Source organism: Aegilops tauschii, chromosome 3 (genome assembly GCF_002575655.3).
Source record: "Aegilops tauschii subsp. strangulata cultivar AL8/78 chromosome 3, Aet v6.0, whole genome shotgun sequence".
Taxonomy (NCBI): Eukaryota; Viridiplantae; Streptophyta; class Magnoliopsida; order Poales; family Poaceae; genus Aegilops; species Aegilops tauschii.
Genome location: NC_053037.3, coordinates 456,027,906 through 456,099,994, shown reverse-complemented (window position 1 = coordinate 456,099,994; position 72,089 = coordinate 456,027,906). Strand labels below are relative to the sequence as shown.

At 45.0% G+C, this 72,089-nt stretch overlaps 2 protein-coding genes across 2 annotated transcripts; one reads left to right on the top strand and one right to left on the bottom strand.

The window, feature by feature from the left end:
- Nucleotides 1–24,302: 24,302 nt before the first annotated feature.
- On the bottom strand, nucleotides 24,303–29,118 carry LOC109774517 (cytochrome P450 704C1-like). The gene is made up of 5 exons (XM_020333247.3): nucleotides 28,567–29,118; nucleotides 28,233–28,448; nucleotides 27,858–28,148; nucleotides 27,416–27,745; nucleotides 24,303–27,311 (listed from the first exon to the last, which is right to left on the bottom strand). Exons 1-5 carry the CDS (start codon nucleotides 28,867–28,869, stop codon nucleotides 26,919–26,921), a joined length of 1,533 nt encoding a protein of 510 aa, XP_020188836.1. The 5' UTR covers nucleotides 28,870–29,118; the 3' UTR covers nucleotides 24,303–26,918.
- A 1,025-nt stretch (nucleotides 29,119–30,143) lies between these two features.
- LOC109774513 (uncharacterized) lies at nucleotides 30,144–35,283 on the top strand. Its single transcript, XM_020333244.4, has 8 exons — nucleotides 30,144–30,523; nucleotides 31,317–31,461; nucleotides 31,537–31,687; nucleotides 31,771–31,896; nucleotides 31,975–32,055; nucleotides 33,615–33,807; nucleotides 33,900–34,170; nucleotides 34,727–35,283. The coding sequence occupies exons 1-8, from the start codon at nucleotides 30,347–30,349 to the stop codon at nucleotides 34,930–34,932; spliced, it is 1,350 nt and encodes a 449-aa protein (XP_020188833.1). The 5' UTR covers nucleotides 30,144–30,346; the 3' UTR covers nucleotides 34,933–35,283.
- The last annotated feature ends 36,806 nt before the right edge of the window (nucleotides 35,284–72,089 follow it).

Genomic DNA, 72,089 nt, shown 5'->3' with positions numbered 1-72,089 from the left:
GATAAACATGCTCATGATCAAAGGAGTATTAAATAGCATAATGGATCTGAACATATAATCTTTCACCAAATAAACCATATAATAATCAACTACAAGATGTAATCAACACTACCAGTCACCCACAAGCACCAATCTATAGTTCCGGTAACAAGATTGAACATAAGAGATGAACTAGGGTTTGAGATGAGATGGTGTTGTTGAAGATGTTGATGGAGATTGCCCTCCCCAAGATGGGAGAGTTGTTGGTGATGATGAGGACGATGATTTCCCCCTCCGGGAGGGAAGTTCCCCCGGCGGAATCGCTCCACCAGAGGGCAAAAGTGCTCCTGCCCAAGTTCCACCTCGAGACGGCGACGCTCCGTCCCGAAAGTCCTATCTTTATTTTTTTTCTAGGTCAAAATGACTTATATACCTGAAGATGGGCACCGGAGGTGGGCCTGGGTGAGCACAACCCACCAGGGTGCGCCTGGGCTCCCTAGCACGCCCAGGTGGGTTGTTCCCACCTGGTGGGCCCCCTCTGGTAGTTATTTGCTCCAATAATTCTTAAATATTCCATAAAAAATCTCCTTGAAGTTTCAGCTTGTTTGGAGTTGTGCAGAATAGGTAGCCTAACGTAGCTTTTCCAGGTCCAGATTTCCAGCTGCCGGAATTCTCCCTCTTGGTGTGTACCTTGCAAATTATGAGAGAAAAGGCATTAGAATTACTCCAAAAAGCATTAGTATGGGTAAAAACATCATAAATAACAGTAAGAAAACATGATGCAAAATGGACGTATCAACTCCCCCAAGCTTAGACCTCGCTTGTCCTCAAGCGAAAACCGAAATCGAAAAACATGTCCACATGCTTTGAGAGAGAGGTGTCGATAAAAAACAAAATACGGACATAGAAGCATCATGTGAATTATTATAACAGCAACAAATTTAAACATAAGACTTTATCATATACTTCTCATGAATAAGTAACATTTCATCACACGGTCGAAGTATAAAGAAAAACTCTATTAGAAACCAACAAACTATGTTCTCAGTCAACTTTGCAACTACAATTCATCATCTTTTCAGGAAGGGTCACGTGTCAGAGCCTTTAGGCAAGTCCACATACTCAACCATCATATAGTCTTCTATGATTGCTAACACTCACCACGTACACATGAGCAAAATGTTTCAACCGGACACATAGAAAGATAGGGGCTATAGTTTCGCCTCTCAACATATTCACCTCAAGGGTGGTGTCAACAATAGTAACTCATGCTATCTATATTCAACTGGACATATGTGCCTAGATCTTTCCTCACTACATGATGCTTGCCAAGGGAGAAAAATTAAAAGGAATAGAGGGAAAACTTTGACTCTTTGCATAAAAGTAAATATATAAAAGTAAAAGATAGGCCCTTCGCAGAGGGAAGCAGAGGTTGCCATGCGCTTATTTATTTGTATGCTCAACCCCTTAGTGCAAAAGAACGTCACGTTGCATTGCTCCTTGTGATAGCGACCTTTATTATGCAGTCTGTCGCTTTTATTCTTCACCATCACAAGTTCGTGCAATGCTCAATTTTCTCTTACACTAAATGATCTCACACATTTAGAGGCAATTTTTATTGCCCGTTTTGCACCGATGACAACTTACTTGAGGGATCTTGCTCAATCTCTAGGTAGGTATGGTGGACACTTGAAAATAAGATTTGGTTTAAGGGTTTTTGGATGCACAAGTAGTATCTCTACTTAGTGCGGAATTTTTGGCTAGCAAAGATAGGGGGCAAGCATCACATGTTGAAGGATCTATGACAATATGACTTCTATGTGAATATAAACAAACATAAACCATTAAGTTGTCTTCCTTGTCCAACGTCAATAATTTTGGCATATAATATTTTGATGAGGGCTCACAATCACAAAAGATTTCTAGGATAGTATATTTATATGTGAATCTTCCCTTCCCTTATTAATTCTTTCATGAGTTGCATCATTGATTAATGCTATGTTTGTCAATCTATAATAAAATTTTCTACTTATACTTTTCCTTATGTGGTGCCATCACCTACCATAGGATTAGTATATGATCTTATTGATTTATTTATTTCCTTTCTTTTATTTATTTCCTTTCTCTTTTTCTTTCTTATTTCTTTTATTTATTTGCAACATGAAAGTAAAGAAAGCAAAAACTCAAACTAAACTTTATTATGTAACTTGCACATGATTACAAGGATAGATCACTAAGCAAACTGTCAAAGAAGAAAGGATCGAACTAAACTTTTATTCATCTAAAGCAAAAGATCGAACTAAGATAAGTAAAAGCAAAAATATAGTGGGATGATACGATACCGGGGCACCTCCCCCAAGCTTAGCGGAAGCCAAGGGGAGTGCCCATACCCGATACTCAATTCTCCTTTGGTGATGAAGAAGATGGTGGTGGTGATGAATAAGAGATCTTGTCCTCGGATTTCCATGGCAGTGGTCCACCATCATAAGAGGAGGAGTGAGTCTCACGAGCCCTGCAACTAGCAGCCAAACTCATACCTTTAAACCTCGCCTCATATTAAAAGACTTGGTTTTGAAGATCATAGATCTGGCTTTGGAGGAAGTTGATTTGCTCGTTGAGGGTGAAGATGATGTCCTTCATGGGTTGCCATCCACCTTGAGATCACGGGAAAGGTCCGTGATCATGAGGTGATTGGCATTGAGCCCACGCTCCACCGTCCCCTTGCACCAGAAGACTTCCTGCTCCATAGCTTCAAGCCTGGCCTCCATGGTTCCCGTGCCCTTGGGACCTTGCTCATCGCGGATGTACAGCACCCCCTCATGCATCTGGATGGTTTGAGGGTGCTGCACCACCTCCCGCAGATATGGGTTGATGACATTCTTGAAGAACTTGTCCTTGGAGGAGCTTGAAGCGGCCATGATAGATGGGACCTGACAGAAAAACAACAAGAGAAGAGAACAGAGGATTTCTTCGCGATACGGTGATCAACAGGTTCGGGAAGTATATATAGATTTTTTATCTTGGAGGATAAGTATACAGAAGAAAAACGGAGTCCGGAAGGTGTCCCAGGTGGGCACAACCCACCTGGGCGCGCCAGGCAAGGGGCACAACCCACCTGGGCGCGCCAGGCTTGCCTAGCGCGCCCTGGTGTCTTGCGCCCACCAGAGGAAGCTTCCTGGAAGTTTATTTATTTCCAAAATTCCTAAATATTCCAAAACTGATAAAAAATATTTTTGCAGATTTTTCGGAGTCCGTTTACTTACCGTATCACGTACCTCCTTATTTTCACTATTCTGGAGTGTTCCGGAAGGACTCTTTTATGTGTTCTTCCGGTGTCAAAGTTTGGATAATATTACTTTCAACATTAATGGGCGTACCTGAGATATAATACTTTATTCGTTGCCCATTGACAACCTTCGGGTTAGTACCTTCGGAATTATTTATTTTGATGGCTCCAGATCGATAAACTTCCTCGATGACATAGGGGCCTTCCCATTTTGAGAGGAGTTTTCCTGCAAAGAATCTAAAACGAGAGATATACAAAAGAACATATTCTCCAACTTTAAACTCACGCTTTTGGATTCTTTTGTCATGCCATCTTTTAACCTTTTATTTGAATAATTTTGCATTTTCATAAGCTTGGATTCTCCATTAATCTAAAGAACTAATATCAAATAACCTCTTTTCACCAGCAAGTTTGAAATCATAATTGAGCTCTTTGATTGCCCAATATGCTTTATGTTCTAATTCAAGAGGCAAATGACAAGCTTTTCCATAAACCATTTTATAAGGAGACATACCCATAAGATTTTTATATGTTGTTATATAAGCCCAAAGTGCATCATCTAATTTCTTAGACCAATTCTTCCTGGACCTATTAACAGTCTTTTTTTATTTCTCTATTTCTAAGTTCAACTGGACCACTATACTGAGGATGATAAGGTGATGCAATTCTATGGTTAAAATCATACTTGGCAAGCATTTTACAAAAAGCACCATGAATAATGTGAACCACCATCAGTCATTAAATATCTGGGGACTCCAAACCTTGGGAAAATAACTTCCTTAAGCATTTTAATAGAGGTGTTGTGATCAGCACTACTGGTTGGAATAACTTCTACCCATTTAGTAACATAATCAACAGCAACCAAAATATGTGTATACCCATTAGAGGAAGGAAAAGGTCCCATGTAATCAAATCCCCAAACATCAAATGGTTCAACGGCAAGTGAATAATTCATAGGCATTTCTTGACGCTTACCGATATTACGGGCATCCTTGAAGAGAGTAGGTCAATAAAATCTAGACTGCAATACCTTGTGAGCAGTTCTATCTCTAGCATGATGCCCTCCATAAGATTCGGAGTGACATTTCCATAGGATTTGTCCCCGTTCATGCTCAGGTACACAACGTCTAATAATACCATCTACTCCTTCTTTATAAAGATGTGGGTCATCCCAAAAGTAGTGTCTTAAATCATAGAAGAATTTTTTCTTTTGTTGGTATGTAAAGCTAGGTGGTAAATATTTAGCAACAGTGTAATTAGCATAGTCAGCATACCAACGAGTACTATTAGCAACATTTATTGCAGCTAACTGTTCATCAGGAAAACTATCATCAATAGGTAGTGGGTCATCAAGCACATTTTCGAGCCTAGACAAGTTATCAGCTACGGGGTTCTCAACTCCTTTCCTATCAATGATATGTAAATCAAATTCTTTTAACAAAAGAACCCATTGAATAAGTCTAGGTTTAGCGGAAAATCAATTCGGCTCCCGGGTGCATTTGCACCCGGGCCCACTTTTGTTTTTTTCAAATGTCGAAAAAATTGAGACAATTTTTTTTGTCATCTTTGTCACATACAAATGCGACCTGCAAATTTTGAGACAAAAATGTCAATCATTTTGGCTTGCGCAAAAAAAACAAATCAAAGACCAAATGTCACCCCAAATTTGTTTTTTCGCCGACGAAACACTGCTGCTCCGTTCCGCGTGAATTTTGTCAAGCATGTTTGCGACACCAACACGATCATCTACAATTTTTTCAGAATTTTTTAAAAACATTTAATTTGTTTTTTCGGGGTACTGTTCATCCGGGTGCAAATGCACCCGGGAGCCAAAACGCCTCCCCCTAGGTTTAGCATCTTTCTTTTCCATAAGATATTTAATAGCAGCATGGTCCGTACGAACGATAACTTTAGAATCAACAGCATAAGATCTAAATTTATCACAAGCAAACACCACTGCTAGAAATTCCTTTTCAGTAGTAGCATAATTTCGTTGGGCACTATCTAGAGTTTTACTAGCATAATGAATAACATTCAGTTTCTTATCAACTCTTTGTCCAAGAACAGCACCAACAGCATAATCACTAGCATCACACATAATTTCAAAAGGCAAGTTCCAGTCAGGTGGTTGAACAATAGGTGCAGAAATTAAGGCTTTCTTAAGTGTTTCAAAAGCTTCTAAACAATCATCATCGAAAACAAAAGGAATATCCTTTTGCAAAAGATTTGTAAGAGGCCTTGAAATTTTAGAAAAGTCTTTGATAAATCTCCTATAGAAACCAGCGTGACCAAGGAAACTACGAATACCTTTGATGTCCTTAGGACATGGCATTTTCTCAATTGCATCAACCTTAGCTTTGTCCACTTCAATGCCCTTCTCAGAAATCTACCCAAGACAATACCTTCATTAACTATAAAGTGGCACTTCTCCCAATTCAAGACACGATTTGTTTGTTCACATCTTTGCAAAACTCGATCAAGATTGCTTAAACAATCATCAAAAGACTTCCCATAAACAGAGAAGTCGTCCATGAAAACCTCAACAATCTTTTCACAAAAGTCAGAGAATATAGCAGTCATACATCTTTGAAAGGTAGCAGGTGCATTACATGAACCAAAAGGCATACGTCTATAAGCATAGGTTCCAAAGGGACAAGTAAAAGTGGTCTTTTCTTGATCAGGTTGAGAAACAGGTATTTGTGAAAAACCAGAGAGGAAGCAAAAGTGTGTGTGCTTAGATATTCTTTCAAGCATTTGATCAATAAAATGCAAAGGGTAATGATCTTTTCTAGTTGCTTTGTTTAGTTTTCTAAATTCAATTACCATTCTATAGCATGTAACAATTCTTTGTGGGATAAGTTCATTCTTATCATTAGGAACAACAGTTATACCTCCTTTCTTAGGGACGCAATGAACAGGACTTACCCATCTACTATCAGCTATGGGATAGATTATACCTGCTTCCAGAACTTTTAATATTTCCGTTCTTACCACCTCTTTCATCTTCGGATTTAACCGACGTTGGTGATCAACAATGGGTTTAGCATCAGGTTCCATATTAATTTTGTGCTGACATAGAGTGAGACTAATGCCCTTTAAATCATCAAGAGTATATCCAATAGCAGCTCGGTGCTTCCTTAGAACTTTCAATAATCTTTCTTCTTCATGTTCTGAAAGGTTAGCACTAATAATAACATGATATATTTTCTTTTCATCAAGATAAGCATATTTCAAAGTGTCTGGCAATTGTTTTAATTCAAACACAGGATCACCTTTAGATGGAGGAGGACCTCCTAGAGTTTCAATAGGAAAATTGTGTTTAAGTAGAGGACGTTGTTCAAAGAAAATCTTATCTATTTCATTTCTTTCATGCATATGTAAATCATTTTCATGGTCTAACAAATATTGTTCTAAAGGATCAGTAGGTGGTACAGCGATAGAAGCAAGACCAATTAATTCATCCTTACTAGGCAATTCTTTTTCATGAAGATTTCTACTAAACTTGGAAAAATTAAACTCATGAGACTCATTACCAAAGCTAACACCGACAGTTTGTTTCTCACAATCTATTCTAGCATTAACGGTGTTCAAGAAAGGTCTACTAAAAATAATGGGACAGAAGTCATCTTGTGGGGAACCAAGAACAAGGAAATCAGTAGGGTATTTTATTTTCCCACACAAGACTTCAACATCTCTAACAATCCCAATGGGTGATATGGTGTCTCTTTTGGCAAGTTTAATAGTAACATCTATTTCTTCTATCTCTGCGGGTGCTATGTCATTCATAATTTCTTGATATAAGGTGTAAGGAATATCACTCAAACTAGCACCTATGTCACATAAACCATGATAGCAGTGATCTCCTATTTTAACTGAGATGACATGCATGCCAACAACAGGTCTATGATTATCCCTTTTATCAGGTTTAGCAATTCTAGCAGCTTCTTCATAGAAGTAAACAACATGCCCATCCATATCTTCTTCCAAGAGATCTTTAACCATAGCAATGCTAGGTTCTACTTTAATTTGTTCATCAGGTTTAGGTGTTATAATATAGCTTTTGTTAACCACAGTTGAAACTTTAGCATGTTCCTTTATCCTAACAGGAAAAGGTGGTTTCTCAATATAAGCAGAAGGGACAACTGGATCAACATTATAAATTATAGTTTCTTCTTTAACCGGTACCGGTTCTTTAATTTCTTCTTTAATAGGTGGGTGATATTTAAACCACTTCTCTTTAGGGAGTTCAACATGAGTAGCAAATGATTCACAAAAGGAGGCTACTATCTCAGAGTCAAGTCCATATTTAGTGCTAAACTTTTGAAAAGCATCGGTATTCATAAAAGATTTAACACAATCATACTTAAGCTTAATAACTGACTCTTTACCTTCGTCGAGTTCCCAATCTTTAGAGTTGCGTTTAATTCTCTCCAAAAGATCCCACCGGAATTCAATAGTCTTCTTCATAAAAGAACCAACACAAGAAGTATCAAGTATGATTTGATCATTACGAGAAAGCCGAGCATAAAAGTTTTGGATAATAATTTCTCCCGAGAGCTCATGATTAGGGCATGATATAACATTGACTTAAGCCTCCCCCAAGCTAGAGCGATACTTTCTCCTTCACGAGGCCAAAAATTATATATATAATTCCGATCACGATGAACTAGATGCATAGGATAATTTTTTTGGTGGAACTCCAATTTCAAACGATTCCAATTCCATGATCCAATATCATCGCATAGCCTATACCATGCCAATGCTTTTCCCTTCAAAGATAAAGGGAAAACCTTTTCCATCACTTCATCTCCGGGTAAACCTGCAAGCTTAAACAATCCACAAATTCGTTCTACATATATCAAGTGCATATCAGGATGTTCGGTTCCATCTCCTGCATAAGGATTAGCTAGCAGTTGTTCTATCATACCCGAAGGAATTTCATATTCAATATTTTCAGTAGGTGAGGAAGTTTAGTAGTAGCTAATTGTGGTTCCGGTCGAGGTGAAGATACCCCGAACAAACCCCTCAAAGGATTGTTTTCCATAGTAACAAGTGACAATAAATTTCAGCACACTATATAAATGTTTCCTTACCAAATTCCACTTACCAAAGGCACTTCACTCCCCGGCAACGGCGCCAGAAAATAACCTTGATGACCCACAATTATAGGGGATCAATTGTAGCTCTTTTCGATAAGTAAGAGTGTCGAACCCAACGAGGAGCAGAAGGAAATGACAAGTAGTTTTCAGTAAGGTAATGTCTGCAAGTGCTGAAATTGTAAGTAGTGGAGTAGTTTGATAGCAAGATAAAATATAACGAGCCAGTAACGATAGTAGTAACAAAAGTGCAGCAAGGTAGCTCAATCCTTTTGAGGCAAAGGACAGGCCAAACGGTCTCTTATAGTGAGCAAAGCATTCTTGAGGGTACATGGGAATTTCATCTAGTCACTTTCATCATGTATGTTTAATTTGTGTTCGCTACTTTGATAATTTGATATGTGGGTGGACTGGTGCTTAGGTGTTGTTCTTACTTGAACAAACCTCCTACTTCTGATTAACCCTCCCGCAAGCATCCGCAACTACGAGAAAAGTATTAAGAATAAATTCTAACCATAGCATTAAACTTTTGGATCCAATCGGCCCCTTACGGAATAGCGCATAAACTGGGGTTTAAGCTTCTGTCACTCTCGCAACCCATCATCTAATTGCTACTCCACAATGCATTCCCTTAGGCCCAAATATGGTGAAGTGTCATGTAGTCGACGTTCACATGAAACCACTAAGGAAATAACCATACTATCAAAATATCGAACACATATCAAATTCACATGATTACTTGCAACATGATTTCTCCCGTGACCTCAAGAAGAAAAGTAACTACTCACAAATGATAAACATGTTCGTGATCAGAGGAGTATTAAATAGCATAATGGATCTGAACATATAATCTTTCACCAAATAAACCATATAGTAATCAACTACAAGATGTAATCAACACTACTAGTCACCCACAACATCAATCTATAGTCCCGGTAACAAGATTGAACACAAGAGATGAACCAGGGTTTGAGATGAGATGTTGCTGTTGAAGATGTTGATGGAGATTGCCCTCCCCAAGATGGGAGAGTTGTTGGTGATGAATGAGGACGATGATTTCCCCCTCCGGGAGGGAAGTCCCCCCCGGCGGAATCGCTCCGCCGGAGGGCAACAGTGCTCCTGCCCAAGTTTCGCCTCAAGACGGCGGCGCTCTGTCACGAAAGTCCTCTCTTTATTTTTCTAGGTCAAAATGACTTATATACCAGAAGATGGGCACCGGAGGTGGGCCTGGGTGAGCACAACCCACCAGGGCGCGCCTGGGCTCCCTGGCGCGCCCAGGTGGGTTGTTCCCACCTGGTGGGGCCCCTCTGATAGTTATTTGCTCCAATAATTCTTAAATATTTCATAAAAAATCTCCGTGAAGTTTCAGCTTGTTTGGAGTTGTGCAGAATAGGTAACCTGACGTAGCTTTTCCAGGTCCAGATTTCCAGCTGCGGGAATTCTCCCTCTTGGTGTGTACCTTGCAAATTATGAGAGAAAATGCATTAGAATTACTCCAAAAAGCATTATTATGGGTAAAAACATCATAAATAATAGTAACAAAACATGATGCAAAATGGACGCATCAGAAATCAATCACGGAGGGGCTCTACATCAACCTTGTCGCCCTTTCGATGATGTGTGAATAGTTTACCACAGACCTACGTGTCCATAGCTAGTAGCTAGATGACTTTATCTCTCTCTTTGATTTTCAATACAATGTTCTCCTCGATGTTCTTGGAGTTTTATTCGATGTAATCACATTTTGCGGTGTGTTTGTTCGGATCCGATGAATTGTGAGTTTATGATTATATTGTCCATGAATATTATTTGAGTCTTCTTTGAACTCTTTTATGCATGATTATTATAGCTTTATATTTCTCTCCGATCTATTGATTTGGTTTGGCCAACTAGATTGATTTTTCTTGCAATGAGAGAGGTGCTTTGTGATGGGTTCGATCTTGCGGTGATCAATCCTAGTGACAAAAAGGGACATGACACGTATTTGTATCGTTGCCATTAAGGATAAAAGGATGGGGTTTATTCATGCATGGGTTTACTTTATCTACATCATGTCATCTTGCTTAAGACGTTACTCCGTTCTTTATGAACTTAATACTCTAGATGCATGCTGGATAGCGGTCGATGTATGGAGTAATAGTAGTAGATGCAGGCAGGAGTCGGTCTACTGTCTCGGACGTGATGCCTATATACATGATCATTCCCTTGGATATCGTCATGATTATTTGCTTTTCTATCAATTATCCAACAGTAATTTGTTTACCCACCGTATGCTATTTTCAAGAGTGAAGTCTCTAGTGAAAACTATGCCCCCCGGGTCTACTTTTATCATATATTAAAATCCAAAAATACCTTCCTGCCACTTTTCCTTTATTTATTTTATTTTGTGTTTTATCTATCTATTTATTTATCTATCACTACAAAATTTAATCTTGCAAGTAATCGTCAAGGGATTGACAACCTCTTGTTCGCGTTGGGTGCAAGTATTTGTTATTTTGTGTGCAGATACTGCTAACGAGGTGTTGCGTGGTTCTTCTACTGGATTGATAACTTTCATTCTTAAATGAGGGAAATACTTATCTTTAGTGTACTGCATCATCCCCTCCTCTTCGGGAAAAGCCGAACACAGCTCACAAATGTCATGCCTCATATAGTAGTGATGTGGCATAACAAGGAACGCCAAGACTATTAGGTTTTCATGCGGCGTGATATATGTTGCTACGCCACCACTATATTATTTTGTGACATTTTTATAATATTGTATCTATTGTAGTTACGTTGATTTTTCTTTTATAATTTTGAGTTGGTGGCACGCCATTTCCAATCAAGCCAGCACTATTTCAGACTCAAATTATATTATTTCTGCGTTGATTTGAAACTGCCACGCCATAGCTATTAGCATTTATTTTGAGTCTTTTATTATTTTGAGTCATTTATTATTTTGGTCTTTTATTATTTTGAGTTTTTATTATTTTGAAACTTTTTGTTACTTTTAGTCTTTTATTATTTTTGAGTCTTTTATTATCTTTTGTATTTTATTTTTTATGTGTTTTGTCTTTTTTGAGTCTTTTGTTATTTTGTGTCTTTTTATAATATTGTAGTTATTATTTTAAATGTTAATTACTTTGAGTCTTTTATTATGCTGAATCTTTCATTACTTTCAATCTTTTATTATTTTGTATTTTTGTATTTATTTTTGGGCCTAGCCCAACTTGGCGTCAGATGTGTGGCCCAGCCCAGTGTTGTCGGATCAAGAAGGTGGCCACGCCCCCCCTCCCCCACTCGACACCACACTCTCTCTCTATCCCCTTTCTCGTCGCCTCTCTCAGTCATTTTTTTTGTCATCGACAGTCATCTGTCGATTCCGACCATTTCCAGCGTCATCTAGTGTTGTCGTACACTTCTAGACCTCCTCTTGTTGCCATACATCTTACCCCACATGTCGTTGTCATTTCTCTGTAGGGTTTTTGCGACAATGACGGTGACGCCTGCAGGTAACGGCGATGGAGAAGTGGGCAGACCATGACAGTGAACTGACCTCCAATTCTCTGTGAGCACCCCAGCAGCTCTTATTTTTTGGTATTTCTTTATTTTTGGAAGCACTATTGCAAGATGTTGCTAACGCGGCACTACAATCGGAGACCCTTTGATAAAAATGTGTGCAATGCATTAATTGTAAACAATGTCGTAATAAAACCGTCCGCAATAATGCGAACTGTTTACGATGGCGGAGACATCAAACACGATTCAGATTAGAGTTGCGTGTGCGATACGGGGCATACAATTGATCCATACAAACTGTTTGCGATGAGCATAACAATAGAAACGGTCAGCCAGACCAAGGTGTGTGAGGTATACGGTATACAGTTCACTTGGATGAAATTTTTGCGATTAGCCAACACAACAGAAACGATCAGCCAGATCAAGGTGTGTGCGATATACGACATATAGTTCACTCGGATGAACTGTTTAAGATTAATCAACATAACAGGAACGGTTAGCCAAATCAAGGTGTGTGCGATAGACGACATACAATTCACTCAGATGAACTCTTTGTGATGAGGCAAAACAACAGAAACGGTTTAACATAACAAGATGTCTGTGATACGCGGCAAACAGGTCAGTAATCAGAAATGTGTGGGAAGACCGATAACGACGCAGAAGATTTCTGCTAACAAGCCATGTGTGTTATGAGCAAGCACTTGCTGGTATACAATTGTCAGCGATTGATAAAATCATCACTGACGGGTTCCCTAATTTAGTCCTTGTGCGATGCGATGAGCCAAGATTACATAAGTGACTACTATACATATGACATTTGCACACACCAAAGTAAACAATTACATGCATAATTAACTATGATAAATGATCATATCTAATCATCATCTACTTCTTGTGACGCTTGTCGTCAGTTCTTTGCTGGTGACTCGATCCCTCGCTGATTACAGGAAGAAGGCATTCCCTCATGTCAATTATCCGCATGTGCATCTAGTAGCATGTGTACACGTTCTTGGCCGCAAACATGAGATGAGCTTCATCCAGTCTCTACACCCAGGCACCGTGCCAGTGAAGGAAATATGCCCTAGAGGCAATAATAAAGTTATTATTTATTTTCTTATTTCATGATAAATGTTTATTATTCATGCTAGAATTGTATTAACCGGAAACATAATACATGTGTGAATACATAGACAAAACAGAGTGTCACTAGTATGCCTCTACTTGACTAGCTCGTTGATCAAAGATGGTTAAGTTTCCTAGCCATAGACATGAGTTGTCATTTGATAAACGGGATCACATCATTAGGAGAATGATGTAATTGACTTGACCCATTCCGTTAGCTTAGCACTTGATCGTTTAGTATGTTGCTATTGCTTTCTTCATGACTTATACATGTTCCTATGACTATGAGATTATGCAACTCCCGTTTACCGGAGGAACACTTTGTGTGCTACCAAACGTCACAACGTAATTGGGTGATTATAAAGGTGCTCTACAGGTGTCTCCGAAGGTACTTGTTGGGTTGGCGTATTTCGAGATTAGGATTTGTCACTCCGATTGTCGGAGAGGTATCTCTGGGCCCACTCGGTAATGCACATCACTATAAGCCTTGCAAGCAATGCAACTAATGAGTTAATTGCGGGATGATGTATTATGGAACAAGTAAAGAGACTTGCCGGTAACGAGATTGAACTAGGTATTGAGATACCGACGATCGAATCTCGCGCAAGTAACATACCGATGACAAAGGGAACAACGTATGTTGTTATGCGGTTTTGACCGATAAAGATCTTCGCAGAATATGTGGGAGCCAATATGAGCATCCAGGTTCCGCTATTGGTTATTGACCGGAGACATGTCTCGGTCATATCTACATAGTTCTCAAACCCATAGGGTCCGCACGCTTAAAGTTCGATGACGGTCATATTATGAGTTTGTGTGTTTTGATGTACCGAAGGTAGTTCGGAGTCCCGGATGTGATCACGGACATGACGAGGAGTCTCGAAATGGTCGAGACATAAAGATTGATATATTGGAAGCCTATATTTGGATATCGGAAGTGTTCCGGGTGAAATCGGGATTTTACCGGAGTACCGGGGGTTACCAGAACCCCCCCGGGGGGGTTTAATGGGCCAAGATGGGCCTTAGTGGAGAAGAGGAGGGGCGGCCAGGGCTGGCCGCGTGCCCCCTCCCCCTCTAGTCCGAATTGGACAAGGAGGGGGGCGGCGCCCCCCTTTCCTTCCTCTCTGCCTCCTCCTCCCCCCTTCTCCTACTCCAACTAGGAAAGGAGGGAGTCCTACTCCCGGTGGGAGTAGGACTCCTCCCTGGCGCGCCTCCTCCTGGCCGGCCGCCTCTCCCCCCTTTGCTCCTTTATATACGGGGGCAGGGGCCACCTCTAGAGACAACAATTGATCCCTTGGATCTCTTGTGTGCGGTGCCCCCCTCCTCCATAGTCCACCTCGATAATATCGTAGCGGTGCTTAGGCGAAGCCCTGCGTGGGTAGAACATCATCATCGTCACCACGCCGTCGTGCTGACGGAACTCTCCCTCAAAGCTCGGTTGGATCGGAGTTCAAGGGACGTCATCGAGCTGAACGTGTGCTGAACTCGGAGGTGTCGTACGTTCGGTACTTGATCGGTCGGATCGTGAAGACGTACGACTACATCAACCGCGTTGTGCTAACGCTTCCGCTTTCGGTCTACGAGGGTATGGACATCACTCTCCCCTCTCGTTGCTATGCATCACCATGATCCTGTGTGTGCGTAGGAATATTTTTGAAATTACTACGTTCCCCAACAGTGGCATCCGAGCCTGGTTTTATGCGTAGATGTTATATGCACGAGTAGAAAACAAGTGAGTTGTGGGCGATACAAGTCATACTGCTTACCAGCATGTCATACTTTGGTTCGGCGGTATTGTTGGATGAAGCGGCCCGGACCGACATTACGTGTACGCTTACGCGAGACTTGTTCTACCGACGTGCTTTGCACACATGTGGCTGGCGGGTGTCAGTTTCTCCAACTTTAGTTGAACCGAGTGTGGCTACGCCCGGTCCTTGCGAAGGTTAAAACAACACTAACTTGACGAACTATCGTTGTGGTTTTGATGCGTAGGTAAGAACGGTTCTTGCTCAGCCCATAGCAGCGACGTAAAAACTTGCAACAATAGAGTAGAGGACGTCTAACTTGTTTTTGCAGGGCATGTTGTGATGTGATTTGGTCAAGACATGATGCTATATTTTATTGTATGAGATGATCATGTTTTGTAACAGAGTTATCGGCAACTGGCAGGAGCCATATGGTTGTCGCTTTATTGTATGCAATGCAATCGCCCTGTAATGCTTTACTTTATCACTAAGCGATAGCGATAGTCGTAGAAGCATAAGTTGGCGAGACGACGACGATGCTACGATGGATATCAAGGTGTCGCGCCGGTGACGATGGTGATCATGGCGGTGCTTCGGAGATGGAGATCATAAGCACAAGATGATGATGGACATATCATATCACTTATATTGATTGCATGTGATGTTTATCTTTTATGCATCTTATCTTGCTTTGATTGACGGTAGCATTATAAGATGACCTCTCACTAAATTATCAAGGTACAAGTGTTCTCCCTGAGTATGCACCGTTGCGAAAGTTCTTCGTGCTGAGACACCACGTGATGATCGGGTGTGATAGGCTCTACGTTCAAATACAACGGGTGCAAAACAGTTGCACACGCGGAATACTCAGGTTAAACTTGACGAGCATAGCATATGCAGATATGGCCTCGGAACACTGAGACCGAAAGGTCAAGCGTGAATCATATAGTAGATATGATCAACATAGTGATGTTCTGTTGGGGAACGTAGTAATTTCAAAAAAATTCCTACGCACACGCAAGATCATGGTGATGCATAGCAACGAGAGGGGAGAGTGTTGTCCACGTACCCTCGTAGAGCGACAGCGGAAGCGTTATCACAACGCGGTTGATGTAGTCGTACGTCTTCACGATCCGACCGATCAAGTACCGAACGCACGGCACCTCCGAGTTCTACACACGTTCAGCTCGATGACGTCCCTCGAACTCCGATCCAGCCGAGTGTTGAGGGAGAGTTCGTCAGCACGACGGCGTGATGACGATGATGATGTTCCACCGACGCAGGGCTTCGCCTAAGCTCCGCAACGGTATTATCGAGGTGTAATATGGTGGAGGGGGGCACCGCACACGGCTAAGAGATCTCAAGGATCAATTGTTGTGTCTCTGGGGTGCCCCCCTGCCCTCGTATATAAAGGAGCAAGGGAGGAGGAGGCCGGCCCTAGGAGGGGGCGCACCAAGTGTGGAGTCCTACTAGGACTCCCTAGTCCTAGTAGGATTCCACCTCCCATATGGAATAGGAAAAGAGGAAGGGAAAAAGAGAAGGAAGGAAGGGGGCGCCCCCCTTCCCTAGTCCAATTCGGACCAGACCAAGGGGAGGGGTGCGGCCACCCTTGAGGCCCTTTTCCTTCTTTCCCGTATGGCCCAATAAGGCCCAATACGTATTCCCGTAACTCTCCGGTACTCCGAAAAATACCCGAATCACTCGGAACCTTTCCGAAGTCTGAATATAGTCGTCCAATATATCGATCTTTATGTCTCGACCATTTCGAGACTCCTCGTCATATCCCCGATCTCATCCGGGACTCCGAACTCCTTCGGTACATCAAAACTCAATAAAACTGTCATCGTAACGTTAAGCGTGCGGACCCTACGGGTTCGAGAACTATGTAGACATGACCGAGACACGTCTCCGGTCAATAACCAATAGCGGGACCTGGATGCCCATATTGGCTCCCACATATTCTACGAAGATCTTTATCGGTCAGACCGCATAACAACATACGTTGTTCTCTTTGTCACCGTATGTTACTTGTCCGAGATTTGATCGTCGGTATCTCGATACCTAGTTCAATCTCGTTACCGGCAAGTCTCTTTACTTGTTCCGTAAGACATCATCCCGCAACTAACTCATTAGTCAGAATGCTTGCAAGGCTTATAGTGATGTGCATTACCGAGTGGGCCCAGAGATACCTCTCCGACAATTGGAGTGACAAATCCTAATCTCGAAATACGCCAACCCAACAAGTACCTTTGGAGACACTTGTAGAGCACCTTTATAATCACCCATTTACGTTGTGACGTTTGGTAGAACACAAAGTGTTCCTCCGGTAAACGGGAGTTGCATAATCTCATAGTCATAGGAACATGTATAAGTCATGAAGAAAGCAATAGCAACATACTAAACGATCGGGTGCTAAGCTAACGGAATGGGTCAAGTCAATCACGTCATTCTCCTAATGAGGTGATCCCGTTAATCAAATGACAACTCATGTCTATGGCTAGGAAACATAACCATCTTTGATTAACGAGCTAGTCAAGTAGAGGCATACTAGTGACACTCTGTTTGTCTATGTATTCACACATGTATTATGTTTCCGGTTAATACAATTCTGGCATGAATAATAAACATTTATCATGATATAAGGAAATAAATAATAACTTTATTATTGCCTCTAGGGCATATTTCCTTCATGTTCACCATTGAAACTGCTCCATCTCACGTGATGATCAGACATGGTTTAATTGATATGGATCACGTGATCACTTAGATGATTAGAGGGATGTCTATCCAAGTGGGAGTTCTTAAGTAATATAATTAATTGAACTTTAATTTATCATGAACTTAGTCCTGGTAGTATTAGCATATCTATGTTGTAGATCAATAGCTCGCGTTTAGCTCCCCTGTTTTATTTTTGATATGTTCCTAGAGAAAAATAAGTTGAAAGATGTTAGTAGCAAAGATGCGGACTAGCTCCGTGATATGAGGATTATCCTCGTGGGTGCACAGAAGTATTATGTCCTTGATGCACCGCTAGGTGACAGAACTATTGCAGGAGCAGATGCAGACGTTTTGAACGTTTTGACAAAAGCTCGGTATGATAACTACTTGATAGTTTAGTGCACCATGCTTTACGGCTTAGAACCGGGACTTCAAAAATGTTTTGAACGCCATGGAGCATATAAGATGTTCCAAGAGTTGAAATTAGTATTTCATACTCATGCCCGTGTCGAGAGGTATGAGACCTCTGACATTACTTTGCCTATAAGATGGAGTACAATAGCTCAACCAGTGAGCATGTGCTCAGATTGTCTGAGTACTACAATCACTTGAATCAAGTGGGAGTTAATCTTCCAGATAAGATAGTGATTGACAGAGTTCTCTAGTCACTATCACCAAGTTGCTAGAACTTCGTGATGAACTATAATATGCAAGGGATAACGGAAACGATTCCCAAGCTCTTCGTGATGCTGAAATCGACAAAGGTAGAAATCAAGAAAAGCATCAAGTGTTGATGGTTAACAAGACCACTAGTTTCAAGAAAAGGGCAAAGGGAAGAAGGGGAACTTCAAGAAGAACGGCAAGCAAGTTGCTGCTCAAGTGAAGAAGCCCAAGTCTAGACCTAAGCCTGAGACTAAGTGCTTCTACTGCAAAGGTACTAGTCACTGGAAGCGGAACTGCCCCAAGTATTTGGCGGATAAGAAGGATGGGAAAGTGAACAAAGGTATATTTGATATACATGTTATTGATGTGTACTTTACTAGTGTTTATAGCAACCCCGCAGTATTTGATACTAGTTCAGTTGCTAAGAGTAGTAACTCGAAACGGGAGTTGCAGAATGAACAGAAACTAGTTAAAGGTGAAGTGACGATGTGTGTTGGAAGCAGTTCCAAGATTGATATGATCATCATCGCACACTCCCTATACTTTCGGCATTAGTGTTGAACCTAAATAAATGTTATTTGGTGTTTGCGTTGAGCATGAATATGATTTGATCATGTTTATTGCAATACGGTTATTCATTTAAATTAGAGAATAATTGTTGTTCTGTTTACATGAATAAAACCTTCTATGGTCATACACCCAATGAAAATGGTTTGTTGGATCTCGATTGTAGTGATACACATATTCATAATATTGAAGCTAAAAGATGCAAAGTTAATAATGATAGTGCAACTTATTTGTGGCACTGCCGTTTAGGTCATATTGGTGTAAAGCGCGTGAAGAAACTCCATGCTGATGGGGTTTTGGAATCACTTGATTATGAATCACTTGATGCTTGCGGACCATGCCTCATGGGAAGGATGACTAAGACTCCGTTCTCCAGAACAATGGAGCGAGCAACTGACTTATTGGAAATAATACATACTGATGTATGCAATCCATTGAGTGTTGAGGCTCGCGGTGGGTATCGTTATTTTCTGACCTTCACAGATGATTTGAGCAGATATGGGTATATCTACTTGATGAAACATAAGTCTGAAACATTTGAAAAGTTCATATAATTTCAGAGTGAAGTGGAAAATCATCGTAACAAGAAAATAAAGTTTCTACGATCTGATCGTGGAGGAGAATATTTGAGTTACGAGTTTGGTCTTCATTTGAAACAATGCGGAATAGTTTCGCAACTCACGCCACCTGGAACACCACAGCGTAATGGTGTGTCCGAACATCGTAACCGTACTTTATTAGATATAGTGCAATCTATGATGTCTCTTACCGATTTACCACTATCGTTTTGGGGTTATGCATTAGAGACAGCTGCATTCACGTTAAATAGGGCACCATCTAAATCTGTGAGACGACACCATATGAACTGTGGTTTGGCAAGAAACCAAAGTTGTCGTTTCTTCAAGTTTGGGGTTGCAATGCTTATGTGAAAAAGTTCCTACCTGATAAGCTCAAACCCAAATCGGAGAAATGTGACTTCATAGGATACCCAAAGGAGACAGTTGGGTACACCTTCTATCACAGATCCGAAGGCAAGATATTCGTTGCTAAATAATGGATCCTTTCTAGAGAAGGAGTTTCTCTCGAAAGAAGTGAGTGGGAGGAAAGTAGAACTTGATGAGGTAACTGTACCTGCTCCCTTATTGGAAAGTAGTTCATCACAGAAATCTGTTCCTGTGACTCCTACACCAATTAGTGCGGAAGCTAATGATGATGATCATGTAACTTCAGATCAAGTTACTACCGAACCTCGTAGGTCAACCAGAGTGAGATCGGCACCAGAGTGGTACGGTAATCATGTTCTGGAGGTCATGTTACTTGACTATGACGAACCTACGAACTATGAGGAAAAGATGATGAGCCCAGATTCCACAAAATGGCTTGAGGCCATGAAATCTGAGATGGGATCTATGTATGAGAACAAAGTGTGGACTTTGGTTGACCTGCCCGATGATCAGCAAGCCATAAAAATAAATGGATCTTCAAGAGGAAGACTGACGCTGATAGTAGTGTTAATATCTACAAAGCTAGACTTGTCAAAAAATGCTTTTGACAAAGTTCAAGGTGTTGACTACGATGAGATTTTCTCACTCGTGCCAAGCTTAAGTCTGTCAGAATCATATTAGCAAATTGCCACATTTTATGAAATCTGGCAAATGGATAACAAAACTGCAATCCTTAATGGATTTATTAAAGAAGAGTTTTATATGATGCAACCATAAGGTTTTGTCAATCCTAAAGGTGCTAACAAAATGTGCAAGCTCCAGCGATCCATCTATGGACTGGTGTAAGCATCTCGGAGTTGGAATATACGCTTTGATGAGTTGATCAAAGCATATAGTTTTATACATACTTGCGGTGAAGCCTGTATTTTCAAGAAAGTGAGTGGGAGCACTACAACATTTCTGATAAATATATGTGAATGACATATTGTTGATCGGAAATAATGTAGAATTTTCTGGAAAGCATAAAGGAGTATTTGAAAGGAGTTTTTTTTCAAAGAAAGACCTCGGTGAAGCTGCTTACATATTGAGCATCAAGATCTATGGAGATGAGATCAAGACGCTTCATAAGTTTTTTCAATGGGTACATACCTTGACAAGATTTTGAAGTAGTTCAAAATGGAACAGTCAAAGAAAGAGTTCTTGCATGTGTTACAAGGTGTGAAATTGAGTAAGACTCAAAGCCCGACCACGACAGATGATAGAAAGAGAATGAAAGTCATTCCCTATGCCTCAGCCATAGGTTCTATAAAGTATGCCATGCTGTGTACCAGATCTATTGTATACCCTACACTGAGTTTAGAAAGGGAGTACAATAGTGATCTAGGAGTAGATCACTGGACAGCGGTCAAAATTATCCTTAGTAGAATAAGGATATGTTTCTCGATTATGGAGGTGACAAAAGGTTCGTCGTAAATGGTTACGTCGATGCAAATTTTGACACTGATCCAGATGACTCTAAGTCTCAATCTGGATACATATTGAAAGTGGGAGCTATTAGCTAGAATAGCTCCGTGCAGAGCATTGTAGACATAGAAATTTGCAAAATACTTGCAGATTTGAATGTGACAGACCCGTTGACTAAAATTATCTCACGAGCAAAAAAATGATCACACCTTAGTACTCTTTGGGTGTTAATCACATAGCGATGTGAACTAGATTACTGACTCTAGTAAACCCTTTGGGTGTTGGTCACATATCGATGTGAACTATGAGTGTTAACCACATAAAGATGTAAACTATTGATGTTAAATCATATGGCGATGCGAACTAGATTATTGACTCTAGTGCAAGTGGGAGACTGAAGGAAATATGCCCTAGAGGTAATAATAAAGTTATTATTTATTTCCTTATTTCATGATAAATGTTTATTATTCATGCTAGAATTGTATTAACCGGAAACATAATACATGTGTGAATACATAGACAAAACAGAGTGTCACTAGTATGCCTCTACTTGACTAGCTCGTTGATCAAATATGGTTAAGTTTCCTAGCCATAGACATGAGTTGTCATTTGATAAACGGGATCACATCATTAGGAGAATGATGTGATTGACTTGACCCATTCCGTTAGCTTAGCACTTGATCGTTTAGTATGTTGCTATTGCTTTCTTCATGACTTATACATGTTCCTATGACTATGAGATTATGCAACTCCCGTTTACCGAAGGAACACTTTGTGTGCTACCAAACGTCACAACGTAACTGGGTGATTATAAAGGTGCTCTACAGGTGTCTCCGAAGGTACTTGTTGGGTTGGCGTATTTCGAGATTAGGATTTGTCACTCCGATTGTCGGAGAGGTATCTCTGGGCCCACTCGGTAATGCACATCACTATAAGCCTTGCAAGCAACGCAACTAATGAGTTAGTTGCGGGATGATGTATTACGGAACAAGTAAAGAGACTTGCCGGTAACGAGATTGAACTAGGTATTGAGATACCGACGATCGAATCTCGGGCAAGTAACATACCGATGACAAAGGGAACAACGTATGTTGTTATGCGGTTTTGACCGATAAAGATCTTCGTAGAATATGTGGGAGCCAATATGAGCATCCAGGTTCCGCTATTGGTTATTGACCGGAGACATGTCTCCGTCATGTCTACATAGTTCTCGAACCCGTAGGGTCCGCACGCTTAAAGTTCGATGACGGTTATATTATGCGTTTATGTGTTTTGATGTACCAAAGGTAGTTCGGAGTCCCGGATGTGATCGCGGACATGACGAGGAGTCTCGAAATGGTCGAGACATAAAGATTGATATATTGGAAGCCTATATTTGGATATCGGAAGTGTTCCGGGTGAAATTGGGATTTTACCGGAGTACCGGGGGTTACCGGAACCCCCCCGGGGGTTTAATGGGCCAAGATGGGCCTTAGTGGAGAAGAGGAGGGGCGGCCAGGGCAGGCCGCGCGCCCCCTCCCCCTCTAGTCCGAATTGGACAAGGAGGGGGCGGCGCCCCCCTTTCCTTCCTCTCTCCCTCCTCCTTCCCCCTTCTCCTACTCCAACTAGGAAAGGAGGGAGTCCTACTCCCGGTGGGAGTAGGACTCCTCCCTGGTGCGCCTCCTCCTGGCCGACCGCCTCTTCCCCCTTTGCTCCTTTATATACGGGGGCAGGGGGGCACCTCTAGAGACAACAATTGATCCCTTGGATCTCTTAGCCGTGTGCGGTGCCCCCCTCCACCATAGTCCACCTCGATAATATCGTAGCGGTGCTTAGGCGAAGCCCTGCGTCGGTAGAACATCATCATCGTCACCACGCCGTCGTGCTGACGAAACTCTCCCTCAAAGCTCGGCTGGATCGAAGTTCGAGGGACGTCATCGAGCTCAACGTGTGCTGAACTCGGAGGTGCCGTACGTTCGGTACTTGATCGGTAGGATCGTGAAGACGTACGACTACATGTACCGCGTTGTGCTAGCGCTTCCGCTTTCGGTCCACGAGGGTACGTGGACAACACTCTCCCCTCTCGTTGCTATGCATCACCATGATCCTGTATGTGCGTAGGAATTTTTTTGAAATTACTACGTTCCCCAACAGCCAGGCTCCAGGATTTTTCTTGGCATCATGCTTCATGTTTTCATAGTAGGGGTCGATGATGGCCACGGCGAGTTCAACTAGGGAGTCCTTCTTCGTGCTTCCCCAGACCCTGGGTAGGCCAAGCCCAAAATCTCGAGCGCGTTTACATCGTCGGCGGTGTCCACCGTAGCAAATTTGTAGTTGGGGCTATTGACAAACCTGGTGAAATGCTTGCAAGGCCTTGTGACTAGGCAGTAGTGGTAGACGAGGACGTGATGGCGCACGCACAACTGGGCAACGACAACTTCTGATCTTTCCCGGAATGACCGTCGGTGTACTGGAGGTCGAAGCCGACCACTTTGTACTTGTCATCCTCAGCAAGCAACTGCTCCATGATATTGATGGAGTCCTCCACCACGGCCGGATCGATGACGTACACCACCAAGAGGTCCTCAGTCCTAGTAATTAGTGTACCCCTTGTATTTGTTGAAGCAACTCTAGATGGTCGGGCCCCTGGTGCGGCCATCAACACATATTTTTATTTGTGTATAAATTTTGTAAAATATGTTTTAATTGAATAAACTTAAAAAGATGGTGGGAATCAATATAATAACTGAATACATTAATATACACATATATATTGCAAAAAAGGTTTATGTACTTCTAAAAATAAAGGTTAATGTGTTTGAAATAAAATACTCATCTCATATTCAAAAAATATTCCTGTATACAGAGAAAATATATATATTCAAAAGGTTTAAATAATTCTAAAAAGTTGCTCATAAGTTTCAGAATGCTATGTATTACGATTTAGCTACATGTCATTCAGCTGATTTTTTGATTTTGGATCAGTCGAATTTCTGGCTGTTCGATTTGTGCTTTGAGATGTGTGCTTTAGTTTTTTCCTGTTCTGCATTTTGTGTTGTGTTGGGCCTAGTTGAAATCGACTGACCGCTGTTTCTGGTCAGTCGATTGTGTATATGGGCTCGCTGAGCCTGGTGGGAGCCTGTTTTGTCCGCCCGTTAACAGGCCTCTCGCCTAGCGCAGCGCCCACCTGCCCCGCGTGGAATCGCTAGCAGGCGTTTCCAAGCTTGGGTGCCTGTTTTGCTCGCTTGTTTTGTTCAGCAATGAAATCGTGCCCGTTTTGCTCGTATTTATTTTATTATTTTCAGTCCCTTTCTTCTTAACGGGAAACCAATGACACTAATTCATCGTTTCTTAGAGAACTTAACTATTTTAATTTTGTTTAAGTTTTTATTTCATTTTTTATTCTTTAGGGGTAATACCAATACCTCTAATTCATTCCTACTTAGGATTCTTTTTTGTGGAATTTCACTATTTGTGCTTATTCTTGCATACTATAAAAAAAACCGCAATTTCTATTCAAATCGCTTGCAAATTTTGTCATTATTGTTTTTTCTCTTTCTTTCTTCTTAAACGGTAATACCCATACCACTAATTCATTATTTTGGTCTAGAGAAGTAGAGACACCGTTGATCAAATAACAATGCCACTAATTGATTCTTTCTTTAGAAATTTTTTCTTTTTGCAAAACAATGACTATTATGTGTTTATTCTTGCTTATTATAACAAAGCACAATTTATGTGCAGATTGTGTGCAAATTTTGTGATTATTTATTTTTAGCTTTTTATACCATTTTCTTTCCTATTTTAGGGTATTTTTGCTTCATTTTTTATTTCTGTTTTCTGTTTCTATGGGTTTTCTTTTTCCCTTTTTCTTTCCTTTATTGGTTATTTTTGCTTTTTGTAGGTTTTTGACTTAGTGTAATTATATACAAACAAATACTATATAATATGTGCCAAAATTTCATGATTATATACACTGAAAATGTGCAACTTCTGTGCAAATTGTTTGCAAATATTTCATTACTTGTTTTATTATTTTCAGTTCCTTTCTTCTTAACGCGAAACCAATGGCACTAATTCATTGTTTCTTAGAAAACTTCACTATTCTAATTTTGTTTAATTTTTTATTTTATTCTTTTTGTTCTTTAAGGGTAATACCAATACCTCTAATTCATTCCTACTTAGGAATTTTTTAGTGAAATTTCACTATTTGTGCTTATTCTTGTGTATTATAAAAAAAGCGCAATTTATATTCAAACCGTGTGCAAGTTTTGTCATTATTGTTATTTTACTTTTATTTCTTCTTAAATGGTAATACAGATACCACTAATTCATTGTTTCTTAGAGAACTTCACTATTCTAATTTTGTTTAAGTTTTTATTTTATTCTCTTTATTCTCTAAGGGTAATACCAATACCTCTAATTCATTCCTACTTAGGAAATTTTTAGTGAAATTTCACTATTTGTGCTTATTCTTGCGTATTATAAAAAAAGCGCAATTTATATTCAAACCTAGTGCAAATTTTGTCATTATTGTTATTTTACTTTTATTTCTTCTTAAATGGTAATACAGATACCACTAATTCATTGTTTCTTAGAAAACTTCACTATTCTAATTTTGTTTAAGTTTTTATTTTATTCTCTTTATTCTTTAAGGGTAATACCAATACCTCTAATTCATTCCTACTTAGGATTTTTTTAGTGAAATTTCACTATTTGTGCTTATTCTTGCGTATTATAAAAAAAGCGCAATTTATATTCAAACCGTGTGCAAATTTTGTCATTATTGTTATTTTACTTTTATTTCTTCTTAAATGGTAATACAGACCACTAATTCATTGTTTCTTAGAAAACTTCATTATTCTAATTTTGTTTAAGTTTTTATTTTATTCTCTTTATTCTTTAAGGGTAATACCAATACCTCTAAGTCATTCCTACTTAGGAATTTTTTTAGTGGAATTTCACTATTTGTGCTTATTCTTGCGTATTATAAAAAAGCTCAATTTATATTCAAACCGTGTGCAAATTTTGTCATTATTGTTATTTTACTTTTATTTCTTCTTAAATGGTAATACAGATACCACTAATTCATTATTTTGATCCCGAGAAGTAGCGACACCATGGATCAAATACCAATGCCACTAATTTTTTATTTTTTATTTTGTTATAGTTTTCATTTTCTTTTATTTCGTAAAGGTAATACTGATGTCACTAATCCATTACTTTCTAGAAAGCACTATTTGTCGCGGAAATATCACTAGTGTATGCTTATTTTGTATCGTAATAATACATTTTTGATATAAACATATGCATATATGTATTGAATGCATCTATAAAAATAAATATATATGTGCGAGATTGCAAATATAAAAATAAATAATTCATTCCTTCTTACAAAATTTCTTTTTTGCATAAATTCCACTCGTATATGCTTATTTTTGCATATCGTACAAATGTGCAATTTTTGTGCAAGTTGTTTGCATTCTTGTTGGTTTTCTCTATTTTTGTTTTTGCTTATCAACGGGCCATTGTTTTGCATTGGGCACATGAAGTCTTGTGGGCTGGTGGTGGTTTTGTATGCAAAAAGACTTAAGGTGTGCTATAACACTGAAATTGGCTGACCACAATTTTTGTTCAGTCGATTGGTTAGGAATCGACTGACCCATTTCATAAAATCAGGCAACTGACCAGTAGCCGGTCCCTATGTATTAAGCAAAAAAGAAAGTTTCAGAATATAAAAAAAAACATTTTCACAGAATATATGTTCATGAGGATCCAGTTCCATGTCCGGACTTCGGACTAAGGTTCAGTACTTGAGACATTCAAGCGTGTGTGTCTTTCTTGGGTAACGTGGCTATATGATGCCTCTGGCCGTAGCCGTAAGATGGAGACCCTGGTCGATGTAGAGCGTGATCATGGTCCTGTAGTTGACGCTGGCATACTTGTCGTGCAGCTCGAGCACGAAGAAGCGGAGCAGCACAGCCGCGAAGATCTTCATCTGCCTGTACGCGAATTCCTTTCCCAAGCAGATCCTTGGACCAGCCTGGAAAGCTGTGAACTTGAAAGGGCTCTCCGGTAGGAACTCGCCGCGCTCGTCGAGCCATCTTTCCGGCCGGAAGGCAATGGCGTCCTCGCTCCACAGCCGCTCCATCCGGCCCATGGCGTAGGGGGCGTAGAACACGATGTCTCCCTTCCCAACGCTGAAGCCGTTGGGCAGAACGTCGTCTGAAAAGCACTCCTTGTTATCCTGAAACACCCCCAACAAACAGATATCATCACTCAGATCTGCAGTTATAATCTTTCTTGGACTCCCAACAATTCGTGGTTGATGGATTAGATGGATGGACTCACCAACGGGAGAGAAGGGTACAGCCTGAGCGTCTCCGTCAGGGCGGCGTGCAGGTAGTGCATCTTGTTCAGCGCTTCCTCGGTGAGGCTCCGGGAGAAGTCGTCGATGGACGACGTGGCCTCACCAGCGTCGGCAGCCTCCTTGCTTATCTTCTCCTGGACCTCCGGGTGCTTGCACATCATGTAAAGGAACCAGGCAAGCGCTCCGGCGGTCGTGTCCTTGCCGGCCATGACTATGTTCAATATGATGTCTCTCAGGTACTTGTAATCCACCTTCCCGGTGTCGCTGTTGGTTGCCAGTATGAACCTGGACAGCAGATCATCCTTCGACCCCTGTCAAGTATCAACGCCAAGATGAACCTCAACTTTAGTTTCAAGCCTAACATACTACATGTAGTAGTGTTACAACAAGTTGATGCAGGTCAGAGCACGTTAGATTACATACAGTGTCGTGTGCCTTGTTGCCGTCCGACATCTCGTCCGCCCTGGCCCGGATGCACTTGTACACGAACTCGTCGACGACCTTGATCCTGTGCCTGAGCGCCGCCTCGGCGCCGACGTTGAGGAACCTCGACACCTTCCAGAACGCATCGACGTAACGTAGCAGGATGAACTCGCTGGCGTCGTCGAAAGCCGCGGCGAAGCGGCTCCCCTCGTCCGACCCCGACAGCGTGCCGAGGTCCACGCCGAAGGCGATGGTGAAGATGGAGTCCATCGTCGCTTTCATCAGAAGGGCCTGATCCAAGAAACATATATGCACATATCGGCAAAGTTAGGTCAGAGGACGGTCTCGGAATTAATCAGAGCCAGCCAGGTTGACCTGGAAGTCCATGGGTTGCTTCGCGGCTGCGTTGCCGGAGACGATGTGCGCGAGCTTGGCGGCGTTCCGGTTGAAGACGCCGCCGCTGAAGTCCCGGAGTGCCCTCGTCGAGAAGTCGTAGCTGGCGATCTTCCTCTGCTGCTTCCACTTGTCGCCGTCCACCGCGAAGATGCCGTCTCCGAAGAGATCGCCCATCTTGTCGTAGTTAGACGCGCCCTTTTAATCGTGTTTGTTCAGAATATATGTCAGCAAGTATCCTGAGCTACTAATCATTATCTTGATCATACGTTTGAGCGTCAAGTTATTCCGGAGGGAGGGAGTAGTTAGCAGCTACCTTGCCGTAGTTGGCGAAGTTGGTCCTGAGGATGTGTTCGACCACCGCCGTGTCGGACGTGTAAATCTGCCTCCGTCCCGGCGCGAGCAGCCGGAACGTCGCGTGCTCGCGGAACAGGTCCGTGAAGTAGTCGTGCAGCCGCCGGAGGTGGTATACCTGGTGGAACACCGTTCCGACCACGGGCGGGTACCGCGCGGCGCCGCGGCCGACAACGATGGTGGCAAGGTACGAGCAGATCGCTAGCACGGCGAGGCCGGCAGCCACCAGCAAAGCCGGAGAGCACTCTGGCATTCCCGTCGCCATAGCCACGCACTTGCTCGCGTGTGTGTTGTGAGCTGAGCTGTGCGTGTGAGTGTGACTCGGCCGGCCAGCCGGCCGGGGATTTAACTATTTGGTGCCTGCTATGTGTTCCATGTCAGCATTAGTTAGTAACAAATACATCAGCACTATGCATACTTAAGACGCACAAACTAGTACATCTGTAATTTAATATAATACGGTATCATATCAATGATACTCATCCTCTCTTTTTCTCGTTTAATTGCGTGCCACCTTAGCAAAATGTCCTACTACTACCTATGATACTCACATTGTTACTGGCCTTACTAGGTTTTGACTTTGTTAACTGGGCCAAGTCAACTTCACGTCCATTCAGAAGTTGTATAGTACCTGATTAAGTAAGAAGTATTGTTCAAAAAACATAATTAATTAAGGAGTATGATGCAAGTGCAGGCCACTAATTAGTTAAGTTGGTACTAGTATGCAATTGGTACACATAATTATAAATGTTTTTTCTTCGTCAAATGTAGTCTACGAGAAACTATGCTGACTCAACGATGAATGTGTGGCAAGACCTACACTGTTATGTATTCTTCAAGACATTTGAAGCCAAGGTTTTGAATACCGAATGTACCTTTTTTTCTCATGGGAGGGCGAGATCCTCGGTTGCCACGGTAGCGGGCTGCGTATTTTTCATTTGTACCTCTGCATCCACCGACATAAAAAACAAAAGCACAACCATAGTTCAAGAAAATTTGGTGGTAAGCATCAAACATCGGATATGGATTGTGTCATAGACATAATTTTCCCTATTATTTATAAGAGCATATAGAAAAAAGCCAAAAGCATATTTTTTAGGGAAAAACATATTTCTAAGATGGGCGATCTTTTTGTGTTGTTGGGCCAGAATTTTATTTTCTTGTAGGCACATACGTAAAATCAAATGAGTTTTCACATGCTCGTGTGGAAAACATATATGTTTCCATGGATGTTTTTCGATTTTTTTAAATTTAAAATATCACTTTTGAATTTTAAAAAAATACGAAGCTCCTGGAGCTCGGGGAACTCGGGCGCCATTGCCCATTGGCATTTTCCGCGCACGATGGCCTCTGTTCGGCAGTTTGATAGTACGCCCCAGGCGCAACACACGGCGCCACACACGGCTCCAACCGGGAAGGCGGATCAGCGACTCAGCTACGTGTACGCGTTTTCCACCGTTGGATGGACACGGCGCGGCCCAGGCCACCCCCGCCCGACACCCCCTTCCACGGAGCGGAGGCCCTCATTATTACAGGCGACTTTTATAGGAAAGCCCCCGAATAACCTCGGATTCCAGGATTCCCATTCGGTGATACCGCGAGGGGCTCCACCTCCGGCTCGCCTCAACCCTAACCCCCTGCCCCCCTCCCCTCCGGCGAGATGCCCACCGGCGCCTCGGCGTGACGCGACCCCTCGTCGGCGGCGAGGAGCGCGAACCGGGGGCGGCGGAGGGTGGATCGAGATGGAGGCGAGGCCTCGGCCTTCCGGCGTGCGGAGGGTGACCGCCAAGAAGCGGCCGAGGCCGGATGCGTCCTCCAACAGCGCGCGGAAGCTGCAGCGCCGGGAGATTGCCGCATTCCCCGAGCGCACCTTCGCCGCCAGCACCACGCGGGAGCGGTTCCGCAACATCCAGCTCCAGGTCCGCCTTTTGCCCGGGTGTCTCCTCGTCAATTGTGGGCGTCATTGGCGGTGCCTGGCATGGGTTGGTGGTGGTTTAGGGTTTAGGAGGGAGTTGCTTAAAGATCTTTGCTTTTTCTGATTGCCGGAGGGTTTGGGACCAGGGGGCCTAGGTGATGTGATTTATGAGTGCTAGGCGAGGAGGAACTGTGGCCTTCGGTCATGCTTAACAGTTATCAGGAGAAAATTAGTTTTTTGCAAGAACTACTTGTTAGTACAGCCTTTTACTTGTGCACCAGCTTCACTTTTGGTGAAGTAACTGTCCGACTGAGCTGTTAGGGTGCATCCTGGAATCACATCAACAGCAGTGTATTGGATGACACTAATAGGAGACTTCTTGTGCTGTATTCCAATGTGTCGATGCCTTGGACGGCCATCACTGGGATAATTTGGTCTGTATAGGAGGGCATCTTATAATTTGATGAAAAAAAAATTGAACTTGGGCCATGAGGCCTCGCTTTGGCATTTCAATTTCCCAGACCTGGAAAAGGATAACATTTCAGGCAACTATGAGAACATGGAAGTCATGAATAGGTTTCACAAGCTATTCAATGGCTGATTCAGTTAGTCTGCTCACTCACTCTATTTTGAGATTAAACCTTGATCAGTGAAGTTTGCTACCGTTCACTCACTCAGTTTTTGGCGCTTAATGCTCCGCGTGTGTTGAATTGCCTGATAGTGTGAATCTGCCAGTGACATACCACATGCTATCTACGATTCTTGATTTGTTTTATTTTTCTCATTCTTATTTGTAGGAAGAATTTGATACATATGATCCTAAGGAGAACAGTTCGCTACTACCTTACTTGAGGAAGCGGTCTGAAATTATCGAGATAGTTGGAGCCCGTGATATTATCTTTGCTTTATCACAGCTGGGAGTATGTGCTGCGTTCAGTAGAGGTACGCCTGTTTTGAGCTTTTGTTAATGACTGCTCCTGGTTCAAACTACCATCCTTATATTCTCTTTGTTTCCAGTGACAAACCAGCGGATTTGCTTTCTGAATGGAAGTCCAGATGAAGTCATCCGTAGTTTGTTCTATAACAAGAACAATGACTCGCTTATAACCGTATCAGTTTATGGTTCTGAAAATTTCAGTGCTTTAAGATGCAGGACAACTCGAATCGAGTGAGTTGACTTCCTATGATCCTGTTACACCGCTAGCCTTCTACTTTCGCCATATTATAGCTAAACAACATTTTACTCTCAAGGTATATACGCCGTGGAAAGCCAGATGCTGGTTTCCCTCTTTTTGAGACAGAATCGTTAAGGTGGCCTGGTTTCGTGGAATTTGATGATGTAAACGGAAAAGTGCTGACTTACTCTGCTCAAGACAGGTGATTGAACTACCTACCTTTCTAACAGGAAGAAAATATACTTTGTTCAAATTATGACACTGTTCTCATTTGAAACAGTACTTACAAGGTGTTTGACTTGAAGAATTACACACTTCTGTATACGATATCTGATAAAGATGTTCAAGAGATAAAAATCAGGTAAGGAAATCTCTCTTGGTTTGTTTTCCTAATTTACATTGTTCACATTGTGCAATGATCCTGTTCTTGTTTCTATGTCACCTGGCTGTTCTCGTGCAATACTGACAGAGTATTTTTGTTTGACATCTTTTTTTTCCTCATATTAGAAGTACAAGTACAAGTCACCCCTTTACGCTCAATTTGGGGTTGCTGAACTGTGTTGTGCTGAACTTATTTTATAATCTGCTGTGAGAAAGTAGGTGTGGAGATAGACAAAAGTTGATTAACCAAACAGTCAATGAAATAGGCAAAAGCTGGTTAGGCAGACATGAGTATCGTAATTCAGCGTGATGGCAAACAATGGCCTTGGTCCACGTAGTGACTGCACGGTACATTGGTCTGAATTCTATATTAATCTGGAGACCATATTATATGTGCAACAGTTCTGTTCCAATGTTTCTCCTCCCACCTTCAATCTCATATATGTTCTACGACGCAATTTTTTTAGCAAGTTAACTAAGAAAAAGAAGCAAAGAGCAGTAACCAAACACCCAATTATCTCAGCAAGCAGTAACAAAACACCCAAGGTCTCAGAAAGCAGTAACGAAACCTTAAATTATCTAAAAGCAGTTCAACCCAACAGGACTATCATAATCAATGCTAATTGGATTCTAACTTCATGGCTGAACGGTGAGTTGTCCTCTTTTGTAAGAGATACTTATGAGTTATGACTGCTTTGATTCTAAATGAGCTCCTGTATGAAACCAGCAATAGAAGATGGCACAGTTATAACTTGATATTGTTGGCACATTTAGAAATGCCATTCTCAATCCCTACCCATAGGTTATGATAACCGAGGTTTCAAGAAAAATATGTGTGGTTGCACTAGTGCTTCTTTGTAGAAACGATTGTCACTACAAGCCAGGATTGACATAGCATATACCATATCTCTTTCACTATTTTGTGCAGCAGCAACAGGGTACCTTTCATGTGAATTGTACCACATGAAACGGTATCATGGAGGGTTTAGAGGATAACTCAAATGCATGGCTTTTCTTGTTCCCCAAATTAAGTTAGGTTTGGTTGTTATCTCCTAATTGCATCCAAATGTCCATTAGCTATCCATTGTTTGGGGCTGGACTGTATATAAGCGATGCCAGCATTACCTCTTAACAGGAAACAATAAAGAATAAACAAGTACTCCCTCTGTAAGCTAATATAAGATCTTTTAGATCACTAAAAGATCTTGTATTAGTTTACAGAGGGAGTAATTTTTTCCTCTAGTCTCCTGTCTTCTCTAAAAAAGCCATGCTGCTGAACTGCCCTGGTGGCTGTATTTATTATGTAAAGATCTAAGGACCATCACATGTGCATTATGTTTGCTTTATGGAGAAGCTAATAGTTAGCATGTGGGAATGAGAGAATTGTTTCTTTGCGACTTCCAAGATGGGATTAGTGTACCTCTTTTCTTTCAAGAGAAATTGGACACATTCAGTTTTATTTCTTGTGCACATTTCTATTCACGAGGAATTGCTCACAAAATTAGTTATAACTTCTTGCTTCTTGTTTCCTTCTCACAGCCCTGGTATAATGCTATTGATATACTCTAGAAAAAAGGGCTATATTCCTCTTGAGATTCTTTCTATTGAAGATGGTAAGCGCTTGAAGTCATTCAGGCATCTTCTTCATCGCAACAAGAAGATCGATTTCATCGAGCAATTCAATGAAAAGCTTCTAGTTAAGCAGGATGGGGAGAACCTTCAAATTCTTGATGTAAGCATTTGGCCTGTATTATAGGTCGTGGGAAATAAAGCAAACCAATTTTCTATTTCTTATTTGTAACGAACTTCTGTGCAATGCTGCAGGTAACAAACTCTAAGATCACAGAAGTGAGCAGCAATGAGTTTGTGACTCCATCAGCTTTTATTTTTCTGTACGAGATGCAGTTGTTCCTGACCTTCCGTAATCGATCAGTATCAGTTTGGAATTTCCGTGGTGAACTGGTGACATCCTTTGAGGATCATTTGTTGTGGCATCCTGATTGCAATACAAACAGTATTTACATAACTAGCAACCAAGACCTCATTATCTCTTACTGCAAAGCTGAACCGGATGATCCATCTTCAGAAGACAATGGTAAACTTTAAACTTTCTGATGCTTCAGCATGTATTGTTGATGTGTTTAATTGCTAATTGATTTGTTATGGTTGCTAATCCTTCCTGGCAATGCATTTACCTTTATCCATTATACTCCTCATGTTAGATTTAGTCGCAAGCACCATCAGTTTTCTCTTTGACGGGAGGCAGTACTCCCGAGCTTTTTAGTTTTATACCAGTTTGATGATTCATGCATGCAATTTCAGTGCTGATCAAGTGTGTGTCACCAAAGTTTTATCTCTCTGTTTTAACAGTCATACAAACGCCAGAATAGGTGTTTATTTCGAGTAGCTGGTAATCACTTGATTTTGCATGTGATGCTTTCCATAGATTCTCTACATAGTAAGAAAGATGCGTCAGGAAGCATGTTGATGCATGCGCACATTGCATAATGCGCCTTTTTGTTTTGAATTCACGTTTTCAAATGTATGCTTCGAAGAAAATCTGCTCTAACTTGCCGCCTTAGATACATGATGAGGGTGATGCCAGTATCTATCCCTGCATGATCTTATTTGTACTTTGCATCCTTGTGCAGCCTGTTCTATAAACATCAGTGACATATTGACCGGGAAATGCATGGCCAAGATAAAGGCAGGGAACCTGTGCAAACAGAAGTCGTCGAAGTTCCTGTGTACGCCTCTAGAGGCCCTGGGCGACATTACATCTCTGTACTACGACGAAGAGCGTGAGGAGATCATCACCGGCAACCATCAAGGCCTCATCCATGTGTGGTCAAATTAACAGCTTGGTCCAGTGCAGGCAGGTTACATCAGGCACCAGGGGATCCTCGTTAGCATTTAGCTAGTAGTGGCACCAGTTTAGTGGGCAGCCTGACCTAGCCGTGGGTATCTTTCGCCGCATGGGCCTTCATGTTGGGAATGTTTGTGTATAGTACTGTAGTTCATCCATCGCCAGCCTCTTAGCTATTTATCAGCTGCCGAGTTGACATTTGTCATGTGTTTTTTTGGGGGATCCGTGTAGCTTTAGGAGATGCTTATCATAGGGGTCATCGAAGAGGGAAGGTTTCGGGTGCATCGCATGTAAGCATTATTGACCTTAAAGCTATTTATCTGATTCTGATTTTGGAGTGCCGTTCGATGTGCAATTTTTGTGAATTCCTCTTTAACATTACTTGTTATATGAGTGATCCCAAAGGTCTACAGAATGCCCCAAGAAATTGTTGGCATTGTTTTGAGCACCTCCTGTCCCTAACCCTAGCTGCCGCCCAAAGGTCTCCTCCGGGCCACCGCCTTCTCTTCCTGTCCGATGGCCTTGGCAGCAGCAAGAGGAGCGAGGACCTGTCTGTTTTCTTTTCTTTTTCTTAGGTTTTGTTTTTGTGGTGGCGTACACAAGGTGGTGGCGACGATGTCGTGTTCGAATAAGATCTCTCTGTACCTCGGCGACGTTTGATCTGGTGTCATTGAAGGGCTTGTGAGAGTCGTGTTTGAAGAGAAGGGGATGATGCAACATAACAGAGGTAAGTATTTCCCTCAGTTATGAAACCAAGATTATATCAATCTAGTAGGAGAATCAAGTAACACTATATAAATAGCACGTGCACACAAACAATAAATACTTGCAACCCAATGCGTAAAGGAGTTGTCAATCCCTCAACGGTAAGATTTAATAAATAGATCTAACTAAAACACAAAATAAAATAAATAAAAGAAAATTGCAGCAAGGTATTTTTGGTTTTAATATATGATAGGAAATAGATCCGGGGGCCATAGTTTTCACTAGAGACTTCTCTCGAGAAAATATCATATGGTGGGCAAACAAATTACTGTTGTGCAATTGATAGAAAAACAAATAATTATGGCGATATCCATGGCAATGATCATGTATATAGACATCACGTCCAAAACTAGTAAACCGAAATGATTCTGCATCTACTACTGTTACTCCACACATCGACCGCTATTCAGCATGCATCTAGTTCATGGAAAAACAGAGTAATGCATTAGGCAAGATGACATGATGTAGACAAGATAAACTCACGTATGAATAAACTCCATCTTGTTACCCTTAATAGCAACGATACATGCGTGTCATGTCGTTTTCTATCACTGAGATTGAGCACCGCAATATCGAACCCATCACAAATCACCTCTTCCCATGGCAAGATAAATCAATCTAGTTGGCCAAACCAAACCAATAAATCGGAGAAGAAATACGAAGCTATGACAATCATGCATAAAAGAGTTTAGAGAAGACTCAAATAATATTCATGTATAGATAAGATCATAAACTCAGAATTCATCGGATCCCAACAAAAACACCGCAAAAAAGAGTTATAGCAAATATATCTCCAAGAACATCGAGGGGAACATTGTATTGAAGATCAAAAGGAGAGAATAGGCCATCTAGCTACTAACTACGGACCCGTAGGCCTGTGGTAAACTACTCACGCATCATCGGAGGGGCAGCAAGGATGATGAAGAACACCTCCGTGATCGTGGTTCTGGAGCTTGCGGCGGCGGAAAAAGTATTTCGTCCACTCCCCTATGGTTTTTGGGATTTTAGAGTATTTCTAGAGGCAGATGTAGGTCAAGGGGGTGCCTGTGGGCCCCACTACCCATCAGGCAGCCAGAGGCCCCTGGCGCACCCTGGTGTCTAGTCAACCCCACGGGCCTCCTCTCGTCTGCTCCAGAAGCTTCCAGGGTCTTGATAACCCACAAGTATAGGGGATCGCAACAGTTTTCGAGGGTAGAGTATTCAACCCAAATTTATCGATTCGACACAAGGGGAGCCAAAGAATATTCTCAAGTATTAGCAGTTGAGTTGTCAATTCAACCACACCTGGATAACTTAATATCTGCAGCAAAGTATTTAGTACCAAAGTAGTATGAAAGTAACGGTAACGGTAGCAAAAGTAACAATAGCAGTTTTGTAGTAATTATAGCAGTGGCAACGGTAAAGTAACTAAGCAAAGATCAATATGTGAAAAGCTCGTAGGCATTGGATCAGTGATGGATAATTATGTCGGATGCGATTCCTCATGCAATAGTTATAACCTAGGGTGACATAGAACTAGCTCCAGTTCATCAATGTAATGTAGGCATGTATTCCGAATATAGTCATACGTGCTTATGGAAAAGAACTTGCATGACATCTTTTGTCCTACCCTCCTGTGGCAGCGGGGTCCTTTGGAAACTAAGGGATATTAAGGCCTCTTTTTAATAGAGTACCGGACCAAAGCATTAACACTTAGTGAATACATGAACTCCTCAAACTACGGTCATCACCGGTAAGTATCCCGATTATTGTCATTTCGGGGTTAACGGATCATAACACATAATAAGTGACTATAGACTTAAAAGATAGGATCAAGAACTCACATATATTCATGCAAACATAATAGGTTCAGATCTGAAATCATGGCACTCGGGCCCTAGTGACAAGCATTAAGCATAGCAAAGTCATAGCAACATCAATCTCAGAACATAGTGGATACTAGGGATCAAACCCTAACAAAACTAACTCGATTACATGATAAATCTCATCCAACCCATCACCGTCCAGCAAGCCTACGATGGAATTACTCACGCACGGCGGTGAGCATCATGAAATTGGTGATGGAGGAAGGTTGATGATGACGACGGCGACGGATTCCCCTCTCCGGAGCCTCGAACGGACTCCAGATCAGCCCTCCCGAGAGAGATTAGGGCTTGGCGGTGGCTCTGTATCGTAAAACGCGATGAATCTTTCTCTCTGATTTTTTTCTCCCTGAACGTGAATATATAGAGTTGGAGTTGAGGCCGGTGGAGCTCCAGGGGGTCCAAGAGGCAGGGGGGCACGCCCAGGGGGGTAGGCGCGCCCCACCCTCGTGGACAGGGTGTGGGACCCTTGGTCTTGATTCTTTCGCCAGTATTTTTTATATATCCCAAAAATATTCTCCGTGAAGTTTCAGGTCATTCCGAGAACTTTTATTTCTGCACAAAAATAACACCATGGCAATTCTGCTGAAAACAGCGTCAGTCCGGGTTAGTTCCATTCAAATCATGCAAGTTAGAGTCCAAAACAAGGGCAAAAGTGTTTGGAAAAGTAGATACGTTGGAGACGTATCAACTCCCCCAAGCTTAAACATTTGCTTGTCCTCAAGCAATTCAGTTGATAAACTGAAAGTGATAAAGAAAAACTTTTACAAACTCTGTTTGCTCTTATTGTTGTAAATATGTAAAGCCAGCATTCAAGTTTTCAGCAAAGATTATGAACTAACCATATTGACAATAACATTTAGGTCTCATGTTTACTCATATCAATGGTATAATCAACTAGCGAGCAATAATAATAAATCTCGGATGACAACACTTTCTCAAAACAATCATAATATGATATAACAAGATGGTATCTCGCTAGCCCTTTCTGAGACCGCAAAACATAAATGCAGAGCATCCCTGAAGATCAAGGACTGACTAAACATTGTAATTCATGGTAAAAGAGATCCAGTCATAGTCATACTCAATATAAATTAATAGTAATGGATGCAAATGAGAGCTGTGCTCTCCAAATGGTGCTTTTTAATAAGAGGATGATGACTCAACATAAAAGTAAATAGATAGGCGCTTCGCAGAGGGAAGCAGGGATTTGTAGAGGTGCCAGAGCTCGGTTTTGAAATAGAGATAAATAATATTTTGAGCGGCATACTTTCATTGTCAACATAACAACCGAGAGATCTCGATATCTTCCATGCTACACACATTATAGGCGGTTCCCAAGCAGAATGGTAAAGTTTATACTCCCCCACCACCAACAAGCATCAATCCATGGGTTGCCCGAAACAACGGGTGCCTCCAACTAACAACAGTCCTGGGGGAGTTTTGTTTGCAATTATTTTGATTTGAGCATGGGACTGGGCATCCCGGTGACCAGCCATTTTCTCGTGAGTGCGGAGCGGAGTCCACTCCTCTTGAGAATAACCCGCCTAGCATGGAAGATACAGACAGCCCTAGTTGATACATGAGCTATTTGAGCATACAAAACAGAATTTCATTTGAAGGTTTAGAGTTTGGCACATACAAATTTACTTGGAACGGTAGGTAGATACCGCATATAGGAAGGTATGGTGGACTCATATGGAATAACTTTGGGGTTTATGGAAGTGGATGCACAAGCAGTATTCCCGCTTAGTACAAGTGAAGGCTAGAAAAAGACTGGGAAGCGACCAACTAGAGAGCGACAACAGTCATGAACATGCATTAAAATTAATCAACACTGAGTGCAAGCATGAGTAGGATATAATTCACCATGAACATAAATATCATGGAGGCTATGTTGATTTTGTTTCAACTACATGTGTGAACATGTGCCAAGTCAAGCCACTCGAATCGTTCTAAGGAGGATACCGCCCTATCATACCACATCACAACCGTTTTAATAGCATGTTGGCACGCAAGGTAAACCATTATAAACTCCTAGCTAATTAAGCATGGCATAAGCAACTATAATCTCTAATTGTCATTGCAAACATGTTTCATTCATAATAGGCTGAATCAGGAATGATGAGCTAATCATATTTACAAAAACAAGAGAGGTCGAGTTCATACCAGCTTTTCAATCAGTCCATCATATATCGTCATTATTGCCTTTCACTTGCACGACCGAACGGTGTGAATAATAATAATAGTGCACGTGCATTGGACTAAACTGGAATCTGCAAGCATTTAATACAAAGGAGAAGACAAGGTAACATGGGCTCTTTGTTAGATCAACAATAATGCATATAAGAGTCACTTCAACATTTTCATTATGGTCTTCTCCCATCGACCCCAAAGAAAAGAAATAAAACTATTTACATGGGAAAGCTCCCAACAAGCAAAAGAAGAACGAGAAATCTTTTTGGGTTTTCTTTTAATTACTACTACTACATGCATGGAAAGTAAACTAGCTAAAAGCTACAGCTAATTTTTTTTGTTTTTCTTAAGGTTATTCAAACACACAAGAAGAAGGCTAGAAAAAGGAAAATAAACTAGCATGGATAGTACAATGAAAAAGTATGAGCACCGACAACTGGAATGAGTGTGTGAACATGAATGTAATGCCGGTGAGAAATACGTACTCCCCCAAGCTTAGGCTTTTGGCCTAAGTTGGTCTATGCCCATGGATCAAAGTTGTAGCTGGGGTCGTACTGAGATGCAGCAGCTATCGCCTCATGAGCTGCAGCTTGGAGGCGAGCTGCCTCTGTACTCCTCTCATACTTGTTCGCCTCCTCCCTGGTTATAACATATCTCCCTTTTGCCTGAAAGTCAAAGAAAGTAGGAGCAGGGAGAGCAACGTGGACAGTGCGGCGCCTGTCAAAGATTAGTCAGTACTGGAGAGATTGTTCATTCCTCTCAATAAACTGATGGCGAATCATAGCATTAAAATCTAAGTAAGCAGGAGGCAATTCCGTATCATTTTCATGTATGGGTATCTCGAGATAATTGGCTAAACGGGTTGCATAAATTCCACCAAACAAGTCTCCACTTAAACTATTAAGATGCAACCTTCATGCAACAATGGCCCCCAAGTTATATTGTTTATCCCCTAATACAGCACTCTTGAGAACACTAATATCAGGAACACACATGTGACATGCCTCGTCCTTGCCGTTAATGCATCTACCTATAAAGAGAGCAAAATAATGTATAGCAGGAAAGTGAATGCTCCCTATGGTAGCTTGTGTTATTTCTCTAGATTCCCCCACAGTGATACTACCAAGAAAATCCTTAAACTCAGATTTACGAGGATCACTAGCACTACCCCATTGCGGGAGTTTACAAGCAGTATTAAAATCTTCTAAGTCCATGGTATAAGATTTACCATAGAGATCAAATAGGACAGTGTGAGAATTGCGTGAAGACATAAATTTGAACCTTCTCACAAAGGAATCAGTTAGGTAATAATACCGAGGGCACTTATCAAGCATGAAGCCTCGAGTTCAGGATTACGCGCATATGCGTCAAATTCCTCCTTAATTCCTGCTTGGACCATGAAATCTTCTGACGGCCATCACAAGGCCGCACTTGAGCTTCTCTTGGTAGTTCATGGTCCGGCTCACGTATTGCACGCCTGGGTCCTTGCTTCCTTGAAGAACCACCTTGGTACATTTTCCTAAACATATTTCTTCCCGTGAAAAATTTCTGCAAATTTTAGTAACTCAAAATAAAAGTGAACCAAACTCAACAAAATTGATAGCAACTACTCCCGCAAGTGCCTAGAGACTATATCATGCATTAGAACTACTTGGGACCATATAAATTTGACATGCAAACTCAAGAACAGGGTCAACTAGGCAGCAAAAATTTGCAATGAATAAAGCACTAGAACAAAAACTAATTGGACCATTGGAGGATTCACATACCGAAGAACAATCCCCCAAAGCAGTTTTGTGAGTGGAGCTTTGAGCAAGGAGATCGAAAATGGCAGCAAGATGAGCTAGAACTCGTGCTTGAGCTGGTTGGTGATTTTTTTCTGGAGGAAGAAGGAGTGTGTGGGTGCTGGAATAAGTGGAGGGGGCCACCAGGGGCCCACGAGGCAGGGGGTGCGCCCTGGACCCTCATGGCCAGGTGCTGGCTCCCCCTGATGTGTTCTCAGTGCCAGATATTCTCAAATATTTTAGAAAAAATCATATTTCATTTTCAGGGCATTTGGAGAACTTTTATTTTTGGGGTATTTTTTATTGCACGGATAATTCAGAAAACAGATAGAAAATACTATTTTTTTCTTTATTTAATCTAAATAAAAGAAAGTAAAAGGAGGGTACAGAGAGTTGTGCTTTCTAACTTCATCCATCTCATGCTCATCAAAAGGAATCCACTAACAAGGTTGATCAAGTCTTGTTAACAAACTCATTCCGAATCGCATGAAACCGGAGAATTTTCGAATAGCACTAGGTTACCTCAACGGGGATATGCACATCCCCAACAATAAGAATATCATATTTCTTCTTGGCAGTAGGAAGAGGAAACTCAAAATCTCCAATAGTAATCGTTAGAATTTTTCCAATAGAATTGATACTGTGGACTTGAGGTTGTTTCCTCGGAAAGTGTACCGTATGCTCATTACCATTAACATGAAAAGTGACATTACCTTTGTTGCAATCAATAACAGCCCCTGCAGCATTCAAAAAGGGTCTACCAAGGATAATCGACATACTGTCGTCCTCGGGAATATCAAGAATAACAAAGTCCGTTAAAATAGTAACGTTTGCAACCACAATAGGCACATCCTCACAAATACCGACAGGTATAGCAGTTGATTTATCGACCATTTGCAAGATATTTCAGTAGGTGTCAACTTATTCAAGTCAAGTCTACGATATAAAAAGAGAGGCATAACACTAACACCGGCTCCAAGATCACACAAAGCAGTTTTAACATAGTTTCTTTTAATGGAGCATGGTATAGTGGGTACTCCTGGATCTCCTAGTTTCTTAGGTATTCCAACTTTAAAAGTATAATTAGCAAGCATGGTGGAACTTTCAGCTTCCGGTATCTTTCTTTTATTTGTAACAATTTCTTTCATATACTTAGCATAGGATTCATTTTAAGCATATCAGTCAAACGCATACGCAAAAAGATAGGTCTAATCATTTCAGCAAAGCGCTCAAAATCCTTTTTCTTGGATGGTTTAGGAGGAAAAGGCATGGGTTTCTGAACCCATGGTTCTCTTTCTTTACCGTGCTTCCTAGCAAAAAAGTCTCTCTTATCATAACGTTGATTCTCTGATTGTGGGTTATCAAGATCAATAGCAGGTTCAATTTCTACATCATTGTTATTTCTTGGTTGAGCATCAACATGAACATCATCATTAATATTATCACTAGGTTCATGTTCATTACCAGATTGTGTCTCAGCATCAGAGATAGAGATATCATTGGGATTCTCAGGTGTGTCAACAACAGGTTCACTAGAAGCATGCAAAGTCCTATCATTTTTCTTTTTCTTCCTCTTAGAAGGACTAGGTGCATCTTCATTAGTTCTCTGAGAATCTTGCTCAATTCTCTTAGGGTGGCCCTCAGGATACAAAGGTTCCTGAGTCATTTTACCCCCTCTAGTCATAACTCTAACATCATTATCATTCTTCTTATTATTTAATTCATTGAGCAAATCATTCTGAGCTTTAAGCACTTATTCTACTTGAGTGGTAACCATAGAAGCATGTTTACTAATGAGTTTAAGTTCACCTTTAACTCTAGACATATAATCACTCAAGTGTTCAATCATATAAGCATTTCGTTTCAATTGTCTACCAACATAAGCATTGAAGTTTTCTTGTTTAACAATAAAATTATCAAACTCATCTAAGCATTCGCTAGCAGACTTATAACGAGGAATATCACCTTCATCAAATCTATAGAGAGAATTTACCTTTACTACCTGTGTCGGGTTATCAAGACCATGTATTTCTTCAATAGGTGGTAAATTCTTAACATCTTCAGCTTTAATACCCTTTTCTTTCATAGATTTCTTTGCCTCTTGCATATCTTCAGGACTGAGAAATAGAATACCCCTTTTCTTCGGAGTTGGCTTAGGAGTTGGTTCAGGAAGTGTCCAATTATTTTCATTAGTCAACATATTATTCAATAGCAATTCAGCTTGATCAATAGTTCTTTCCCTGAAAACACAACCAACACAACTATCCAGGTGATCTCTGGAAGCATCGATTAGTCCATTATAAAAGATATCAAGTTTTTCATTTTTCTTGAGAGGATGATCAGGCAAAGCATTAAGTAATTGGAGAAGCCTCCCCCAAGCTTGTGGGAGACTCTCTTCTTCAATTTGCACAAAATTATATATTTCCCTTAAGGCAGCTTGTTTCTTATGAGCGGGGAAATATTTAGCAGAGAAGTAATAGATCATATCCTGGGGACTACGCACACAACCAGGATCAAGAGAATTAAACCATGTTTTAGCATCACCCTTTAATGAGAAAGGAAATGACTTAAGGATATAGTAGTAGTGACTTTTCTCATCATTAGTGAATAGGGTGGCTATATCATTTAATTTAGTAAGATGTGCCACAAGAGTTTCAGACTCATAGCCATAGAAAGGATCAGATTCAACCAAAGTAATTATCTCAGGATCGACAGAGAAATCATAATCCTTATCGGAAATAAAGATAGGTGAAGTAGCAAAAGCACGGTCATATTTCATTCTAGCATTCAAAGATTTTTCTTTAAGCTTAGCTAATAATTCCTTAAGATCATATCTATCATTGCAAGCAAGAAAGTCTCTAGCAGTTTCTTCATCCATAACATAACCCTCAGGCACAACAGACAATTCATATCTAGGGGGAGAATCTTCATCATCACTTTCATCAATATTATCAGTTTCAATAATTTCATTCTCTCTAGCCCTAGCAAGTTATTCATCAAGAAATTCACTTAGTGGCACAGTAGTATCAAGCATAGAAGTAGTTTCATCATAAGTATCATGCAAAGCAGAAGTGGCATCATCAATAACATGCGACATATCAGAATTAATAGCAGAAGCAGGTTTAGGTGTCGCAAGTTTACTCAAAACAGAAGGTGAATCAAGTGCAGAGCTAGATGGCAGTTCCTTACCTCCCCTCATAGTTGAGGGAAAAATCTTAGTTCTTTTGTCTTTCAAGTTCCTCATAGTGACCAGCAGATATAAATCCCAAGTGACTCAAAGAATAGAGCTATGCTCCCCGGCCAACGACGCCAGAAAATAGTCTTGATAACCCACAAGTATAGGGGATCGCAACAGTTTTCGAGGGTAGAGTATTCAACCCAAATTTATTGATTCGACACAAGGGGAGCCAAAGAATATTCTCAAGTATTAACAGTTGAGTTGTCAATGCAACCACACCTGGATAACTTAATATTTGCAGCAAAGTATTTAGTAGCAAAGTAGTATAGAAGTAACGGTAATGGTAGCAAAAGTAACAATAGCAGTTTTGTAGTAATATTAACAGTGGCAACGGTAAAGTAACTAAGCAAAGATCAATATGTGAAAAGCTCGTAGGCATTGGATCAGTGATGGATAATTATGTCGGATGCGATTCCTCATGCAATAGTTATAACCTAGGGTGACACAGAATTAGCTCCAATTCATCAATGTAATGTAGGCATGTGACGCCCGGATAATTAGGCTACAGTAATCCCACATTAATGATGCCACGTCACCACGATTACTGTTGTTAATCTCGCGTTAGTTCAAAAATGATCCAAATTCAAATTTGAATTAAAGGCAAAGGACAAAAGTTTTCAAATGTTAAAACCAAAATGTCCGGGTTGTGACAAATATTGCATAGGTAATTACAGTGAAGAACCCATAATTAAGTAAAATATTTAAATGCACTATAGTAGGTAAAACAGTGGAAAAACAATTATTTAAATGCTTTTAAATACTAAACAAATATTAAACTAGTTCATTGGATCACCAAGTTTGTTGAGGAAGTGGCCTATGTTAAAATGCTAATTTAGGAGCGGGCGTTATATTTTTGTATAAGGATTTGCTAACTAAAATAAATAAAACAGAAAGAAAAATAAACAAAGGACAAAACAAAATAAAACCCCCCTCTCTCCCATGGGCCACGGCCCGACCGACCACCCACCAGGCCGGCCCAGTCGGCCCCTCCCTCACTCCCTTAACCTCCCCTCCCCACCGAAACCCTACCGCGCCCCACTCCCCCCACGATCCCCTCGCACTCCCTCCTCCTCCCCGATCCAGATCTGGATCAGGGGGAACGAACCGCCGACCCCGTCGCCCTCGACGCCCATCGCCACCACCACGACGCCGTTGACCGCCGGAGCAACACCACCACCCAGACCTCGTCGCCTTGTCCCCTCTTCGTCGTCGCCTCCTCATCCTCCTCCCCGCCGGAACCGCCCCGCGCCCGGAGCCGCTTGACCCCGACGTCGACACCTTCCCCGAACGGCGCCGCCCCCCATCGCCGGCGACATTGCCGCCACCTCCCTGAGCCCACTGCCTTCCCCCTGCAGCTCCCCTGTGAGCAAACCCCCCTCCGCTTCCTTCCCTCCTCCCTGTTTCATCCCATTCGCCCCGTAGATGCGCTCGACCTTGCCGACTCCGGCCGCTGCACGCTCCCCTGCCGCCTAGCACCCCCGCTCGTCGGGATTGCCCTCCTGCACGCGCCCGCCTCGCCGCATAGCCGCGCCGCGGCCTGGCCGAGTGCCAGCGCCCCGCGCGTGACCGCGCCCCCTGTTCCCCTTGTCCCGCTCCGCTGCAGCCTCCCCACTACTCACCGCCGGCCCCGTGCCCTCTGCTCGCTGTCGAGGCCTCCCCCCGGGCTATGGCTGCCCCGCTCCGGCCAACCCACTGGCCGCGCTCCGCCGTCCTCGCCGGCCCCGCCGCGGCCTCGTCCCCTCCCCGCTCCGCCCTGCACTGCGGCCGGCGCCACCCCTCGCCTCCGCCCGCCGTGGCCCCGGCTGGCAGCGCCGGCTTGCCCCGCCGTCGGTGCCCGACGCCAGCCCGCTAAGGCCCCTGGCCCAATGACGAATCGGGCCCACGTCCCTGGACTGATAAAAAAGAGAAAGAATTAAAAAACAATTAAAATTAAATAAATAATTAATTAAAGAATTAATTAACTTAATTAATACTAATTTAATTAACCTAATTAAACTAATTAACAACTGTTAATTAACAGAATAGTCAATGACAGTAGGGACCCACTGGTCAATTTGACCAGTCAACGGTCAATGCTGACTGGACTGTTGACTGGTCCCACCAGTTAGTCTCTGCTGACTGGGCAATTGACCAAGTCAACCGGGCCTACTGGTCAGCCACACAAGCCCTTCTATGGGTACACTTCTGCGTACCCATAGCAATTTAACATTTAATTTTCGAATTAAAACAATTTAGAAAATTATTTAAAACTTTGAAAAATTATATAAAATAAACTGTAATTTGGATGGAAAAACTTTGTACATGAAAGTTGCTCAGGACGACGAGACGAATTCGAATACGCAGCCCGTTCGTCCACCAGACATCCCTAGCATAGCAAACACACAACTTTCCCCCTCTGGTTCATCCGTCCGAAAACGAGAAACACCGGGGATACTTTCCCGGATGTTTCCCTCCCTTGCCGGTATCACCTATCCCTGCGTTAGATCACCCCTGACATCGCGTATTGCCTTGTTATATGTTGTGATGCTTCGTTTGCTCCGTATTTCCTGTTTCTTCCCCCCTCTTCTTCTCCGGTAGACCCCGAGACCGGCGCTGATGCCACTGAGTACGACTACATCACCGACGACCCTTCTTCCTGTGCAACAGTGCTTCCAGGCAAGCCCCCCTTGATCACCAGATATCGCCTATTCCTTCTCTCTACTGCTTGCATTAGAGTAGTGTAGCATGTTATTGCTTTCGGTTAATCCTATTCTGCTGCATAGCCTGTCATTATTGCTACAGTTATTACCCTTACCTGCAATCCTAAATGCTTAGTATAGGATGCTAGTATTCCATAAGTGGCCCTACACTCTTGTCCGTCTGCCATGCTATACTACTGGGCCGTGACCACTTCGGGAGGTGATCATGGGCATATGCTATATACTTTATACTGTTACATTACTTATGATACTGTTCGGAGATGGGGGCTGAAGGGGCAGGTGGCTCCATCCTGGTAGAGGTGGGCCTGGATTCCCGACGGCCCCCGACTGTTACTTTGTGGCAGAGCGACAGGGCAGGTTGATACCACCTAGGAGAGAGGTGGGCCTGTCCCTAGTCGGCGTTCACGGTTACTTCATAATAACACGCTTAACGAGATCTTGGTATTTGATCTGAGTCTGGCCACTGGCCTATACGCACTAACCAACTACGCGGGAACAGTTATGGGCACTCGCGTCGTGGTATCAGCCGAAGCCTTCGTGACGTCAGCGACTGAGCGGCGCGCGCCGGATTGGACTGGAACGCCTACTCTTGTATAAGGGAGGCTAGGTCTGCTTCCGGCCGCGTTCGCAACGTGCAGGTGTGCAATGGGCGATGAGCCCAGACCCCTGCGCCATAGGATTTAGACCGGCATGCTGACCTCTCTGTTGTGCCTAGGTGGGGCTGCGACGTGTTGATCTTCAGAGGCCGGGCATGACCCAGGAAAGTGTGTCCGGCCAAATGGGATCCAGCGTGTTGGGTTATGTGGTGCTCCTCTGCAGGGAAGTTTATCTATTCGAATAGCCGTGATCGTCGGTAACAAGACGACTTGGAGTTGTACCTTGACCTTATGACAACTAGAACCGGATACTTAATAATACACACCCTTCCAAGTGCCAGATACAACCCGGTGGTCACTCTCTAACAGGGCGACGAGGAGAGGATCGCCGGGTAGGAGTATGCTATACGATGCTACTTGGTGAACTTACCATCTACTCTCTTCTACATGCTGCAAGATGGAGGTGGCCTGAAGCGTAGTCTTCCATAGGATTAGCTATCCCCCTCTTATTCTGGCATTCTGCAGTTTAGTCCACCGATATGGCCCTTTACACATATACCCATGCATATGTAGTGTAGCTCCTTGCTTGCGAGTACTTTGGATGAGTACTCACGGTTGCTTTTCCCCCTCTTTTCCCCCTTTCCCTTCTACCTGGTTGTCGCAACCAGATGCTGGAGCCCAGGAGCCAGACGCCACCGTCGACGACGACTCCTACTACACCGGAGGTGCCTACTACTACGTGCAGGCCGCTGACGACGACCAGGAGTTGTTTAGGAGGATCCCAAGCAGGAGGCCTAAGCCTCTTTCGATCTATATCCCAGTTTGTGCTAGCCATCTTATGGCAACTTGTTTAACTTATGTCTTTACTCAGATATTGTTCCATCCGCTGACTTGTCTATGATCAAGGCACTTGTATTCGAGCCCTCGAGGCCCCTAGATTGTATTATAATGCTTGTATGACTTATTTTATTTTTAGAGTTGTATTTTGATATCTTCCCGTGAGTCCCTGATCTTGATCGTACACGTTTGCATGTATGATTAGTGTACGATTGAATCGGGGCGTCACAAGGCATGTATTCCGAATATAGTCATACGTGCTTATGGAAAAGTGAAAGTGCAACTATCCCTGGGTGGTTTTGGTAATTCCTAACAACATATAGCTCATTGAGCTAATGCTATTTCAAGATGAATATTTCAGGAAAGCTCAATGATTGGCATGGCATGGATTAGAAAGTGGACCCTTCAAAATGCTAAGGACAAAAGATTGGCTCAAGCTCAAAGCACAAGACTCTACATTTTCTATTTTAGTGATCCAAGATCACATTGAGTCTATAGGAAAAGCCAATACTATTAAGAAGGGATGAGGTGTTGCTTAATGAGGTTCTTGCTCAAAATTCTTAGTGATATGCTCATAAACCCTCCACTACTTTCTCATATCCACATATGTCCAAAACCAAATATCCAACTCGGCCCCACCGATTCTTTCTATCCGGAGCCACCGAGTTCAGTTGACATAGCCACAGCCAGAAACCCTAGTCTTTTCGGTCTCATCGATAGGGATCTCGGTCTCACCGAGAAGGGATTGTAATCTCTCTGTTTCCCTTCGTAACGTTTCGGTCAAACCGAGATGAGCGATCGGTCCCACCGAGATTTCAATGCAAACACTTTGTTTCCTTTTTCTAACGTTTTGGTCCAACCGAGATGAGTGAGTCGGTCCCACCGAGTTTGCCTGACCAACTCTCTGTTTGACTATTACCCAAAATCGGTCTCACCGAGATTACGTTATGCCCTAACCCTAATGATATCGGTCCCACCGAGTTGACAGTCGGTCCCACCGAAATTCCTAACGGTCACATTATGAACCAAATCGGTCTAACCGAGTTCTCTGAATCGGTCCCACCGAGTTTGGTGATTTGTGTGTAACGGTTAGATTTTGTGTGGAGGCTATATATACCCCTCCACCCACTCTTCATTCGTGGAGAGAGCCATCAGAACATGCCTACACTTCCAACACATATTTTCTGAGAGAGAACCACCTACACTTGTGTTGAGGTCAAGATATCCCATTCCAACCACATAAATCTTGATCTCTAGCCTTCCCCAAGTTGCTTTCCACTCAAATCTTCTTTCTACCAAATCAAATCTTATGAGAGAGAGTTGAGTGTTGGGGAGATTATCATTTGAAGCACAAGAGCAAGGATTTCATCATCAACGCACCATTTGTTACTTCTTGGAGAGTGGTGTCTCCTAGATTGGCTAGGTGTTACTTGGGAGCCTCCGTCAAGATTGTGGAGTTGAACCAAGGAGTTTGTAAGGGCAAGGAGATCGCCTACTTCGTGAAGATCTACCCTAGTGAGGCAAGTCCTTCGTGGGCGATTGCCATGGTGGGATAGACAAGGTTGCTTCTTCGTGGACCCTTCGTGGGTGGATCCCTCCGTGGACTCACGCAACCGTTACCCTTCATGGGTTGAAGTCTCCATCAACGTGGATGTACGATAGCACCACCTATTGGAACTACGGATAAAAAATCTCCGTATCAACATTGCGTTTGCTCCCTCAATCTCCTCCCTTTACCTTCATATGCAATTGTGTGACATTCCGCTGCTATACTCTTAGAATTGCATGTGTAGGTTGATTGCTTGACTTGTGCTAAGTTGCTAAAATCTGCCAAGAACTAAAATTGGGAAAAGGCTAGATTTTTATTTGGTCAAGTAGTCTAATCACCCCCTAGACATACTTTTGATCCTACAAGTGGTATCAGAGCTTTGGTCTCCATTTGCTTTGATTTCCATAGATTTTGGTGGTCATAGCCTTGGTTTCACAACCTAGGAGAGTATGGCGTCTAGCGAGGGAAATTACCACCGTAGAGGTCCTTACTTTGATGGTACTAATTTTGCTAGTTGGAAGCATAAGATGAAAATGCATATTCTTGGACATAACCCCGCCGTTTGGGCTATTGTGTGTATTGGCTTGCAAGGTGAATTCTTTGATGGGAGAGAACCAAACCGTGAAGCTACCGCGGAAGAGTTGAAGATGCTACAACACAATGCTCAAGTTTGTGACATTCTCTTCAATGGATTGTGCCCCGAAGAATTCAACAAAATCAGCCGTCTTGAGAATGCAAAGGAAATTTGGGATACTTCGATTGATATGCACGAAGGTACCGACTCCGTCAAGGAATCCAAATTGTATGTGCTTCAAAGTCAACTTGACAAGTTCAAAATGAAGGATGGTGAAGGTGTCGCCGAAATGTACTCTAGGCTTGCTCTCATCACAAATGAGATTGTCGGCTTAGGAAGTGAAGAGATGACCGACAAATTCATCATCAAGAAGATCCTAAGAGCCTTGGATGGAAAATATGATACCGTGTGCACATTGATCCAAATGATGCCCAATTACAAAGATCTCAAGCCAACATAAGTCATTGGAAGAATTGTTGCTCATGAGATGTCACTCAAGGATAAGGAAGAGCTTCACAACAAGTCTAGTGGTGCTTACAAGGCCTCGTGTGATGCTCCCACATCATCAAGTGAGAAACAAACCTTCAATGAAGAATTGAGCCTAATGGTAAAGAACTTCAACAAGTTCTACAAGAGTAGAAGCAAAGAAAGAAGTTCCAAGTCAAGGTCCTACAATGACAAAATATCTTCTAGTCGTGAGCGTAATTGCTACAATTGTGGAAGACCCAGACACTACTCCAATGAGTGTACTGCCCCCTACAAAAGAAGAGAAGATTCTCCCAAAAGAAGAAGTAGAAGAGAAGAATCACCACCAAGGGAAAGGAGGAGTAGAGATGATCGTTATGAACGAAAACCCTCTCGGAGAAGCAAGGATTCGGAAAGGAAAGAAAAGTCATCAAGGAGCTACAAAAAAAGAAGACATCAAGCTCATGTTGGTGAATGGGTATCCGGCTCCGACTCCGACAATCACTCCGAAAGAAGTTATCACTCCGACTCCGAATATACTCAAGATGAAGGTGTTGCCGGTCTAGCACTTGTGTCAACCAACTCCTACGACATATTTGACTCACCAAATGAAGGAATTGGAAGATGCTTCATGGCCAAAGGTCCAAAGGTAACACATCCCGAGTATGTTGATTTCAATAGTGATGAAGATGATTTTCTAGGTGATGATGATTTACTTGTTGACAACTCTAGTGGTGAAGACTATGATGAAACGTCAATTAATCATGCTAATCAAGATAAAACGAATGACGATGATAAGAAGGAGATTGAGCATCTAATTAAAGAACTAAACACTCTTAAGTTAGCTCATGAAACTACCTTGGAAAATCATCGAGAACTTTTAAAGACTCATGATAAGCTACGCTTTGAAAAGCTCAACCTTGAGCAAGAGCATGAGTTTTTAAAGGCAATCAATGATGATCTTCGCAAGAAAAATTCTTCTTACATTGCCAAGCGTTTACTCTTGTCCACTTACATGCACAAGTTAAATCTAACAACAAGAACAAGAAAGATGCTTCATCTAGTAGTAACAACAATAATGCTAAATCCAATGTTGTTGCTTCTAGTAGTTCTCTTGATTCCACTAATGATTCTCTTAGCCAAGTTACACTTGAGCAAGAAAATCGCTTATTGAAGGGAATTATAGAGAAAGGTGTTTACAAGAGCCTTGCTGGAAGTAAGCAATTTGAGGAAATTGTACGCAAGCAAGGAAGACACCGGAAGAATAAAGGTGTTGGTTTTGAACGAAAGTTCAATGCCAATGGAGTTGAGTGGGAAGAAGATCAATACCCCAAGACGAAGTTTGTTCCTCAACAAGAGAAGTATGATCCTATTTCTTTCAAAGGGACACAAGCTCAAGATGATCTTCCACCACAAGACCACAAGCAAAAAGGCAAGGATAAGCTTCAAGAGGAAATTGATGCATTTGAAGAAGCACCTAAGGCCTTGGTCAAGTGGTTTCCCAAGACTACATCAAGTTCTACTTCATCAAGTACAACTACAACTCCAAGGATTCCCATCAAGATGGTGTGGATCCAGAAGAAGAAGAACTAAAGAGTTCTTGAGGGTGACTCCGCCAACATACTTCACTCTTACCATTTTGGCGAGGACAAGTGCAAACAACTTCCATATCTTGCACTAGTTCAAGGAGTCACAAACCCTCTTGTTGGTAAGACAAGGGACAAGGTAACCTAATGCTTTCATGGACATCATCTTGTGTATGCATCACTCTATGTCTATGGATATCCTTGTTTGTTCCTTGTGGGACTAACCCGTGTAGGTATTGAAAGTGCAACTCACTCCAAAGGATTGCTCCAAATGATCTACATCAACATTGAGCATCTACATCTTCAACACCTACATGAAGTCATCATCGACAAAACCCAAGGTTAGTTCATCCCTCTTAGGGGGGATATCACATCTAGGGGGAGCTTTACTCTAATCAATTGAGCTAAAGCAACTCTAATGGTGTGAACACAACAATGCTTTATGTAAAAGTGGTAACCCCACTTGTGCTTAAACGATGAGTATGACCTATGATCAAATGTTCTCATTTGACTCCTAAGTCAATATACTCACATATAGATGACCTAGTCATCGCCAAATTGCTTGATAGATGCTAGAGTGTTTGTGCATGCTTTGTCACATATTTCATTTGCCATTTTATTGTGTGAGCATGTTGGTTGCATATTTTACTCATTCGAGGACATCCATTTGTTGTTTTGATTGTTTGGCTCTTTCTCTTTTGCCAAATGGATGGACAAGAATGCCTAAGAACTCCCTCTAGCTATCTATGCTTTTATCGTCTCAAACTCTATTCATGCTACATCACAAAGTTTGATCAACTCAGATTCGAACCAGTCTGTGTGAAGAGCACTCGAAGTTCCCGATTCGTCATAGACTTAAACCTCCAAAACCTCTTTATGCACCTCGGTCTGACCGATTCATCCTTTTCGGTCCTATCGAGTCACTAAGTTGATCTAGGGTTTTCAATCTCGGTGCAACCGATTAGAACTTTTCAGTCACATCGAGTTGCAGTAACTGCTTGCAGTTTTGCATCTCGGTGCCACCGAGTCGTTCCACTCGGTCACACCGACAGTGTCAGGTTATATACCGACGGGCCAAATTTTGGAAATTTTTCCGAACCTCCTCGCCCGCGCGTAACCTGCTCTGCCTCCTCGGGTCTCCGGATCTTCCTCTCGTCGCCAGCGACCTCCCGCCACTCGTCTCCGCCGCTGTCAACGGAAATCTTCACCGCCGTTGCTGCCATAGCAAGTTCGTCACCGAACTAGGGTACAAACTTGAACTTTGTGCTAATCCTTAACTCCGATTCTTAGCACATTGCTTTGCCATGATTCTTGCCACGATTGAAATCATCCTGTCCAGCGAAAACGTCCCGTAGATTAGTTTTGATTTGAAAATTTAGGGTTAGGTCTCCGCCAAATTCATCTCGGACCGACCGAGTTGTAGAAATCGGTCTCACCGATTTTGGCTTAGGCCAGAGCACATGCGTTTTTGGTCTGACCGAAAACTGCAAATCAGTGTGACCGAGTTCGATTCTCTGTGAAACCCTAGCAGTCTCGGTACCACCGAACTGTGACTCGGTCTGACCGAGTTCACTAGTTTAGGTTCCAAAAGTTGCTTCGGTATCACCGAGTTTACAAATCGGTAGATCCGAAATGCTTTCTGTGAAGAACTAAAACTAAGTTTTTAAGTCATTCTTTTTGCAAAACTCCTGTACTTTGTGATGCTCATCTACTCTACCTCATCTATAACCTATTCACAGGGTCTGTTGTCAGAGTATTTGCAGAGATGTCTGACCAGAGTGATAGTCAGAACAGGTCTGAGCAACGGGTGCAGATGAGTGAGGGTTCGGATCCCTCTAGCAGTTATGATGAAGGCAGCAGGAGCACACCAAGCAATCTGCCAAAGGCTGCTACTAGGACAAGGAAGAAGAAAACTTCTGACTCTGAGGATGAAGATTATGTGGCAGTTGAAGATGAAGCCACTTCAAAGAAGAAGGTGCTTAAGAAAGAGTATGTCACAGCTGCTGCAACAAAACCTGGTCTGAAAACAAAGATGCCAGCAAGAAGACAGCCCATGTCTAAGCCAAGAAAAGTTGCCACAGGTGAAACTATGAAGTTCACCATTGAATCTGAAGAAGAAGCAGCTAGTGAGGATAAGAAGAAGAAGAGGGCCATAACCACTACTACCAGAGTTCTTGGAAAGCCCTCACTGAGGAAAGATTCTGAAGAGGAAGAGGAAGAGGATGCTGCACCAGCACCCAAAGCTCAGAAGCTTATGGGAGATGCAATCAAATCAGGGGCTGCTCCATCAAAGCCGAAAGCTGCTCCCAAGGCTGCTGCGCCAGCTCCAAAACCAAAACCCAAGAGAAGCACTAGGAACATACCTGCTGAAGAGAAAAACAAGGCCCCAGTGCCTGAAGTTGCTGAAGAAGAAGAAGATGATTCTGTTGTTTTGAGGAAGTTGAAGCCCAAGATCCCTGACCACACTGATGCACACCCAGTTGCAGAGAACATGAAGATAAGGAAGGATGCAGGATTGAGACTATGGAGACAGTCTGATCCATATGCTATCAGGAGAAGGACTGCTGTGGACTACAGATTTCACACTAAGGAACAACCGAACTTCTATGAGACCGTTTCGCTTGACAAGAAGCCCATTGTGTGTGATATGAGATGGGTTAACTGGGAATTCATCAAGGAGAATGAGGATCACTTCCCTGGCATGCTTGATAGCTTCAAGGCATGTGGAGTGGACACTTTTGTTGCCCAAAAGCTCACCAAGTGGAATGATGAGCTCATCATGCAATTCTACTCCACTGCACATTTCTATCCAGATGGAAGGATAGTATGGATGTATGAGGGTACTAGGTACCAGTCTACAGTTGAGGAATGGGCTAAGCTAATCAATGCTCCTGAGGAACATGAGGATGACTTGGACATTTATGCAGAGAAGAAGAAATACCACAACACTATGGCCAACATGTACAAAGAGATCCCAGATGCTGCTTTGGATACACATAAGTTTGGATCAGTTCACTATCTGTTGTCTGGTCTGCCAACCATTAACTGGATCTTAAGGCACACACTGCTACCCAAGTCGGGTGATCACAGGATGATCAGAGGACATGCCATCAACTTGCTGCACATATTTGATGTCCCACAGAAATTCAAAGTTATGAGCCTGATTGTAGAGACAATCAAGAGGACTACTGCTGACCAAAAGAGAAGTTGTGGGTATGCCCCACACATTCAGGAGCTCATCAACTCAAACATGGGCAAATGCAAGTACATTTTGGATAAGGAGCACCTGCCCATCTATCCTGAATTTGAAGATAACACAGTAGTGATGAATGAGAATGAACCATCTTCAGCTCAAGCACATGAGAAGAGAGAGAAGGCTAAAGCTGAGAAAGCTGCAAATATGCCAACTGTGGAAGAGGCATCTCAGGTATTCTTGAAGAGCAAGCAAGACCAGCTTGGATATCTGATCAAATCCACCTTGAGGACTGAGAAGGGCTTTTGGCCACCCTGACCAAGAACCAGGAGAGTCTGGAGAGGATCATTGAGCAGAAATTCTATGACCTTGATGTCAAGGTAACAGAGATCCAAACTGCAGTTGAGCAACTTCAGGAGGAAGCTGAGGAGAAGAAGGGCAAGTCTACCACAGATGCTTTTGCCAGAGTGCCCAGAGGACAGAGATCTGCTGCAGTGCCAGTGACAGACACCAGAGCTACAGCATCAGCACCAGCAGCTACAACTCCAGTTCCACCTCCAGCAGCTACTCCACCAGCTCCAGCTACTTCGTCTGAAGCCTTCGTTCTTGGAGTTCTCTCGACACCTCCTGCCGAAGATCAAGCCTGAGAGTCGTTTAGCACTATGCATTTTTGAACTTTTTGGTAACTTATTGCCAAAGGGGGAGAAAAATGTATAGATCATAGGCTTCGAGAGAGAGTGTTGGTTTTTATCTCTCTTTGCACTTATTTGGTTTGGTTTGAAACTTTATTGTGTGCTTGTGTGAGCTACTTGTGAGATACTTGTTTGATCATGTGTTTGATCATATGCTACCCTTAATGCTTGTTGGATGATAGTATCTTTTATATCCTAGATGATCATTCACTTGTTTTGGTGATGAGTGCATGCTTCAACTTCTATCATTTTGAGCGCTCCACCAAGATGTATGTGACATGGAAGAGTAAGCCTTGATCCTAATCGATTGTGCATTTGCATTCAAAAGAAAATTTTAAATAATGCACAAATTTAGGGGGAGCTCTTGCTTATCACATACTTCTCAAAGCGACGATGTTTTTCAATACTATTTATTATTTGTCGAAGCTTTGATCTATATGTTGTCATCAATTACCAAAAAGGGGGAGATTGAAAGTGCAACTATCCCTGGGTGGTTTTGGTAATTCCTAACAACATATAGCTCATTGAGCTAATGCTATTTCAAGATGAATATTTCAGGAAAGCTCAATGATTGGCATGGCATGGATTAGAAAGTGGACCCTTCAAAATGCTAAGGACAAATGATTGGCTCAAGCTCAAAGCACAAGACTCTACATTTTCTATTTTAGTGATCCAAGATCACATTGAGTCTATAGGAAAAGCCAATACTATTAAGAAGGGATGAGGTGTTGCTTAATGAGGTTCTTGCTCAAAATACTTAGTGATATGCTCCAAAACCCTCCACTACTTTCTCATATCCACATATGTCCCAAACCAAATATCCAACTTGGCCCCACCGATTCTTTCTATCCGGAGCCACCGAGTTCAGTTGACATAGCCACTGCCAGAAACCCTAGTCTTTTCGGTCTCACCGATAGGGATCTCGGTCTCACCGAGATGGGATTGTAATCTCTCTGTTTCCCTTCGTAACGTTTCGGTCAAACCGCGATGAGCGATCGGTCCCACCGAGATTGCAATGCAAACACTCTGTTTCCTTTTCGTAACGTTTCGGTGCAACCGAGATGAGCGAATCGGTCCCACCGAGTGTCGGTGTACAAAAGGAGGGGCACACTTTTGTACCCCTTTACCTGTGCACGAACAGTCGGAGCCACGCCCACGGTCAGACCAAGCAAAACAGGGGAGGTGAGCCAAGGTAAGACCGAAACCCAAGATAACCAGAGCAACGCCAAGGCCAAGACCACAAAGAGCAGAGGGACGAAGCAGGTTCCCCCGGCAAGACCCTTGCCGGGGCAGCCTCCGCAGCCCCGGCAAGACCCTTTCCGGGGCAGCCTCCGCAGCCCCGGCAAGACCCTTTCCGGGGCAACTCGCCCCACACCAACAGAGCGAAGCCACCCTTGAGCCCACGGTCCCCAACACCATCATCCACATGGGGCCAGGGCTCGGGAGGCACCTCTGTGGTGGCATACAGATCTTTGTGAAGACATATTCAAGATCAGATAAGGACTAGAAGACAACGATCCTCGGCAAGATCCTTACCGAGGAGAGCCACAAGACCCCCGGCAAGATTCTTGCCGGGGACGACAGCACGCCACGGCAAGACCCTTGCCGGGCCCCCCCGGCAAGGCTCTCGCCAAAGACACCAACAGGGCCACTGCCAGGCCCGCACCAGCCAAGTCCCCACCGCTGTTCGCATGCAGCTGCCAGCCCAAACCAGCTGGGCAGGCACCTGCGTGGCAACATGCAGCTTCCACGCCAACTCAGCAAGCGCCTGCGTGGCGGCATGCAGATCTTCGTGAAGACCCTACCACCGCGCCACCTCAGCTGCCTGCCTGCCTACATGGCGCCGCACGCATCGCTGGCCAGGGCGCGTGTCGAAGCGACGAGGAGCGGCGACGGACGGGATGGGCCTCACCCCCGTCCCCGATAAAGCTAGGGGACACCTCAGCGACGCATTAAATGCGACTTGTCCTGTAATACAAGCGATAAGCTCATAGCACTGTGCGCCTTTCCACCTCCTGTGTGCCACTGTGGCAGCCCCTTTCGACTATAAAAGGAGGCCCGTGGCATACTGGAGAAGGATTCGGCTCTTTCAAACCACACGCTCACCACAGCTAGTTCGAGAGCTCAAGATCTCTCTGAAATACAACCACCAAAGCAGGACTAGGGTTTTACGCATCCTCGCGGCCTGAACCTGGGTAAACGATCCTCGTGCTGGTTACTAATCCTGCTCTTCTTGCAATCCTGCGCCCCGGCAACCATAATAGGGATTCTTGTGATCCCATAGGTGTCGTTCCACACCGACATCTTTGGCGCGCCAGGTAGGGGGCGCAATTGTGAGAATCTGGTCTAGTAGTAAGCCTAGCAGCTCTTCGTCGCCATGGCTCCCAAGAAGAAGACGACCATGGAGATCGGCTCGTTGGGAGCCGAACGGCCCGTGCCGGTGCGGGCAAACAGTGGACCGGTCGGGGACAGGACCCGGGCCGCGGTCCGCGAGCACCAGCATCGCCCTGGCAGTCAGAGCCTGGTGAGCGGTGTCGTTCGCATGCCAGACGACCGGCCGCACGTCGCCAGATCCAAGGACGGAGCTGGGGCCCCCGCAGGCGGCGCGGGGCCCTCCAGGGGTGTCGTTGTGCCACCTCTGGGTGGCGCAGCGACCTCCAAGACGCCCACACCGGCGACCACCGCGTGCTCTTCCCATGGTGTGCGCGCCGAGCAGCATCACCACGCTGGTGACCCTGGGCACCGCCGTGGGAAGAGCCATGTGCGTCATCCGTGGGATGAATGGGTTCAGCATGCCCGCCGAAGTGCTGGTGAAAATGGCACGCAGCCGCTGGGTCGTAACGGAGCTCCTTCTAACGCAGTTAGAAGTCGAAGCACGCCGCGATCCACGCAGCTATCGCCGCCGCCCACGCCAGCAGAAGCTTCGGCGCGCGCGCAGCTGCTCCTCGACTTCCCTCCTGCTGCAGAGAAGCTCGACGAGTGGAGGGCCACCATCCGGAGCCTCATCGCCGTCGCCAACAAAGATGATCCGCGACCGGCGGGGCCCTCGGGTCAACACTCCACCGAGCCGCCACGTGCTAGCGCTGGGAGGACCGGGGGAGCTGTGGCCACGGTGCACTCTCCTCCTCCTCGCCAGCCGCCGCGGGCGTCGGCCCATCGTGACGACGCTTGTGATAACATTTCCATAGCATCGTCCGACCCACGGACCCTCCGCGACCAGCGCCAAGTTCTTCGAGAACGAGCTCACGAAGATGCTCGGACCACCATCGCGCGCCGGCGCGATGCACGCCACCAGTCGGACAAGCAGGCGGGACCCGCTATGGACCGCCCAGCACCGGGGGGCTCCGGCGGCCTACCTTACGAGGTGGGCTGCCCGGCCTTTACCCGTGAGATGCGGCAGTTCCAGTGGCCGTCCCACCGCACGTTCAAGCCTGACGCCAGCGAGAAGTACACTGGCAAGACCCATCCGTCTGAGTTCCTCAGCATCTACACCATCGTGATGCAGGCTGCCGGAGCTCGCGACGACAAGGTGCTTGCCAATTATTTCCCGCTGGCACCGAAGCCCAATGTTATGTCTTGGTTGATGCACTTGCCGGCGGATTCCATTTCTTCTTGGTCGGATCTGTGCCATGAGTTCATTGGCACCTTCACAGGAGGCCACCAAGCTCATGGCCAGGCCAGTGATCTGCATATCATTCCCTAGAAGGAAGGGGAAACCCTGCGCAAGTACATCCAGAGATTGAGCCGGGTGCCGTACAACATCCCCGACGTTCATCCTGCCGCTGTGATCAGCGCGTTCCATCAGAACGTGCGCAACCGCAAGATGCGCGAAGAGCTAGCGATGACCAAGGTTAAGGATGTGGCCGAGCTCTACGTTCTGGCCGATAGATGCGCCCGGGCTGAAGAGGGAAGGAAGTGCCCCGGCGAAGATGCCGGTGCGGAAACCGACTCTACCGACGAAGACGCCGCCACCCCGACGAAGAAGGGCCGGCGTTGCAACAGGAAACACAAGGGCAAGGCTGTACTTGCCGTCAAGGGGTCTGACGACACCGGCGCTGCCAAAAAGGTCAAGGCAGACGACCCCGGCAAGGAGATTGCCGGGTGCGCCGCTTGTCGGGCTTAGCAGCTGCCGACAAGCCAGGGGGCTCCGGCAAGCAGTACTGCAAGATCCACTGCACCAAGGGCCATGACCTCCAGAACTGCCGACAAGTCGAGCTGCTTGCTGAAAAGCAAAAGGTCGAGTACGAAAGGCGGGACAAGGAGAAAGGTCAGGACGGTGCCTAGGGATCCGGCAAGAAGCTTGGCGGCCAAGGAAGCCGCCCCGGCAAGGACAACTAGCAAGAGAGGCCTGCCCGGGGCCGTGACAAGAAACAAGAAGACGATGATCACGACGAGGACGACGAGTCCGGTGAGCAAGAGTTCCAGAAGGCTACGGAGGCCATGTGCATTGATGGTGGTGCCTCGCTGCATACTTCTCACCGCCAGCTCAAGCAGTGGGCGCGTGAGATTACGGCAGCGGAGCCGTCGTTCAACGCTCAGAGGCCGCTAAAGTGGTCCAGCACGCCCCTCATCTTTGACACCGAGGACCACCCTGACCGCACAACCGCGGTCGGGTGTTTGCCATTGTTGGTCTCACCAACGATACGCAACCTCAAGGTGAACAAGATGTTGGTTGACGGCGGGGCCGGCCTGAACTTGATCTCGCCTGTCGTGATCAAAAGGCTGCAAATTCCTGATGGAGACCTCGAGGAAACGGACACGTTTCAAGGGGTCAATCCGGGGAGGAGCCAGCCGAAGGGGAAGGTCACACTGCCCATGACGTTTGGAGGAGAGTTGAACTACAGGACGGAGAGGATCACCTTCGACGTGGCCGAGATCCCCTTGCCCTACAACGGGATCCTCGGCCGCCCGGCACTAGCCAAGTTCACGGCAGCATCACACTACGCCTACAACATGCTAAAGATGCCCGGGCCGTTGACCATCATCTCCGTCCCCTCCGACAAGAAGGACGCACTGGTCTGCGCCGACCAACTCTACCGGGAAGCAGCTGCAGCAGCTGCCGTCAAGGCACCTGCTCCTGCCGCTGAAGGCTCGGAAGGGAAGAGAAAGCCCGGCAAGACCTCTCGCACCCACTCCGGCAAGAACACCTCTTCGGAGTGCTGCGCTACCGTCGAGGACGTGCCAGAGAGCTCTACCGGCAAGAGCAAGAAATCCAGAGCCGAGCCACCACAGACCAAGAAGGTGTCCGCCAGGGAGGATGGCACGAGAGGGGCCTTCACCATAGGCTCCACCCTCGACAGCAAATAGGAAGGCGCGCTCATCACCTTCCTGCGGGGGAATGTCAATGTGTTTGCGTGGCAAGCATCCGACATCCCCGGTGTTCCCAGGGAGGTGGTTGAGCACCACCTAGCTGTCTGCCCTCATGCGCGGCCCATCAAGCAGAAGGTCAGAAAGCAGGCTCTGGAGAGGCAGGAGTTCATCACAGAGGAGATCAGGAAGTTGGAAGCGGCAGATTTGGTGAGAGGAGTGCTCCACCCGACGTGGTTGGCCAATCCGGTAGTGGTGCGCAAGGCGAATGGGAAGTGGAGGCTGTGTATTGATTACACAGATATCAATAAGGCTTGTCCTAAGGACCCCTTCCCATTGCCGCACATCGACCAGATTGTTGACTCCACGGCCGGGTGTGATCTGCTATCATTCCTCGATGCCTACTCGGGCTACCACCAAATCTTCATGACAAGAGAGGATGAAGAAAAGACATCATTCATCACCCCATGTGGTACATATTGCTTTTTACGGATGCCTTTCGGGTTGAAGAGTGCTGGCTCGATGTTTGCAAGAGCAGTCCAAATTGGTTTTGAACCTCAGCTCCATAGAAATATGAAGGCATACATGGATGACATAGTGGTCAAAACCAAAGACGGGGCAACTCTTGTGCAAGATCTGGAAGAGACATTTGCCAACCTGCGCAAGATCAACCTCAAGCTGAACCCTGAGAAGTGTGTCTTCGGCGTTCCGTTCGACAAGCTTCTCGGGTTCTTTGTGTCGCAGAGCGGGATCGAGGCAAACCCAGACAAAATCAAGGCTATTGAGCAGATTGAGGCGCCCAAGTGGATCAAGGATGTGCGTCGGCTCACCAGCTGCGTCGCCGCCATGAGCCGATTCATCTCCAAGTCCACCGAGCGCGCCCTTCCTTTCTTCAAAATCTTGAAGAAGGCAGGCCCAATGGAGTGGACCCAGAAGCCGAGGCAGCATTGTAGGACCTGAAGAAATACCTTTCCTCCACGCCAATACTGGTTGCGCCTAAACCACAAGAGCCGTTGCTGCTGTATCTGGCGGCGACAAATCAAGTGGTCAGTGCCGCACTGGTGGCACAGAGCGAGGTTGATGAGGAGGCAGTGACGGCGGCAGAACCAGCGGATGGCAAACCAAAGATTCCCCCGGCAGGGCCTGGTGCCGGCAAGGCGAGGCCCCCGGCAGAGTCTGATGCCACCAAGGCAGTGCCCGCGCGGTCGAGTGAGGTGGTGCAGAAGAAGAAGATGATGCAGCACCCGGTTTACTTTGTCAGCTCCCTCTTGTAGGGAGCTAGATCGAGGTACTCCGATGTGCAGAAATTGTTCTTCGGCCTCCTTATGGCCTCGAGGAAGCTGGTCATTACTTCCAAGCCCACGAGATCACTGTCGTCACCCGCCTCCCGTTGCAACGGATACTGCATAACCAAGATGCAACCGGAAGGATTGTGGAATGGGCCTTGGAGTTATCAAGTTTCGGTTTGAAGTTTGAAAGTACCTCGACAATCCAGAGCAGAGTCTTGGCGGAGTTCATTGCAGAATGGACCTCAACGCCTGACGAAGAAATCCAGGAGACCACTCTCCCCGGCAAGGAAGCAGACCGCGACTGGATCATGTACTTTGATGGGGCTTTCTCGCTGCAAGGCGCCGGTGCCGGTGTGCTGCTCGTCGCGCCCACCGGAGAGCACCTCAAGTACGTGATCCAGATGCACTTCCCCAGGGAGATGTCCACCAACAACACTGCTGAGTACGAGGGATTGCTCGCCGGTCTCAGGATCGCGGTAGACCTCGGGGTTAAAAAGCTCATCGTCAGGGGTGACTTGCAGCTTGTTGTTAGGCAGGTCCACAAGGATTACCAGAGCCCATTGATGGAGGCCCACATAGATGAGGTGAGGAAGCTGGAGGAGCGCTTTGACGGTATCCAAGCGGAGTACGTCCCCCGAATGGAGAACGACATCGCCGATTACCTGTCAAAGCGTGCTGCATTCAAGCTACCTGTGGAACCAGGTACCTTTTTGTTTCGGTTAACTCAACCATCCGTCGAGCCATCAACGGGGTAGAACAAGCGGAGGAAGTCAGGTCCCGGCAAGTACTTTCCTACCTAGCCCCCTAGGGCTGCCGGCAAGGGTGCTGCCGCGGACACTGGGCCTGCCCAAGAGCAACGGCCTCCGACAGGGCGTCAAGCCCTGGCCGTAGAGACAGCCGCTCCCATGGCGGAAGAGATGCCTTTGGTCCTTGCCGTCGAGCCCCAGGCTCCGGCATGGGCGCAGCATACCGTCCAATTCCTCCAAACAGGGGAGGTTCCTGAGAAGCAGGAAGAAGCGGAGAAAGTAGCCCGTCGGTCCGCCCTGTACCAGTTCGTCGATGACGTCCTGTACAGGAGAAGGCCGAACGGTGTGAAACTGAAGTGCATCCCCCGGGAGGAAGTACTTGAGCTGTTGGCAGAGATACATGGAGGCATATGTGGCTCCCACATAGGGTCGAGGGCCCTTGCCGGAAAGGCATTCCGGCAAGGTTTCTTCTGGCCCACCGCCCTCCAAGATGCGACGGCACTAGTAACCAAGTGTGAAGCGTGTCAGTTCCATTCAAAGAAGCTTCATCAACCAGCTCAAGCCCTTCAAACAATCCCTCTCTCCTGGCCATTCTCGGTCTGGGGGCTCGATATACTAGGCCCTTTCCCCCGCGCTGTCGGGGGCTTTGAGTACTTGTACATTGCAGTCGACAAGTTCACAAAGTGGCCGGAAGTGGAAGCAGTGAGAAAGGTGACTGCTCAATCAGCCATCAAGTTCTTCAAGGGACTGGTCTGTCGTTTTGGTGTGCCAAACAGAGTCATCACCGACAATGGCACGCAGTTCACAAGCCACACCTTTATGCAATACATTCAAGACCTTGGTAGCAAGGTCTGTTTTGCTTCCGTGTCACACCCATGGAGCAACGACCAAGCGGAGAGGGCAAATGCTGAAGTGTTGCGAGGCCTGAGAACGAAGACCTTTGACAAGCTGCACAAGAGTGGAAGGCGCTGGATTGATGAGTTGCCGACGGTTCTTTGGTCGATCAGGACGACGCCAAATCGAGCCACCAGCCAGACACCTTTTGCCCTGGTATACAGGGCAGAAGCAGTTCTCCCCATGGAACTCATATACGGGTCACCTTGAGTGCTCGCTTATGATGAGCTTGAGCAAGAGCAGTTGCGCCAAGATGACGTGACGCTCCTTGAGGAAGATCGTCTTCGGGCGGCTGTGAGAGCAGCACGCTACCAGCAAGCCTTGCGCCGCTACCATAGCCGCAAGGTTCATGCCCGAAGCTTTGAGGAAGGTGGCCTTGTTCTTCGGCGCGTTCAGTCGGCCAAGAATTCCAACAAGTTGACGCCAAAGTGGAAAGGCCCTTATCGGGTAATGCGACTCACCAGGCCCAGCGCAGTCCGCCTGGAGACCGAAGATGCTGTCCCAGTGAGCAACTCCTGGAACATCGAGCATCTTCGCAAGTTTTACCCATAAGGCGCGGCTTGCCGGGCTTCCCGGCAAGTCACCTTTTGTACAAGCTTTGCCGGCAAGGCATGTAACCCTTCGTACAAAGCCAGGCGCAGACCCTGAGCATAAATAAATGAAGCGCTGGCGCCCTAAGTTATAGCATGCATGCTAGGTCGAGTCTCTTCCTTGGTTAGGGTTGATAGTGCTTAGCGGCGACTAACCCCTAGCCAAGAGGTCGAGTGCGCGTCTATCTGTTTCTTTTCTGTCCTCCTTTGGTTCGCAGGGCACATGAGCACTTTTGCTGAGCTACTTAGAAGAAAGGAAACGGACCAACGTCCCGACCCCGGCAAACCAGAGTTGCCGGGGGCTGCAAGCACAAGGATCCAACCGCGACAAGACAAGGTTGCCGGGGGCTGCAGATCTAGATAAGTCTTTCATCCTCTATCATGCATTTCGGAACAGAACTGGGATATCTGAAACCTCGTTTTATTTCTAGGCCACCGTGCTCCCCTTTTCTATACCCAAGGATTATCTCCTGGGCCCGGATTTGGTTGTAGTCGCGGTGGCAAGGAAGTAGAACGAGGAGCCTAAGCCCGCTTCATCCCTGCCTCCGCCAAGGGCGCAAGAATGGTTGAGCGAAGTGGGGGGGGGGGACGGCAAGGCCTCTTGCCGGGTGAAACCGTTGATCTTAAATTGTAACAAGGATTCGCTCCTTGTCGCGGGGTCTACCCATGAACGAAAAACCCGGCAAACATCCCTTTTTCATTAAAAAAACATCCCACACAGGTACAGTCCGTACGGAATGAAAAACATGAACAAGGGGGATTACAAGCTTTAAATTTAACAAGGCCCGAAAGCTTACAGATTAAAAAAGAGATGAGATGCCCGTGATCCCTTTCTTGTCCCTCTCCTCAGGAGGCAGGTCAAGGAGGCGAAAGGGCAAAAGGGGCGCCTAGGCGAGCTACGAGCAGCAGAAAGCACCAAAAGAACACCTCGGTGGCCGCCCACGGGTGGGCCGGTGATGACGGTGCCGGGAAAGGAACTGGAAGACGAGGCGACAGGACCGGCAATACGCGATGAAGGCGTCGGTGCCCGCGTACTCCGAGTTGACGGCCTTGCCATCCGCCCTCTTCCACTTCCGTAGCCTCCCGACGCCAGCCGCTCAAGGAGACGGCCCCGAGAAGTTCAAGGAGCAAGCCCCACCCCCGGCAAACTCTGCGGGAGGAGCGGCCAGGTGCAGATGCTGCTGCTGCCGCACCGCCCAGGCACGGGGCATCCGACGCCTAGTCGGACTCGTCCCCGTCATCTGCCCCGCTGTCCTCCTCGTCACTTTCGCTCGAGGAAGAGCTTCCATCGTCGGAATCTCCATCGGAGGAGCTCTCCACGCAGCACTTCAGGTGAGTCCCGAAGTCTCCGAAGACCTTGACGGAGAGCAGGCCGTCCTCCATTAATTTGAAGTACAGGACGAGCCCTGCCATCAGGCTGTGGATGCGAGCAAACGTCTTCCATCCGCGGCGGAGCTACATGACCCGAGGAGCCGGGAAGTCGACGTCGACCTGCGTGCCCCCATTCCCACAACCCCTCATGTGCAATCTGAGGGATTGGGGCTGGTCATGCTCCATCTCCCGAGCAAACGGGGCGGGAAGACGAAGACGGCGACACGGAGGCCGGCGCAGCCTGATGAAGAACTTGCGGGGCTGGTCTCCGACATGGCCTTCCATTAGAAAAGGCATCATTGGCGGGGGCGAAGCCGGCGCGCCGCCCCGTCCTCCTCTTCCCTGAGCACTACGACCTCTGCCCCGGCCTCGCCCATGGCCTCGCCCCCTCCCTCTTCCCCTCGCGGCCGGCTCCACCACCGTGGGCTCAGGAGGGGGAGGGACGCGCTGTCGAGCAGCAACCCTCGCCGCCACCGACGAAGGACCAGGATTCCCTTTCTCCATGGCGAGTGAAAGGAAGAAGCGGAAGCAGGAGGAGATAGATGACAGAAGAATGCGGGATGCCATCCCCCCTTCCCCCTCCTTATAAAGGGGCGGGGTCGGGGCTCGGCCAATCCAGCCACCAGAGGCGCAGGGAATCGAGACCGACCAGCTGCCCCAACCAGCGACGGCCCGGTTTCCCGACTCCACCGCTTGCCACCCCAAGCGCATGGAGGACGCGTGGAAAACGGGCAGAATCGAGGGGACGGGTGAAGCGAACTCTCCCCACCCCGTGATCGTGGGGTGTGGACGCCTTGAAGACCGCAACCCGGCCCCGCGTAGTAAATAAGCGGCGCCTCCACGCCTCCCTCCTTTCATGGGGAAGGCGCGAGCTGCCCATTTACTGCGATGTGACGCATGCATGCAGGAACCGCCGCACGCATGCCGCCCACGTCACGCACACCCCTCCATGCCACGCCATGCCGCGCGTGGGTCGTGGGAAGTGCAGCGCGCGAAAAGTTTTACCGCGGTAAAAACCGCCCAGCCTGCCCGCACACCGTTTTGGGCCTGGCCCAACAACGTGTCGCGCTTATGTGTGGCCCAGGCCCGGGGGCTCCTGTCGGTGTACAAAAGGAGGGGCGCACTTTTGTACCCCTTTACCTGTGCACGAACAGTCGAAGCCGCGCCCACGGTCACACCAAGCAGAACAGGGGAGGTGAGCCAAGGTAAGACCGAAACCCAAGATAACCAGAGCAACGCCAAGGCCAAGACCACAAAGAGCAGAGGGACGAAGAAGGTTCCCCCGGCAAGACCCTTGCCGGGGCAGAGCTGCCCCGACAAGACCCTTGCCGGGGCAGCTCGCCCCACACCAACAGAGCGAAGCCACCCTTGAGCCCACGGTCCCCAACACCATCATCCACGTGGGGCCAGGGCTCGGGAGGCACCACTGTGGTAGCATGCAGATCTTTGTGAAGACATATTCAAGATCAGATGAGGATTAGAAGACAACGATCCTCGGCAAGATCCTTACCGAGGAGAGCCACAAGACCCCCGGCAAGATTCTTGCCGGGGACGACAGCACGCCATGGCAAGACCCTTGTCGGGCCCCCCTGCAAGGCTCTCGCCAAGGATGCCAACAGGGCCACTGCCAGGCCCGCACCAGCCAAGTCCCCACCGCCGTTCGCATGCAGCTGCTAGCCCAAACCAGCTGGGCAGGCACCTGCGTGGCAACATGCAGCTTCCAGGCCAACTCACAAAGCGCCTGCGTGGCGGCATGCAGATCTTCGTGAAGACCCTACCACCGCGCCACCTCAGCTGCCTGCCTGCCTACATGGCGCCGCACGCATCACTGGCCAGGGCGCGTGTCGAAGCGACGAGGAGCGGCGACGGACGGGACGGGCCTCACCCCCGTCCCCGATAAAGCTAGGGGACACCTCAGCGGCACATTAAATGCGACTTGTCCTATAATACGAGCGATAAGCTCATAGCACTGTGCGCCTTTCCACCTCGTGTGTGCCACTGTGGCAGCCCCTTTCGACTATAAAAGAAGGCCCGTGGCATACTGGAGAAGGATTCGGCTCTTTCGAACCACACGCTCACCACAGCTAGTTCGAGAGCTCAAGAACTCTCTGAAATACACCCACCAAAGCAGGACTAGGGTTTTACGCATCCTCGCGGCCCAACCTGGGTAAACGATCCTCGTGCTGGTTACTAATCCTGCTCTTCTTGCAACCCTGTGCCCCGGCAACGGTAGTAGGGATTCTTGTGATCCCATAGGTGTCGTTCCACACCGACACCGAGTTTGCCTGACCAACTCTCTGTTTGACTATTACCCAAAATCGGTCTCACCGAGTTTGTGTAATCGGTCTCACCGAGATTACGTTATGCCCTAACCCTAATGATATCGGTCCCACCGAGTTGACAGTCGGTCCCACCGAAATGCCTAACGGCCACATTATGAACCAGATCGGTCTGCCCGAGTTCTCTGAATCGGTCCCACCGAGTTGGTGATTTGTGTGTAACGGTTAGATTTTGTGTGGAGGCTATAACCCCTCCACCCACTCTTCATTCGTGGAGAGAGCCATCAGAACATGCCTACACTTCCAACACATATTTTCTGAGAGAGAACCACCTACACTTGTGTTGAGGTCAAGATATCCCATTCCAACCACATAAATCTTGATCTCTAGCCTTCCCCAAGTTGCTTTCCACTCAAATCTTCTTTCTACCAAATCCAATCCTATGAGAGAGAGTTGAGTGTTGGGGAGACTATCATTTGAAGCACAAGAGCAAGGAGTTCATCATCAACACACCATTTGTTACTTCTTGGAGAGTGGTGTCTCCTAGATTGGCTAGGTGTTACTTGGGAGCCTCCGTCAAGATTGTGGAGTTGAACCAAGGAGTTTGTAAGGGCAAGGAGATCGCCTACTTCGTGAAGATCTACCCTAGTGAGGCAAGTCCTTCGTGGGCGACGACCATGGTGGGATAGACAAGGTTGCTTCTTCGTGGACCCTTCGTGGGTGGGCCCCTCCGTGGACTCGTGCAACCGTTACCCTTCGTGGGTTGAAGTCTCCATCAACGTGGATGTATGATAGCACCACCTATCGGAACCACGGATAAAAAATCTCCATGTCAACATTGCGTTTGCTCCCTCAATCTCCTCCCTTTACCTTCATATGTGATTGTTTTACATTCCGCTGCTATACTCTTAGAATTGCATGTGTAGGTTGATTGCTTGACTTGTGCTAAGTTGCTAAAATCTGCCAAGAACTAAAATTGGGAAAAGGCTAGATTTTTATTTGGTCAAGTAGTCTAATCACCCCCCCTTTAGACATACTTTCGATCCTACAAAAAGAACTTGCATGACATCTTTTGTCCTACCCTCCCGTGGCAGCGGGATCCTATTGGAAACTAAGGGATATTAGGGCCTCCTTTTAATAGAGTACCGGACCAAAGCATTAACACTTAGTGAATACATGAACTCCTCAAACTACGGTCATCACTGATAAGTATCCCGATTATTGTCACTTCGGGGTTAACGGATCATAACACATAATAGGTGACTATAGACTTGCAAGATAGGATCAATAACTCACATATATTGATGAAAACATAATAGGTTCAGATCTGAGATCATGGCACTCGGGCCCTAGTGACAAGCATTAAGTATAGCAAAGTCATAGCAACATCAATCTCAGAACATAGTGGATACTAGGGATCAAACCCTAACAAAACTAACTCGATTACATGATAAATCTCATCCAACCTATCACCGTCCAGCAAGCCTACGATGGAATTACTCACGCACGGTGGTGAGCATCATGAAATTGGTGATGGAGGAAGGTTGATGATGACGACGGCGACGGATTCCCCTCTCCGGAGCCCCGAACGGACTCTAGATCAGCCCTCCCGAGAGAGATTAGGGCTTGGCGGCGGCTCCGTATCGTAAAACGCGATGAATCTTTCTCTCTGATTTTTTCTCCCCGAACGTGAATATATAGAGTTGGAGTTGAGGTCGGTGGAGCTCCAGGGGGCCCACGAGGTAGGGGGCCGCGCCCAGGGGGTAGGCGCGCCCCCACCCTCGTGGACAGGGTGTGGGCCCCTGGTCTTGATTCTTTCGCCAGTATTTTTCATATATTCCAAAAATATTTTCCGTGAAGTTTCAGGTCATTCCGAGAACTTTTATTTCTGCACAAAAATAACACCATGGCAATTCTGCTGAAAATAGCGTCAATCCGGGTTAGTTCCATCCAAATCATGCAAGTTAGAGTCCAAAACAAGGGCAAAAGTGTTTGGAAAATTAGATACATTGGAGACGTATCAAGTCTCTTATCACCAGAAAAAAATCTCCAAAAAGTTTCGTGGCAATTGGAATTCGTTTTGTATTGATATTCTGCAAAGTAAAAAACAAGCAAAAACAACAACTGGCACTGAGCACTAGGTTAATAGGTTAGTCCCAAAAAATGATATAGAGTTGCTAGTAAATGTATATAAAACATCCAAGATTGATACTTTAATAGCATGGAACAATCAAAATTCATAGATACGTTGGAGACGTATCACCCACCGTGCTGCACCGGTGAGCACACCTGTGTCCAATTCACCTTAAAGTGGCCGCCGATGAGCTCTAGGTCACCCGCCCAGAGGATGCAACTGCAGACCTTGTCGATTTCCTTGAAGAACTTGATCGGCACTCTGAGCATGGTGAGCGCGTACGTTGGCATGGCGGCCAGCACACTCCAAACAAGCAGCCTTCTGCCGGCCATGGACAGTAGACGCCCCTTCTGCCCCAAAAGACGGGCTCGAATTTGATCTAGTATGAATCGGATATGTACCAAGCGTAGCCTAGAGATGGTGATCGGCAGGCCTAGATATGTCATTGGGAAGCTTACAATTCTACCTCTGAAATCGTCGAGCACATCCTGCATGTCTAAGC

Excerpts from the sequence above, each read along its gene's own strand:
- LOC109774517 (XM_020333247.3), bottom strand. The coding sequence starts at position 28,869 with ATGGCGACGGGAATGCCAGAGTGCTCTCCGGCTTTGCTGGTGGCTGCC. Across the intron at positions 28,449-28,566 it reads ACTTCGCCAACTACGGCAAG|GGCGCGTCTAACTACGACAA; the intron begins GTAGCTGCTAAC and ends CACGATTAAAAG. Across the intron at positions 27,746-27,857 it reads GCAACAAGGCACACGACACT|GGGTCGAAGGATGATCTGCT; the intron begins GTATGTAATCTA and ends GATACTTGACAG.
- LOC109774513 (XM_020333244.4), top strand. The coding sequence starts at position 30,347 with ATGGAGGCGAGGCCTCGGCCTTCCGGCGTGCGGAGGGTGACCGCCAAG. Across the intron at positions 31,688-31,770 it reads TGCAGGACAACTCGAATCGA|GTATATACGCCGTGGAAAGC; the intron begins GTGAGTTGACTT and ends TTTACTCTCAAG. Across the intron at positions 34,171-34,726 it reads TCCATCTTCAGAAGACAATG|CCTGTTCTATAAACATCAGT; the intron begins GTAAACTTTAAA and ends ATCCTTGTGCAG.